Source organism: Chlorocebus sabaeus, chromosome 16, assembly GCF_047675955.1.
Source record: "Chlorocebus sabaeus isolate Y175 chromosome 16, mChlSab1.0.hap1, whole genome shotgun sequence".
Classification (NCBI taxonomy): domain Eukaryota; kingdom Metazoa; phylum Chordata; class Mammalia; order Primates; family Cercopithecidae; genus Chlorocebus; species Chlorocebus sabaeus.
In genome coordinates, this window is record NC_132919.1 from 73626751 (window position 1) to 73696350 (window position 69600).

Here is a 69600-nt window from a genome sequence, read left to right on the forward strand (position 1 = left end):
CCTGACCTCGTGATCTGCCCGTCTCGGCCTCCCAAAATGCTGGGATTACAGGCTTGAGCCACCGCGCCCGGCCAGCCAGTAGGTACCTTTTTTAAAGGTTAAGTCAAAAGGCTTCACTTCTGCATTGCACTACTAGTGTGAAAATGTACTGGGGCCAGTTCACACATATTTAATTCATATTATCTTTTCAATGCAACTTGATAAAGAGTTGAGTCAATTAAAAATTCTTTTTTTTTTTTGAGGCGGAGTTTCACTCTTGTTGCCCAGGCTGGAGTGCAATGGCACGATCTCGGCTCACCACAACCTCCGCCTCCCAGGCTCAAGCAATTCTCCTGCCTCAGCCTCCCTAGTAGCTGGAATTATAGGCATGCGCCACCACGCCCAGCTAATTTTGTATTTTTAGTAGAGACGAGGTTTCTCCATGTTGGTCAGGCTGGTCTCGAACTCCTGACCTCAGGTGATCCACCCGCCTCGGCCTCCCAAAGTGCTGGGATTACAGGTGTGAGCCACTGCGCCCGGCCTAAAAATTCTTAAAACAGCAGAGCAAGGTGGCTCATGTCTATAATCCCAGCATCTTGGGAGGCGGGGGCAGGAGGATCACTTGAGCCCAGGAGTTTAAGACCTGTCTGGGCAACACAGGGAGACCCTGTCTCTACAAAAAAATGAACAAAATTAGCCAGGTGCAGTGGCTCACACCTGTAGTACCAGCTTTTTGGGAGGCTAAGGCAGGAGGATTATTTGAGCCCGGGAGGTTGAGGCTGCAGTGAGCCAAGATCATGCCATTGCATTTCAGCCTGGGCAACAGAGCAACATCCTGTCTCAATAAATAAAATAAATAAATAAACAAACAAACAAACAAACAAACAAATAAAATTATTAAAAGGACATTTTTTGGAGTTAACAAGAAATGATACATAGGAATAGTTTGGTTTCCATTTAATATAGAACTATTTTGGGGAAAATATGCCAATATTTTAATGGTGGATATAATTTGAGGTTGCAGGTGGTTTCTGCTGAATTCCTTTTCAAAATTTCTACAGTGAGGAACATACATTACTTTGATAAGCTGAGAAAGAAGAAAGCATCCGGGCGCAGTAACTCACACCTGTAATCTCAGCACTTTAGGAGGCTGAGTCAGGTGAACTGCTTGAGCTCAGGAGTTCGAGACAGCCTGGGCAATGTGGTAAGACCATGTCTCTACAAAAAATACAAAAATTAGCTGGGTGTGGTGGCACATGCCTGTAGTCCCAGCTTCAATAGAGGTGGTGGAGGCTGTAGTGAGCTGAGATTGCGCTACTGTATTCCGGCTTGGGTGACAGTGTAAGACCCTGTCTAAAAAAAAAAACCTGATGTAATCCATAGATAGTTCAAGGAAATGCAACTTCAAGTCTCGGTGTAATCCTCCCCACCCTACTAAACCATGTGGCCACCAACTCCTCCCACTTGGGAAACACTGCAAAGTGGCACCACCACCTATTTCACAGTGCAAGCCAGAAACCTAGTAGGGACCAGTGGACACTTCCCTCTTCTTTCAATCAATCACAAAGTTCTTCATGCCACTGCACTCTAGCCTGGCTGACAAAGTGAGATCCTGTGTCAAAACAAACAAACAAACAAAAATCACCAAGCTCAATTAATTTTGCTATCTCTGTGTTTCCACCACTACTTCCACCCTTCTCCTTTTCACAAGTATCATGTCTTATGTGATTACTGCAATGGCCTCCTAACTGGTCTCCCTGCATCTACTCTTTCCCCTTCCCATCCAATCTCTACATTGTAATGACCATCCTTCTTAAAACCTTTCAATAGCTCCCCTTTGCTCTTAGGATATAGACAAAACCACTTGCATGGCAGGGAAGGTCTTGTGGTCTTGCTTCCACTCAACACTAGCTCAACTCAATTCCTTGTTCTCTGTTTTGGGGACACTGGCATTCTTGCAGTTGTAATCCCCAAGCTCCTTCCCACCACAGAGCCTCCATACACACTATTCCTCTCTTCTTCACCTGAGTGACTCTCTTCCCTTCCTCAGCTAAGCTTTCCCTGAACTCCCTGACTGGAACCTTCCTTGCCATATGTCACTTTTACAACTTTACATGTTTGAGAGATAAAATGATTAAAGTCTATCTTCCTTAACAGACCAAGGACCACTCACTTAGCATAAAATACATGGTAAGTAGATAATAGCCATGCTAGACTGGCATTCACCAAGTCTTTTATTTTTTCTTTAAAAAAAATTAAAATTAAAGCTGCCATATTTTTCTTTTTCTTTTTTTTGAGCTGCGTTACCCAGTCTGGAGTGCAGTGGTGTGATCTCGGCTTGCTGCAATCTCCACCTCCTGGGTTCAAGTGATTCTCCTGCCTCAGCCTCCCAAGTAGCTGGGATTATAGGCTCTTGCCACCAGGCCCAGCTAATTTTTGTATTAAGTACAGATGAGGTTTCACCATGTTGGCCAGGCTGGCCTCAAACTCCTGGGCTCAAGTGATCCTCCAGCCTCAGCCTCCCAAAGCACTGTGATTATAGGCATGAGCCACTGCACTCAGCCCATTCACCAGGTCTTAACTCACTTAGGACCTCCCCATTTGTCCCTACATAGTAAGGACAATTAATAGTCCCATTTTACATTGAGGAAAGTTAACTCACAAACTAAGAAGTGGTAGAGCTGGGATAGGAACTCAGGCACTCAATTTCTGGAGTCTGTGCTCATCACTCAAGCTCCAGTACCTCACCAGCATTTACTGAATGTACTTTTGATGGGAACTAAACAGCATCATCAGTAACTTTAGTTCAACTAAAGTCAGTTCATTTTGATTTCGGTAAGGATTTTATGTTCGATTGGAACTTTGCTGCAAAACTTTCATTTTCCCAGCATTTTACTTCAGCCACAGGGTCCAGCTGTCACCCAGGCTGGAGTGCAGGATCATAGGTCACTGAAGCCTTGAACTCCTGACCTCAAGTAACACTCCTGCCTCACCCTCCTGAAGTACATGCCACCATGCCTGCCTTTTTCAAAATTGTATAGGTTGGGCGCGGTGACTCACACCTGTAATCCCAGCACTTTGGGAGGCCAAGGCGGGTGGATCACTTGAAGTTAGGAGTTTGAAGTCAGCCTGGCCAACATGGTGAAACCCCATCTGAAATACAAAAAAAAATTAGCTGGATGTGGTGGTGGGCACCTGTAATCCTAGCTACTTGGGAGAACAAGGGAGTGAGTCAAGCTGGTGTTGAGTGGAGGCAAGACCATATAAGACTTTGCCTGACATGCAAGTGGTTTTGTCTATATTCTAAGGGCAAAGGAGAACTGCTTGAACCCAGGAGGCAGAGGTTGCAGTGAGCCGAGATGGCACCACTGCACTCCAGCCCGTGTGACAGAGCGAAGACTCTGTCTCAAAAATCCATTTGCCCTCACTGGTATCATCATGACTGATGTTGAGACAGAGGTAGCCTAGCAAACTGCTGGAGAGCAGGGGAAAGTTAGCCTGAGTGAAACAAATTATGGATAATTTGTAGTGTAGGTAACTCACGTAAGGACAATTCCAGGATTTTCACAGATGTCATCTTACTTAATCTTCATTGACTTTTTTGCGGGGGGGGGGGGGCAGTCTCACTGTCGCCCAGGCTGGAGTGCAGTGGCACAATCTCGGCTCACTGCAACCTCTGACTTCTGGGTTCAAGTGATTCTCCTGCCTCAGCCTCCCGAGTAGCTAGGATTACAAGCTCCTGCCACCACACCCGGCTAATTTTTGTATTTTTAGTACAGACAGGGTTTCACCATGTTGGCCAGGCTGGCCTCAAACTCCTGGGCTCAAGTGATCCTCCAGCCTCAGCCTCCCAAAGTACTGTGATTACAGGCGTGAGCCACCATGCATGGCAAATCTTCATTGATTTCTTTTTTTTTTTTTTTTTTTTTTTGAGATAGAGTCTTGCCCTGGCATCCAGGTGGGAATGCAGTGTTTTGTTTTGTTTTTTTTTTTGAGATGGAGTCTTGCTCTGTCACCCAGGCTGGAGTGCAGTGATACAATCTTGGCTCACTACAACCTCTGCCTCACGGATTCAAGCAATTCTCCTGCCTCAGCCTACTGAGTAGCTGGGATTGATTACAGGTGCCCACCACCACGCCCAGCTAATTTTGTATTTTAGTAGAGACAGGGTTTCACCGTGTTGGCCAAGCTGGTCTCTAACTCCTGACCTCAGGTGATCTGCCCACCTCAGCCTCCCAAAGTGCTGGGATTACAGGCGTGACCCACCACGCCGGGCCCAATCTTCACAGATTTATAACAAAGTTACACAGGGCAGTTCTTCCACAGTCAATAGATGAAGCAAAAGGCTGGGGTTAGGGAACTGCTAAGCCATGGGAAATCCACTAGTCACAGTATGGTATGAGGAACGGTGTCCCTACATTTTTAGCTTCAAAACTGCAAAGATATCTCTAGCAGAGAAAGACCATTTCTTCCTCTTTTAACAAAGAGTTCGCCAAGCTTTCCCAATTCTTTGTGAAACCCTTCAGCAAAGTCAGACTTCCTCCCAGGTTTTCCCAGTGTGGCTAGTGCAGGGCAATTACCTCACAAGCTCAAGTCATATGTTAAAGAGCTCTATGAACTGCTACATCCAATTACCCCTATACCAGTACTGTGAAAACGAAACAATTCAAGAAATTCTTTGTTCCCATTTATTTTTTATTTTTTTTGAGAGTCTTACTGTCGTCCAGGCTGGAGTGCAGTAGTGAAGTCTCAGCTCACTGCAACCTCCACCTCCTGGGTTCCAGAGATTCTCCCATCTCAGCCTCCCAAAGAGCTGGGATTACAGGCGTGCGCCACCATGCTCGGCTAGCTTTTTTTTTTTTTTTTTTTGTATTTTTTTTGTATTTTGTAGTAGAGACAGGGTTTCACCATGTTGGCCAGACTGGTCTCGAACTCCTGACCTCAAGTCCGCCCGCCTCGGCCTCCCAAAGTGCTGGGATTACAGGCATGAGCAACTGCGCCTGGCCCCATTATTACACTTTTCCTTTATCATTTTAAAAATCTTTATTTTTTAAAAGAGACAGGATCTCGCTACGTTGTCCAGCTTAGTCTTGAACTCCTGGGCTCAAGCGATTCTCCCAAAGTCCTGGGATTACAGGTCTGAGCCACTGCTCCCAGCCTAGGAAATTCTTTTTTTTTTTTTTTTTTTGAGACGGAGTCTCGCTCTGTCGCCCAGGCTGGAGTGCAGTGGCCGGATCTCAGCTCACTGCAAGCTCCGCCTCCTGGGTTCACGCCATTCTCCTGCCTCAGCCTCCCGAGTAGCTGGGACTACAGGCGCCGCCACCACGCCCGGCTAGATTTTTGTATTTTTTAGTAGAGACGGGGTTTCATCGGGTTAGCCAGGATGGTCTTGATCTCCTGACCTCGTGATCCGCCCGTCTCGGCCTCCCAAAGTGCTGGGATTACAGGCTTGAGCCACCGCGCCCGGCCGAAAATTCTTAACCTACAGCCCACTTACCAATGTCAAAGAAAGTCAAGATACTGTATGCACATTTTTTTCTTTTCTTTGAGACGGAGTCTCGCTCTGTTGCCAGGCTGGACTGCAGTGGCGCGATATCGGCTCACTGCAACCTCTGCCTCCAGGGTTCAAGAGATTGTCCTGCCTCAGCCTCAGGAGTAGCTGGGACTACAGGCATGCGCCACCACGCCGGGCTATTTTTTTGTATTTTAGTAGAGACGGGGTTTTACCATGTTGGCCAGGATGGTCTCCATCTCTTGACTCGTGATCCGCCCCGCTCGGCCTCCCAAAGTGCTGGGATTACAGGCATCAGCCACCGCACCCGGCCCACATTTTCTTTATATGCATTTTGCTAAGAAAAGGCATTCATGAGTTTCTTCAGGAGTTCAGAACTAAAACAGGTCAAGAACCACGATCCTTTATGCCTGTACACACATTCTTTCTGGTTCGAGGTTGAGCCTTTACAGGGTGAAGCATTTCCATTCTGTCAAGGATGGGGTGTCTATGTGTAGGATTCCCTTAGCTCACCCCTAAGCAAGTCAGACTTAGTACAGGTCTCAAGCCCTATATAAGCAGGCCTAGGGGACTCCTTGGAGAGAAAGCTGCTTGTAGGGACAACGGCAGTCAGGAAAGCTTGAGCTTATCAAGCCACTAACCAGCTGTACGACCTTGGACAAGTTCCATACCCTCTAGGCTCCTGAACCCATTCCTTACCAAGCCACTAACCGGCTGTGTGACTTTGGGCAAGTTCCATACCCTCTCTGGGCTTCAGTTTCCACATCTACACATTTCAAGTGGAGCCACATGGCCTTACGGATCCGTCCCAGTCAAGAGCAGGGTACCAAGCCGACCTAGCCATTAAAGCAGCTTCCTGCGGGCGCGGCGCAGGACTTCAACGGTCCCCCCTCCCCCGCTCACGCCCGCGAAAGCCTCGCTCAACACGCCCCTCGGAGCGACGGCGCTTACCCAACCGCAGCCCCAGCGGTCGAACCCAGCTCCGCCTCTTCCCGGGGGCGTCCCATCGTGCCCCGCGCCGGGCTCCTAGGGCAGCGGGGCGCCTCCCGCCTTCCCGCGCCCCGACCCCGAACTCCTCTCCCCAGTTCTCCCAGGCACCCTATCCTATCAACGCCCACTATCCCAGCCAATCGCGCAGGCTCCGAGTCGTGCCTTCGGTCCACCCTCCTCGGCGCTCAGCCGGTCTGAGCTCAAGGCCTTTACCAAGCCCACCCAATCAGCGGCGGGCTCTCTCCGACCCCATCCCAATCTCCCTCCCCTCGGCCAATTAGGGCGCTCCATTCCCCTGCCCGCCCAGCCACCCCGGGCCTTGAAACCAGCAGGCGAATGGGCGAAAGGCGGCCTTTCGATGCTGAGCGCCTGGCCAATTGGGGATTCCGCGTGGCCAGAACAGCGGCCAATCGCCGTGGAGCGCGGCGCCGCCGCGGCGAGGTCCGGCCCGAATATCCCTCCGCCTTCCTCCCGCCCTCGCTCCCTCCCTGCGCGCCGCCTCTCACTCACAGCTTCTCTTCCTTCTTTCTCCCTCCGCCTCCCGAGCACCAGCGCGCTCTGAGCTGCCCCCGGGGTCCCTCCCCCGCTGCCAGCAGCCCATTCGGAGGGAGGAAGTAAGAGAAGAGGAGACTAAGGGGAGCCGGAGCGACTACCCAGAAAGAGCCGGTGAATGGGCTTGTGGTGACCCCCGCCCCCCACCCCACCCTCCCTTCCCACCCGACCCCCAACCCCCATCCCCAGTTCGAGCCGCCGCCCGAAAGGCCGGGCCGTCGTCTTAGGAGGAGTCGCCGCCGTCGCCACCTCCGCCATGGAGCTGATCACCATCCTCGAGAAGACCGTGTCTCCCGGTAGGACGCAGGAGCCGGGGGTCGGGCTGAGGTGATTGGGGTGGGGGAGGGGAGGGGAGGCCCGGCCCCTCTGACCCCGCTCCGTCTCCCACTTTCCTCCCCCCAGATCGGCTGGAGCTGGAAGCGGCGCAGAAGTTCCTGGAGCGTGCGGCCGTGGAGAACCTGGTGCGTGCTACCCCGCCGCGCCCATTCCGCCGCGTCCCCATCCCCTGCGTGCGGGGCCTTCCCGCCCTCCGGGAGGCCCAGGCCTCGGGAACCTACCCCGCCCCATCCCGTCCCCCTCCCCCCCAACCCGGTCCAACCTAACCCCGCCATCGGGAAGCCGGTGGGTGTGTCCCGCCCCGGGCCCCGCGACTGGCCAATGGCGCGGCGCGCCGGGCTGCCTGTCGCCCAATCATTGCGCGGCCTGAGGGCGGCGGTGCAGCGGGAGGGAGAAAGAGGGAGGGAAGGGAAGTTAGGTTGCGCGGCGCTGCGTGTTCAGCAGAGGTGGGGGTGGGGGAGTCAGGCCTAGGGGCCATGTGGAAGCTCTGGGCCCGGTTGCCCTCCCTGTCTGACCCCGGCCGGCTTATCCTTCCTGTCCCGTGGCCCCTGTGGCTCTCCCCACCTATTTCCTAGAGCTCTGCCCTGTCCTCGCTATCTTGGTCTGTGCTTATGGCCAGGCCTGGCACCCGACTGCCTCTTAACCCATTTCCACTAATATTTTTCGCTCTTCTGCCCGGTTATTCCTCTCGGGGTATTTTCTTTTTCTTCCTTTTTTTTTTTTTTTCCTTTCCTTCTGACCTGGATGAATAGAAACCTAATCACTAGGGATCTGCACCCAGACAACAGTCTGAGGCTCATCTTTGAGATCGGGCCTGTTTCCTGATGAAATCACAGAGGAAAGTTACTCGTTTTTCATATTTTAAAATTTAAGGGGTCCGGAGAAAATGAAGCTAAGTCCACTAGAGACTGGTCCTTTGTATAAAAATGTGGGATGGATTGGTTGAAACAGCCTAGATGCCAGTTAAGTTTCTCTTTGGTGTCCATCTCCTATTGGGAGATGGGGTCAGAGCGAAGGATTGGATGATGCTTGACATCTTTGAGAAAAGTAATAGGAAATAAGTCTGAATAACATTGTAACCATATGTGTTTCTTTGTGTTATATAGGCAAAATGTCAACATCAACAAAGTGACAAGGCTTATTTTATACAGACTGCCTTTGAATGATTTTTTTTTTGTTCTTCATATGTGCCAATTTTTACAACTAACCTGTTTATCCTTTCCTAGAAGAGATTTTTCCACTAGTATAGGCTGATAATTCCATTTAGGGTATTATTCCTGTTTCTGCTTTTGCTAATTTTGCAAGAAGCTTTTTATCTTATTTCTAACATTCTTAACATTCTTTAGTGGTACATAATTAATAAAACTTTTAAGAATTATCTTCTGCTGTGATTGCAGAACTTGTTAGCAGTAAGAAAAATGTATCTGCTTTTGGCTTTTCCTGCTAACTTTGCTGTTTGGGCACGGTTTTTTTGCTGGAGAGAAAGGTGTGTGTGTTAAATTTTTAAACAAAGGGAGTAGTTTTTGAGGCCTGTGGATTACAAAAGGTTAAAAAAGAACATGCTTTTCAGGGATCCACTGTATTCCTCAACTAAAGTCCAAATGTATAGGAGCAAGTAATTGTTGATTATTAGATACAAAGTTATTTTTCTTGAACAGCTTGCCTGAACATTTTTTTCTTTCACTTTTTCCCTATTTCTAAATATCTTACCACTTTTCCTTATAAATCCGCTTTTTTCGTTGTTCCCTTTTTGCTGAGTGCCCACAAATAAAACGGAGGATGAGGCTCCTAAGTTTGTTTAGGCTTATCTGTATTTCCCTCTCTCATAAAAGATCACCTCCTTCCATGGGATGAAAAGCTACCCTGCTGCTGCCATGAGATGGAAAGTTAGATCATTCTTTTGGGACCAAGGTTTTTGAAATTTAGATAAACAGTTTTATTTTCTACCCACATTGTAACAGCCATTCATTCAAGTACCAGACATTATTAAGAATTCTTGGGACACCTCAGTATACACAGAAGACTGACTACTACCATACTCTAAAACCTTGCAATTCAGGGGGTATAACGTGACAATTTGGGTACTAGGAATGATTTTGATAGGAAAATCTGCAATTCCTCATTAAGTGCTAGGCTCCATGAGAAAAGTGGAAGACCTCCTGCTAAGTAACATTTTTATAGAAGTCTTGTAGTAGGTATTTTGTGGTTTCCTGAGATGCTTATGATATACCAAAAAAAAATTAGACATTAGTTTCCCCCCCAACCCCGCCTCTCCTCTGGTGGTTCAGTGCTCCATAAATTATTCTCAGTTGTGGAAATTCCTAAGATAATTTTATTTACAAATTTATCTTCCCTTAACAGCCCACTTTCCTTGTGGAACTGTCCAGAGTGCTGGCAAATCCAGGAAATAGTCAGGTTGCCAGAGTTGCAGCTGGTCTACAAATCAAGAACTCTTTGACATCTAAAGATCCAGATATCAAGGCACAATATCAGCAGAGGTGGCTTGCTATTGATGCTAATGCTCGACGAGAAGTCAAGAACTATGTGAGTAACACTCATCTGTTTGGTTATATTGCCTAGAGAACAAGAAATTGCTTTCTCAGATCTTTTGCTATTTGCATGGGATAGAGCTGACAGTGTGATAGGTTTCTGGGACCTGAACTTCACCTAAAGATAAAAATTGTGTTTGTCTTAAATCTTTCTCAACACAGCTTGTCCATTCCCATTGATGGATTGGAATTCTTTTTAGATGATTGAGGTAGGCTGCAGCAGCTTGGGAAACTTTAATTGTGTGTCATAATTTGTAAAAATCTGTTTGACAAATGGGAGTAGTGTATAAATTGGTGCTGTATACCCACATCACTTAGGGAATTTGTTAATATGTATTTCCAAACTCTCCAGAAATTCTGATTTGGTACTTCTGGAATACAGCTCAGGCACTTTTTTTTTTTTTTTTTGGAGACGGAGTCTTGCTCTGTTGCCCAGGCTGGAGTGCAATGGCATGATCTTGGCTCACTGCAACCTCCGCCTCCCGGGTTCAAGAAGTTCTCTGCCTCAGCCTCCCAAGTAGCTGGGATTACAGGCACCTGTCTACCACGCCCAGCTAATTTTTGTATTTTTAGTAGAGACGGGGGTTCACCATCTTGGCTAGAGTGGTCTTGAACTCCTGACCTCATGATCCATCTGCCTCGGCCTCCCAAAGTGCTGGGATTACAGGCGTGAGCCACTGTGCCTGGCCAAGGGATGTTTTTTAAACTGTCTCCCCAAGTGATTATCCAGTCAACCAGCACCTGGCTCTTGTTGAACTTCTGCTGTTTAAATCTCAATCTTTGGTGGTTTAGCATGGCACTATGTGGAGTCAGAAGGAAAGTTACATGATCTCTTGGGCCTTGGAGGCCCAAAGAGTTTGTGAAATAGGAGTGTGACATTAATGGTGTTTTATCTACTTAGCCAATTATAAAAAATCTTTCTTCAGAAACACTTGACTTTTTTCCCAGGGCATTTAGAGTGGGATGAATTTTGGGGAGAAAAGGTGATGAATTTTGAATCATGACATTCTTGTTACTGTCTTGTTGAATTAGAAATTCATAGTTCTAAGTGAAGCAAAGGACTCAGAATATATGAACTGGTGTTTTGTTTTGTTTTTTTGCTTGTTTGTTTGTATTTTTTGAGAGGGAGTCTTGCTCTGTTGCCCAGGCTGGAGTGCAATGGCGCAATCTCGGCTCACTGCAACCTCCACCTCCTGGGTTCAAGTGATTCTCCTGCCCCAGCCTCCTGAGTAGCCGGGATTACAGTTGTACGCCACTAGGCTGGCTAATTAATTTTTGTATTTTTAGTAGAGATGGGGTTTCACCGTGTTGGCCAGGCTGGTCTTGAACTCCTGACCTCTGATGATCTGCCTGCCTGTCTTCCCAAAGTACTGGGATTACAGGCGTGAGCCACTTCGCCTGGCTGTTGTTTTTAAATTAAGTTCTTTAGTGATCTGTCTGACATGGGTAAGGCACACAGAGGAGTGAGTTAAATACCTGTGCAATCATCATTTTGTCCTTGGTATCTGAGTGGAAACTAGTAGGGAATTCCTACATATGCACTTGTGCAGGTCGTGGTTATGCACATCATACTTGCTAATTCCTGGTTCTAGATATCAGCGTTAGGTAAAGTAGTGCCCTGTAAGGCAACAACTTCTCTATCTAGTTGTGTACCTCCTTCTGTCACCAATTTTGCATACCCATGATAGGGAGCCAGCTTATTAAATCCAACTTGGTTTCAAATCTTTTTGGAATATGTAGAGCTGTTTCTATTCATGTTGGGTCTGCTTGTGTGATAATAACATTTTAATTCCTTCTCTCTCAGCTAAGTGACATAAATGGAAGTATATTCTATCACTGGAAATCTCGATACTGATAGTGCCCATTCAGTTTCTCATCTTAAATTACACACTAGTAAATGGGATAAGATGTAATTGGAATTGTAATTGGCTTATTTTTTGGCACATCACTCTTAACACCAACCTTTAAAAAAAACAAGTGGGCGCAGTGGCTCATGCCTGTTATCCCAGCACTTTGAGAGGCTGAGGCGGGTGGATCACCTGAGGTCAGGAGTTCGAGACCAGCCTGGCCAGCATGGCGAAACCCTGTCTCTACTAAAAATACAAAAATTAGCTGGCTGTGGTAGGGGGTACCTGTAGTCCCAGTTACTCGGGAGGCTTAGACAGGAGAATTGCTTGACCCTGGGAGATGGAGATTGCGGTGAGCTAAGTTTGTGCCATTGCATTCCAGGCTGAGTGACAGAGTGAGACTCCGTTTCTTAAAAATAAATAAATAAATACTAGATAATAATTTGTATAGGCATGGTTAAGCCCTTGGGCATGGGGGAAAAAAAAGCTAACAGTTACCTTGGCCTTTTTCTCTTTCATAGCACAACTGATAATTAATACTAAGTTTCACTGTCAGTGATCTTTTTTGAAATCTGGATACTGGGGCACAATTGAGCCAGTTTCTCTTTTTTGATAATTGAATATTGCTATTAAGGTTACCTCTAGTTTAAACAGAAAACTTTTAGTACCCAGGAGTTGGACATTTGTAGTTTCTTAATCAGCTCAAGTAATATGGAGTCTTCAGAAAGCAATCTAAAGGAAAAAGGTAAAGGTAGAATGGGATTCAGTGCACTCCACATATGTACTAGGATATGATGTAGTGCGGTGTGAAGGCACCCTGGACTTGGGTTAATAATATCCATTCAGCCTCTGGCATTTTGGACAATTCACCTTGTTTTTCCCCCTTGTTCCCTCATGTCTTTGACATACAGTTTTTGTCCGTTCTAGCTCTGCTGGTCCTCCAGAGCAAAGCCTTTCATTCAACATGAATCAGAACTGTTTAGTGTTGGGTAGAGCGGATGGGGGTGGGGGCCAGGGATGATGATATACCATATAAGAAGGAAAAGGGGAGTTCATTATTGGTACTAGCTGCTGCAAAGCAGGATACTAAGTGATCCAACCCAGTCAGCAGAGCTGGTCTGAATATCTGGCAGCTATTCTTTGTCCCGTATTCATGCCAGAACAGTTAACTGTTTGCCTTTGAGTGGACTGGTGATTCTTAGTGAGTTCATTGACTGAATTAGCTGATCATGGTAATGATTAACTCTCGGTCAATTGTGACTTCATCTTTTGTCATACCTGTGCCATTACCCTTTACATAAATGGTGGTGTGGTTACCATGTCAAGCGAGACATGTTTAATGACAAGTGGATCTTGTTTTGACATCTGGCTAGATTCTATCAGTGGTAGAGAGAACAGTTCTTTGATTCTTGGGCAAACAGAACAAATCCTTTCAAATTGGAAGTTGTATAAAGATAAGTTCATGGGTGTTATTAACATCAGCAACTTTGTTTTTGTATTTAGTGATGTTGTTACTTGACCAAGACCTTTCTATGTAAGTCACCCAGAGTGCTGGGTTGTCAGTGATTAGAAGGAAAACGTTTTGTTTCAGCCCACGTCTCATGAGTGAGATCTCCTTGAATCAGGTTAGACAGTGATCTACTGTGAATCAGACCCACCTGAAGGCCCCAGAACTAGCTTCATTCTAGTGTCCATGTCTGTCCACAAAATGAGGTTGTTATTGTTATAAAAGCAACAATGAGCCTGGAAGATGAGTTTTGTCCCCATCTCTCTCCTTTGCCATTTACTGCTACCTCCCCTTGTAACTTCTGGTTTCCCATCTTGTGTTGAAGGTTGAAGTGAGCTGTGTTATTTTGGAGAATTCCTTTTGGAAGCAGGGGATGACTGGTTTTATTTCTAGGTTCTGGGGCAGTGTTGATTATGCTGATGTTGCTACTGTGCTGGATTTTTCTGACAGCCTTTTCTGCTTCTCTATATTATAGATAAGAATTCTGAGGCCAGGCACGGTGGCTCATGCCTGTAATCCCAGCACTTTGGTAGGCCGAGGTGGGTGGATCACCTGAGGTCAGGAGTTCGAGACCAGCCTGGCCAACATGGTGAAACCCCGTCTACTAAAAATACAAAAACTAGCTGGGCGTGGTGGCAGGCACCTGTAATCCCAGCTACTTGGCAGGAGGTGCTAAGGCAGGAGAATCTCTCGAACCCGGGAGGCGGAGGTTGCAGTGAGCCAAGATTGCGCCATCACGCTCTAGCCTGGGGGACAAGAGCGAGACTTTGTCTCAAAAAAAAAAAAAAAAAGAATTCTGAGACAGCTGCCTGGGCGCAGTGGCTCACACCTGTAATCCTAGCACTTTGGGAAGCCAGGAATTTGAGACCAGCCTCGGCAACATAGGGAGACCCCCATCTCTACTAAAAATCCAAAAAAGTTAGCTAGGTGGGATGGCACGTGCCTGCAAGTCTAAGCTACTTGGGGAGGCCTGGGAGGTCGAGGCTGCAGTATCGTTGTGCCACTGCACTATGGTTATGCTACTGCACTCCACCATGGACAACAGAGTAAGGCCTTGTATTTCCTTTTTTTTTTTTTTTTTTTTTAAGAGCCTGGACAATATGGTGATGCCCTGTCTCTACAAAAAATAGCTGGGTGTGTCTGCATATCCACCTCTGTAGTTCAGGTACTCAGGAGGCTGAGGCGGGAGGATAGATTGCACCATAGAGGTGAGGCTACGGTGAGCTGTGACGGTGCCACTGCACTCCAATCCGGGCAATAGAGTGAGACCCTATCTTAAAAAAGAAAAAAAAAAAAGGAAGAATTCAGAGACACTAATATAAGAAGTGTGGTGGGCAAAATGTGGTCAAATAGTGTTAGAAATTTGTATCTTTTGTCTCTTTTGGTGCAGGTTTTGCAGACATTGGGCACAGAAACTTACCGGCCTAGTTCTGCCTCACAGTGTGTGGCTGGTATTGCTTGTGCAGAGATCCCAGTAAACCAGTGGCCAGAACTCATTCCTCAGCTGGTGGCCAATGTCACAAACCCCAACAGCACAGAGCACATGAAGGAGTCGACATTGGAAGCTATCGGTTATATTTGCCAAGATATAGTAAGTGCTTGCCTAATGTATCTGGTTTATATACCTCTGATTGCCTCTAGCTGTGACATGAATGATACTGGTACTACCTTATTGAATCACGAAGAAAGCCAAGCTAAATTGCACAGTGTTTTGAAAGTAAGACTGATTTATTTCCCCTAGGCCTCTGTCTTCACATTACTAATCATGCCCTAAAGTTAAGAAACTTGATCGCAAACTGAAAACAAAAGTCCATGTTTGAAGAGTCTTAGATTCTAGACTTACAAAATGAGGATATTCTTATTTGGAGCATCCCTGACCAATCCTTTTTCTTAAGATCCTGAATGTACCATGATTGTTGTGGTGCATTTTAATTTACTACATTACGGAAAGTTTTGCCAACACTTGATGTAGTTGGTTTAGCTACTGGAGACAAGGTATTTTAGATGCAGCCCTCCCAGCACTGTTGTTCCTGATGAGGTTACTACTCTTGGTGTCTATTTTAATATATAGACTTTATAAAACACAGGAGCCCACAGCACTTGACCTGGACTTAGACTCCCTAGATGTGCCCAGGTGTTGATTCTTGGCCTTGGCCCTTAAATGTCCTGAAGCTTTACTGTAGAGTACAGATGGCCTGGAAAACACCAACAGACTGCCATCTCCATTTGCACAGAAGGGGGAAAAAAGCTAATATTTTAGCTCCTTATGGCAGTCTTCTGGGGTGGATTGATTCCAACACCTTCCTCAGGTACCAAAATCCTCAGATGTTCAAGTCTGTTATATAAAATGGTATAGTTTCTGCATATAACCTATGCACATCCTCCCATATACTTTATACTTTAAATCATCTCTAGAATACTCACAATACCTAATTCAATGTAAATGCTATATTAATTGTTGGTATACTGTATTAAGGGAATGATGACAAGAAAAAAAGGTGTACACGCACCTTTTGGTGCAGTACAGATGCAACCATCCATTTTTTTTCTCTAAATATTTTCAATCCATAGTTGCTTGAGTCCACAGATGTGTAACCCATGGCTGCAGAGGGCCGACTATATATTCATTGCACTTCTTTGCTTGTTACAGGACCCAGAGCAGCTACAAGATAAATCCAATGAGATTCTGACTGCCATAATCCAGGGGATGAGGAAAGAAGAGCCTAGTAATAATGTGAAGCTAGCTGCTACTAATGCACTCCTGAACTCATTGGAGTTCACCAAAGCAAACTTTGATAAAGAGGTAAGTTTTGTTCACAATATGGTATAGATTCAGACAGTAAAGGATGAAGGAGTTAAATGTAAGTTTTTTGTTTTGTTTTCTTAAGTTTATGATTTAGAAAGTACCACCTACTTAAAAGTATTTGTTTCCAGTTTAGTCCAGTTTGTATTGTGTGAGATATGCCCATGGAGTGTTTGCCATTTCTCATCATGCTTTTGGAAATAAAGTGTTTCTAAGCTTAGGTTTTTCCTTTTGCAGTCCGAAGTGTGGAATGTTGTTGGGTTTTTTTAAATTATAGGGCATGGTGGTGCATACTTGTACTCCAGCTACTTCAGAGGTTGAGGCGGGAAGATTGCTTGAGGCCAGTTGTTCAAGGCCAGCCTGGGCAACAAAGTCAGATATAGTCTCTTAAAAAAAAAAGAAAGAAATAGGCTGAGCACGGTAGCTCAAGCCTGTAATCCCAGCACTCTGGGAGGCCGGTTGTGGGGGGAAGGGTGGATCATCAGGAGTTCGAGACCAGCCTGACCAACATGGTGAAACCCCATCTCTACTAAAAATACAAAAAAATTAGCTGGGCGTGGTGGCGTGCGCCTGTAATCCCAGCTACTCAGGAGACCGAGGCAGGAGAATCACTTGAATCTGGGAGGCAGAGGTTGCAGTGAGCTGAGATTGCACCACTGTATTCCAGCCTGAGCAACAGAGCAAGACTGTCTCAAAAAAAAAAAAAAAGAAAGAAAGAAATTATGGTATGTACTATATACTTTGGTTTACTTTGGTTTCTTTTAAGGTTGTGTAAATCTTTTAAATCTTTTGCCTTGTACTAAAGATTTTGGGGAGGCTGGGTGCTGGGGCTCACATCCAGTAATCCCAACACTTTGGGCCATCAAGGCAAGAGGATCACTTGAAGCGAGGAGTTTGAGACTAGCCTGGGCGATGTAACAAGACCCTATCTCTAAAAAAATAAAGATTTCTGTGGAGAGGAACAACTGAGTTTTTAACCAGCTTTGTAAGCTCTTGTGTTTACAGGGCTTATAATGGAAAGAAAAAGAATGGAAAATGAAACAAATAAAAATTATGGCAATTGGTCTGTTTCATACCACCTTAGGAAGGTGTTTTTAAGAAACAGGATATAGCCAGGTGTTCTGGCACATGCCTATAATCCCAGCTACTTGGGAAGCTGAGGTGGGAGGATCACTTGAGCCTGGGAGTTCAAGGCTCAAGATTGCACCACTGTACTTCAGCCTGGGCAACAGAGCAAGACTCTGTCTCCAAAAAAAATACATATATGTGTGTGTGTGTGTGTGTGTGTGTATGGATATATGTATATATACACATGTATATGTATGTGTATAATATATATGTAAACGTTTTGTGTGTATATATAATATGTATATAAACTTTTGGCTGAAAATGCAATGAATAACATAAAACTTACCATCTTAAATCATTTTTAAACGTACAGTTAAGTAGATTCACATTGCTGTGGAAACAGTCTCCACAACTTTTTCATCTTGCAAAACTGAAACTGTACATACTGAACAACAACTCCTCATTTCCCCTTTTCTCAGCCACTGGTAACCATCATTTTACTTTCAGTTTCTATGTATTTTACTACTCTAACAAAATACCTTATGTAAGTGGAATAATATAATATTTGTCTTTTTGCAACTGGTTTGTTTTACTTAATATGATGTCCTCGAGATTCATCTAAGGGGTAGCATTTGTCAAAATTTGCTTTTCAAGGGTGATTAATATTCCATTGTATGTATATGCCACATTTTGTTTATCTAGTCGTCCATCCATGGCCATTTGGCTTGCTTCCACCTTTTGGCTATTGTGGGTAATGCTGCTATGAACATGGGTATGCATGTGTGTCTTTGAGACTCTGCTTTCGGTCCTTTCGGGTAAATACCTACAAGTAAAATTGCCAGGGTCATGGTCTGAAAGTATTTCTCTATATATGTTTGTTGACACTTTAGCTGGCTTTTTACCATGTCTTGACTTTGGAAAGGTCTGAAACCCCAGAGCAAATGGCAATTCTAATTGATTAAAGAACTGGATTTTTCCTTAATAGATTTTGGAAGATTTAGGAGGGTAGCACATAAAGTTCATTACTCTATTCTCCCTTTTCTCGCCACATTTGATGTGAATTTGCTACCTCTCCGAAAACAAATTTGGTCTCTGAAATAAAGCAGATGTTTTGAATTCTCTTATATTTTAACTATAAGGAAATTGATTTTCCTACATGTAGATTTTTATCTTTTAACCAACCATTTTTATTTAAACCTTGTGACCTACATTTTTCTGTTTCCTCCCTGAAGTCTTTGTTAGTGAAGGTCATCTTGGAGATTAAAAGATTAGGGACCTCATTGGAGGGCAAGTCACATAGCAGACACCAAAGGTAAACTCTTTATAGCCTTTATAGTGTGGTACCATCTCAAGGGAGAGTAGCTTGATTGTACCAGGCAGGGCTGTGTGGGGCCCTGAGGGAGCGAGCGGTCTTCCTTGTAGAGGGAGTCTGGAAATCTTCCTATGTACAGGTTATGCTCTCCTAATTCTCTTTATTTTTATTCTTCCTACAGTCTGAAAGGCACTTTATTATGCAGGTGGTCTGTGAAGCCACACAGTGTCCAGATACGAGGGTAAGTGTAAGGGTAAGGTTATGTGAAAAATCTGTCTCACATCTTTCCTAGGAAATGTCAAATCTAATATAAGTTTGAAATATTGGGAATCAGTTGACTTCAGCAATAAGGTTTGATTGTTACTAATAATTAATATTCTGGCTGGGCATGGTGGCTCACACTTGTAATCCCAGCACTTTGGGAGGCCATGGCAAGCAGATTATCTGAGGTTAGGAGTTTCATACCAGTCTGGCCAACATGGTGAAACCCTGTCTCTACTAAAAATACAAAAAAATTAGCTGGCTGTGGTGGCACGTGCCTGTAGTCCCAGCTGCTGGGGAGGCTGAGGTACAAGAATTGCTTGAACCTGGGAGGCGGAGGTTGCAGTGAGCTGAGATCATGCCACTGCAAACAGAGTGAGACTCCATCTCAAAAAGTAATCATGATAATTAATATTAATAAAAACATTGGAGAAGAGGGAAGAATTGTAATGGAGGTTGCCATCCTCTTAAAAAAGGTTTAAGGGGCCAGTGTGGTGGCTCACACTATAATCCCAGCAATTTGGGAGGCCAAAGCAGGAGGATCACTGAGGTCAGAAGTTGGAGAACAAGCTGGGCAACATAGTGACACCATCTCTACTAAAAAATATACACAAATAAAGTTAAGGGAGAAGACATTTTTGATCAGCTTTGCTACCTCATTGCCTTAGGTTATTCAAGCCGTTTCTACTAAAAATATATGTAATACACAAACAGTTAAGGGAGAAAAAGTTTTTGATTGGCTTTGCTACTTTATTGCCTAGTGATTTGCTACTTTATTGCCAACAATCACTTATTCAAGTGATTGTTTTCCACTCTAGCCATTAAAACAGCTTTGCTATTGCTATACCTGAAACCCGACCCTTCAAGAAGGTAGAAGTAACATCTTCAGTCTGAATAGTATTAGTGAATTTAGCCCTACCATGGGTTCCACACGCACCTTTAATACAAAAAAAAAAAAGAGGACTGAGGCCAGGCGCAGTGACTTACGCCTGTAATCTCAACACTTCACAGGCGCATGTCTGTAATCTCAGCTACTCAGGAGGCTGAGGCAGGAGAATCGCTTGAACCTGGGAGGTGGAGGTTGCAGTGAGCTGAGATCACACCACTGCACTCCAGCCTGGGAGAGTCCATCTCGGAAAAAAAAAAAAGACTGGGTGACTGGGTGTTGTGGCTCATGCCTGTAATCCCAGCACACTGGGAGGCTGAGGCCAGAGGATCACTTGAGCCCAGGAGTTGGAGACCAGTCTGGGTAACATGGCGAAACTCCATGTCCACAAAAATTAGCTGTGCGTGATGGGGTAAGCCTGTAGTCCAAGCTACGTGGGAGGCTGAAGTGGGAGGATTGCTTGAGCCTGGTGGTTGAGGCTGCAGTGAGCCATGATCATGGCTACTATACTTGCACCAGGGTGACAGAGCAAGAAGACTGTCTCAAAAAAAAAAAAGAGAAATGGCCGGGCGCAGTGGCTCACACCTTTAATCCTAGCACTTTAGGTGACTGAGGTGAGTGGATTGCCTGAGCTCCAGGAGTTCAAGATGAGCCTGGTCAACATAGTAAAACCCTGTCTCTACTAAAAATACAAAAAGTTAGCCAGGCATGGTGGCGGGCACCTGTAGTCCCAGCTACTTGGGAGGCTGAGGCATGAGAATTGCTTGAATCTGGGAGGCAGAGTTTGCAGTGAGCCAAGATCACGCCACTGCACTCCAGCCTGGGCAACAAGAGTGAAACTCTGTCCCCTCCCCAAAAAAGAAAGAATATAGTATTAGTGAATTTAGCCCTACCATGGGTTCCACATGCACCTTTAATGCAAAAAAAAAAAAAAAAAAAAAGGCAGAGGGGACTGAGGGAAAATAAATAGGAACGGATAATGAGGGAATTGAAGGGAGAGAACGAATTTTAGGGAAATGATAGCATATCCCATATTTACCTCAATTAATCCTTAGGATTATTGGCCCATTTGAGTGACTCTAACTTTGTCAGATTGCATTGTTATTTTAGTAAACTGTCTGATCTGCTCTTAATAAAAGGTACGAGTGGCTGCTTTACAGAATCTGGTGAAGATAATGTCCTTATATTATCAGTACATGGAGACATATATGGGTCCTGCTCTTTTTGCAGTAAGTATTTCTATTTATATGATTTGAGCTTGTAGCTAATTACAGAGCCCATCATCCTTAGTTGCTATTTTGCCAATTCTGTAATATTTTACTTAATATTATGGAATCAAGGAAATTCCTTGAGACTGTTAGGTTTAAGCTTATCAGTGGTGTGCCAAGAAAACTGGTGCTACTTTGTGTGGGTAAAAGACCTTCATTTTGAGGCCAGGCCCGGTGGCTAACGCCTGTAATCCCAGCACTTTGGGACACTGAGGTGGGCATATCACCTGAGGTCAGGAGTTCGAGACCAGCCTGGCCAACATGGTGAAACCCTGTCTCTACTGAAAATACAAAAATTAGCTGAACGTGGTGGCATGCGCCTGTAATCCCAGCTAGTTGGGAGGCTGAGGCTGGAGAATCGCTTCAACCCAGGAGGCAGAGGTTGCAGTGAGCCAAGATCGTGCCATTGCACTCCAACTTGGGCCACAAAGTGAGACTCTGTCTCAAAAACAAAAAAGAAAAAACCTGCATTTTGAAAATCTGAGGCTGGGTTGGTGACTCACGCCTGTAATCCCAGTACTTTGGGAGGCTGAGACTGAGGGATCACTTGAGTCCAGGAGTTTGAGACCAGCCTGGGCAACATGGTGAAACCCTGCCTCTACAAAAATATAAAAATAAGCCGGGTGAGGTGGCATGCACCTGTGGTCCCACCTACTCAGGAGGCTGGGGTAGGAGGTTTGCTTGAGTGTGGGAGGTGGAGGTTGCAGTGAGCTGAGACTGTGCTACTGCTCCAGCCCGGGTGACAGAGTGAGACCCCATCTCCAAAAGAAAGAAAGAAAATCTTCCTTTTTCTATCTTTTCTTTCAAGCCTAGCTTGCTTTTTATAAGTTACATTTCTGAAATTTGCATGTCTGTGGTTAAAGCCGGGTTGGGGCAGGGACTCACTTGAATCAGTACTTATTTGGGGCCTGGGGTGTTTTTCTTCTTAAGATCACAATTGAAGCAATGAAAAGTGACATTGATGAGGTGGCTCTACAAGGGATAGAATTCTGGTCCAATGTCTGTGATGAGGAAATGGATTTGGCCATTGAGGCTTCAGAGGTGAGCTGGGGAGAACTATTATTCTGAATAGACTTTGGAACATATCTCATTTGTGGATGACATTCCCCTTCTAGGAGAACTTTATTCTGTCTGGATTTCGAGGGTGTCTCCATTGGCAGAGATTTTGACTTTTCTGCTAGCCAGAGCCCTTCATGAAGAAGGCAGATAATTTATGAGGGCTCTCAGTTTTTGCCAAGCAGTCAGGCATGATTGAGCATAAATAGTGGTATTATCACTGTGAACACAAGGGGGCAGCAGGCTGTTGCAGTTTACCAAGGTGATACCTGATGCTGAATTACTTCCTTTTGGAAGTCCTAATGCAAGCCTGGGATGTATAATTGATACTTTACTAACTCTGGTGAAAGAGTCAGATATGGGGGAGAAGGGGGAGTTCTGTATTTGGAATCTTTGAATTCAGAGTTTTGTTTCCAGCTTTGTCTTTACTTAATTTCAGGACAAAAAAAAAATTTTTTTTTTTGGCATCTTTAGGCAAACTGGGTGTGTGTGTTGATCCAAGGAACACTTAAATATCAGGTTGTCAATACGAATTGAACTTATGAAAAAAAGTTATACTTAATGTTGCCTTGGACCTGTAATATATGGCTTAAAAGGGCCTAAAAGATTCTCACTGAAGTAGACCAAAAAATGAGCACCTTCCAAGATCACATTGTATGTTACAACTTGTCCCTGTATGTTTCTGTTTCTGTTAAGAGATCTCTGGTCAGCTCTCATTGTATGCCTTTAGTATACAGAGCTTGGTTGTTTTTGTCTAGAATTTGCTTTGTTTCTCCTCAGGCAGCAGAACAAGGACGGCCCCCTGAGCACACCAGCAAGTTTTATGCCAAGGGAGCACTACAGTATCTGGTTCCAATCCTCACACAGACACTAACTAAACAGGTGAGTTACCTTCCAAATATAGGTAGGTAAGCTGTGAAACCTTTCTAAGAGTAAACTGTTTTCTGTGGAACAGTTTCCATGGAAGGAACTTGACAACCCATCAACTATTTGATATTCTGTTGTTGATGGCTCAGGAAGAGCTAAGCTGGATCTAGAAGATCGCCTAGGCTCTGACTTCTTTGTGAAGGAGAACTAGGTCTTAACATCTCAGATGCATCTTGCTCAGGAGTGAGCCACATGCTGCTCTGATTTCCTGAGTGCTCCATTGTCCAAACTCGTAGAAAAGAGGTGCTCTATCAACGCTTCAGTGAAGCAAGGTTGGGAGCAAAGATATGCTGGTTTTAGGCCACTTGCCTATCTGTTCTAATGTCTAGGATACTTTTGTGAGTTCACAGGGTATATGCTTTTAAAATGCTAAGGAAGTTGGATATGAGTTATTCAGATCCTAATGAAGGACCCCAACCCAAGAAAGAAACCCTTCTACTAATCCTTTAAGATGATTAACTTGAATTATTAAGATTCAGGCTGAAAGTGAAGTGACAAGACTTCATAAAGATTGGGGTCTAATGAGTAAATATAGAAGTTCTTTTATGAGGACCGTGTCCTGGTTGCTTTTGTTCTCCCGACTTTATGCAACACAGTGTTTCTTGATATGGTGTTTGGGAAGGTTCTTTTGGTGCATGTGAAGTTATTACCAAAGAGCTGCTAGTACTCTGAGGAAACAATGCTGGTAACTGAGCACTGCATCATTTCTTTGTACACAGGAATGTAATTGTTTTTAGGGATGTGTATGATTCTCAATATAGTAGTTTCAAAAGCTAAGTAGGGATGTGTTTGGATTAAAATGAACTGGATGTTCCCTTACATTTTAACTTCTCCTTTCAGGTTTTTTGTTTTTGTTTTCTTTTCTTTTGTTTTGAGACGGAGTCATACTCTGTCGCCCAGGCTGGAGTGCAATGGCATGATCTCGGCTCACTGCACCCTCTGCCTCCCGGGTTCAAGCAGTGTTCCACCTCAGCCTCCCAAGTAGCTGGAAATACAGGTGTGCACCATCACAACCAGCTAATTTTTGTATTTTCAGTAGAAGTGGGGTTTTGCCATGTTGGCCAGGCTGGTCTCGAACTCCTGACCTCAGGTGATCTGCCCGCCTCAGCCTCCCAAAGTGCTGGGATTACAGGCATGAGCCACTGCGCCTCGCCTATCATTGCTATTTTTATCTTTCGACTTTGTGTCTTGTCTTTGTGTGTGTGTGTGTGTATGTATATATTTTATATTTATTTGTTTGTTTATTTCTTAGACGGAGTCTCACTCTGTCGCCAGGCTGGAGTGCAGTGGTGCGACCTCGGCTCACTGCAACCTCTGCTTCCTGGGTTCAAGCGATTCTCCTGCCTCAGCCTCCTGAGTAGCTGGGACTACAGGCATGCACCACTACGCCCAGCTAATTTTTGTATTTTTAGTAGAGATGGGGTTTCACCACGTTGACCAGGATGATCTCAATCTCTTGACCTTGTGATCCGCCCACCTTGGCCTCCCAAAGTGCTGGGATTACAGGCGTGAGCCACCACACTTGGCCTACTTTCTTATATTTTTACTGTGCTTTTCCTCTTTGAGAACAAATTATTCTTTGTGTGATTTTCTGAAACTGCATAGGCAACCTGCCTTAAGTTACTATGTGGTGTGAATGGCCACAATTAGGAAGCTATACCTTGGATTTTAACTTAAGAGGAGATATTAGTGGAATCTTCTTTTTTGAACTTTTGTGTTTTTGTTTTTTGTCTTTTTAGGGGGATGGGGGGTACAGAGTCTCACTCTGTCATCCAGGCTGGAGTGTGGTGGGGCAGTCTTGGCTCACTACAACCTTCATCTCCCAGTTTCATGTGATTATCTTGCCTTAGCCTCCCGAGTAGCTGGGATTAACAGGCATGTGCCACTATACCCAGCTAATCTTTGTATTTTTAGTAGAGACCAGGTTTCACCATGTTGACCAGGCTGGTCTCGAAGTCCTGACCTCAAGTGATCTGCCTGCCTTGGCCTCCTAAAGTGCTGGGATTACAGGCATGAGCCACTGAGTCTTGCCTCTTTTTTGAACTTTTGATTGAATCATGTCTTCTTTCCAGTCATGAAACTCCCTCACTTTCCTGGTCTGTTATTCCATAGGTTAATTTTTGTTGATTTTGGACGTTATTTATTGTTTTTATTTATTTATTTATTTTTTCTGAGACAGTCTCACTCTTGTTACACAGGCTGGAGTGCAGTGGCGCAATCTCGGCTCACTGCAACCTCCGCCTTCCAGGTTTAAGCAATTTTCCTGCCTTGGCTTCCTGAGTAGCTGGGACTACAGGCACGTGCCACCACACCTGGCTAAGTTTGGTATTTTTAGTAGAGACGGGGTTTCACCACCTTGACCAGGCTGGTCTCAAACTCCTGACCTCAGGTGATCCACCTGTCTTAGCTTCCCAAAGTACTGGGATTACAGGCGTGAGCCACCGCACCTGGCCAATTTTGTACTTTATATAACTGGAATCATACAGCATACACTCTAGTTCTGCATTTTGTTCTAAATGTTTGGGATTCATTCTTTTTGGATGTAGTTGAAGTTTTTTCATTCTTGTTGTTTAGTACTAAATGGAATCTTCTTCCTTCTGAATCTTGTTTAACAAAGACTATGCTGTGATGAATGTTTGTGGAAGAGATAAAATATAAAGGTCTTATATTTTATTTCCCTGAAGTGTAAGTTCTAAAGACATTCAAGTAGTCAGAGGACCTTTAGAGTTAAAATGATTCTTTGGACAAAATCTTAACTAGTGCCATATTCTTTCACCAGGACGAAAATGATGATGACGATGACTGGAACCCCTGCAAAGCAGCAGGGGTGTGCCTCATGCTTCTGGCCACCTGCTGTGAAGATGACATTGTCCCACATGTCCTCCCGTTCATTAAAGAACACATCAAGAACCCAGATTGGCGGTACCGGGATGCAGCAGTGATGGCTTTTGGTTGTATCTTGGAAGGACCAGAGCCCAGTCAGCTCAAACCACTAGTTATACAGGTGAAGCTGAGGGATTTTTGGAGTAGAAAGTAGAATATTTATTGTTTAAACTTAAAGCATATCTTTATTTTTCAAAACAAAACTGTAAATTGTCATCTACAAAGATTATTTCTAGATACCTATTTACTTTTAATGAGAGTAAAATATATTTCTTAGGTTTCTAATTAGTCAGCATGATCCAGAGACTTTTGAAAAAAGCCAAATGAGAAGTCACCTTTAATTTCATTGCTCAGAAATAACCGCTCTTAACTCTGTATTTATCCTTGAAGCTTTTTCCTGTGTATATGTGTGTGCTACAGGCGCTTTCTGTGCAGATTGTTTTATAACTTGTTTCTTCATTTAATACTATGTTGTAAACATTTCTCGATAATTTTTTTTTTGCACCTAGCACTGATTCCCCATAATTTTTAATAATGGCATTATTATTCTATTCTTTGGACAAAATGGCCTTTATATAATGAAAATGTTCTTGTGGAAATGTTGTGCTTGTTTTTTTATTAAAAATTGTGCCATTGTACTCCAGCCTGGGCAACAAGAGTGAAACTCCATCTCAGAAAAGAGAAAAGGAGTTTGTTATACTTGAGTTTAGTGCTTAAAGAATTCAGTCTTTCTGGATATAGCCAGATGCCATCATAGCTGCATCCTGGGAATTCTGAGTATCTGAGTAATTTTTTTTTTTTGAGGTGGGGAGGCGGGGGGCTGGAGTCTTACTCTGTTACCTGTGCTGGAGTGCTGAAGCACAGTAGTACAGTCGAGGCTCACTGCAACCTCCAGCTCCCCAGCTCAAGCAATTCTCGAGCCTTAGCCCCCTGAGTAGTTGGGACTGTGTGCCACCATGCCCAGCTAATTTTTGTATTTTTAGTAGAGAGACCAGATTTCATCATGTTGACCAGGCTGGTCTTGAACTCCTGACCGCAAGTGATCTGCCTGCCTCAGCCTCCCAGAGTGCTGGGATTATAGGCATGAGCCATCATGCCCGGCCTCTATCTGAGTAATTTATTGCAGACTACTGAAAGCATTTATACCAAATTTTTAATATAAAACTCTAAACTGGAGTTTTGAAAGATATTTTCAAATATTTTGAAAGATGTTTCATACCATGTCCTGTAAAATTACAAAAGTATCTTGGTGACTTTGAGTTAAGCCATCCATTAGTATTTCTTTTTCTGAAGTAGTAGTTAACATGAATTTTAATCTTTGTTTTGCTTTGCTAATAACTGTTATATTTTCAGGCTATGCCCACCTTAATAGAATTAATGAAAGACCCCAGTGTAGTTGTTCGAGATACAGCTGCATGGACTGTAGGCAGAATTTGTGAGCTGCTTCCTGAAGCTGCCATCAATGATGTCTACTTGGCTCCCCTGCTGCAGTGTCTGATTGAGGGCCTCAGTGCTGAACCCAGAGTGGCTTCAAATGTGTGCTGGGTAAGGGGTTTTCTTCCGGGTGAGAAAAGGAGCTTGCCTTTGCCATTGGCAAGAAAGTAGAAGGTGTGGGAGAGAAATGGATCTGCCTCACTGGAAGCCTTTTTCTGAATAACATTTTCTTCCTAATTTATTCAATTAAAATGTGGGGGAGATTCCAACTGCAAGAGCCAGTGGGAACAGTTGACTCACGGTTACTGGTTCCTGAACCACTTAGAACAGTCATGGTAACCCAGTGGGGAAATTTTCTGGACTTGGGTTGCTTTCTTGAATTGCTTGGGGACAAGAAGTTTTGATTAAGGTAGAGAGTTGTTGGCTACAAGAAGTATCATTGCTGAGAAGAGGGCAAGAGGAAAGGAAGGTAGGCAGCCTAAATGCTGAGTCAGTATAGGCTAATGTAATTGGTTAAGGGGAGGAAGTTCAAATAAGGAATATAAGGAATGGGGCTAAAAGTCTGTGAAAGGAAACAGGAGAAATGAAATGGACAGGATTTCTGTGATCGGAAACAGAAGAAATGGCAGGTGTTGGTGAAAGTACTCTGCTGCTTAGAGAGTTGTCAGATTATCAGACAGGATGAACAGAAAGTACAAATCAAATAAATAAATAGTTAATTTAAAAGACACCTGTAAAATGCCATCTTAGAGATTACCTTGGCAGAAAAAGTTGGAAGTTCACTGACACAGCCCAAAGTATCTTAATGAAAAATGAGACGGTCCTAAGGTGTGGGGTTCTTTCAGGATTAACACTGAACCCATCTGCTTTTCAGGCTTTCTCCAGTCTGGCTGAAGCTGCTTATGAAGCTGCAGATGTTGCTGATGATCAGGAAGAACCAGCTACTTATTGCTTGTCTTCTTCATTTGAACTCATAGTTCAGAAGCTCCTGGAGACTACAGACAGGTAACTGATATTTCACAGAAATGAGTGACGTCTTTGCATCCAAGTTCTGTTGCCTTCTGTGTGGAGGATATCTAGCTTAATCATAGAAGCATAGTGAGACAGGACAAGACTCTACCTTCTCTAGAGGAATTAAGAGTCCCGCCAGAGGCCTGGCGCAGTGGCTCATGCCTGTAATCCCAGCACTTTGGGAGGCCGAGGCCGGCAAATCACGAGGTCAGGAGATCAAGACCATCCTGGCTAACAAGGTAAAACCCTGTCTCTACTAAAAATACAAAAAATTAGCCAGGCGTGGTGGCGGGCGCCTATAGTCCCAGCTACTCAGGAGGCTGAGGCAGGAGAATGGCGTGAACCCGGGAGGCGGAGCTTGCAGTGAGCCGAGATTGCGCCACTGCACTCCATCCTGGGCAATAGCGAGACTCGATCTCAAAAAAAAAAAGAATCCCACTGGGCGCGGTGGCTCACGCCTATAATCCCAACACTTTGGGAGGCTGAGGCAACTGGATCACCTGAGGTCAGGAGTTCGAAAGCAGTCTGGCCAACATGGTGAAACCCCGTCTCTACTAAAAATACAAAAAATTAACCGGGTGTGGTGGCGCATGCCTGTAGTCCCAGCTACTCAGGAGGCTGAGGCAGGAGAATTGCTTGAACTTGGGAGGCGGAGGTTGCAGTGAGCTGAGATTGCGCCACTGCACTCCAGCCTGGGCAACAAGAGTGAAACTCCATCTCAAAAAAAAAAAAAAAAAAAAGAATCCCATGATTGGTTGACTGGTTTGTTTAAAGATAGAGAAAGAGATGCAAATTCCACCTACCTTAAAATTGTTCAGTTTATAGCTTAAATCTGAATATAGTGTAATTTCTCTAGTTTCTTTGTAGACAGTAATTGATCTAGAGAGGTTCCTTCATTTTGCAGCATTGACAGTTAATAGGAGTATTTGGTTACAAGAGAAATGATAGTATTCATTATGAATTTGATTGCCACACCAAATCAATAACTAGCATTTTTATTTTATTTTTATTTTTTATTATTATTATTTGAGACGGAGTGTTGCTCTGTTGCCCAGGCTGGAGTGCAGTGGTGCAGTCTCGGCTCACTGCAACCTCCTCAAGTGATTCTTCTGCCTCAGTCTCCTGAGTAGCTGGGACTACAGGCACAAGCCACCATGCCCAGCTAATTTTAGTGTTTTTATTAGAGATGGGGTTTCATCATGTTGGCCAGGATGGTCTCGATCTCCTGACCTCGTGATCCACCTGCCTTGGCCCCCCAAAGTGCTGGGATTACAGGCATGAGCCACCATGCCCGGCCAACTACCATATTTTTATGTAGGATGAAGAACTTGGGGTAAATGCAGTTGACTTAGAAAAAAGCTTTTGAAATGTTGTTTAAAGGTGTTTTAAGTTGGAGACAACCTTTAACAGTTCATGTTTTGTGTGAGCTATACCTAAAGTCATAAGCAAAGTAAACCTGAGCTGAGCACAAAAATCTTCCCTTTTTTTGAGACAGAGTTTCGCTCTTGTCACCCAGGCTGAAGTGCAATTGTGCAGTCATGGCTCACTGCAGCCTCCCGGGTTCAAGTGTTTCTTGTACTTTGGCCTCCCGAGTAGCTGGTACTAAAGGTGCTCACCAACATGCCTGGCTAATTTTTGTATTTATAGTAGAGATGGGGTTTTGCATGTTGGCCAGGCTAGTCACAAATTCCTGACACCTCAGGTGGTCTGCCCACCTTGGCCTCCCAAAGTGCTGGGATTAGAGGCCTGAGCCACTGTGCCCATCATCTCCATGCCTCTTTGAGATTGTATATGAAGACATCTTTTTTAAAGGAGTGAAGAAAATTGGGGTGTTTTCTTTTTTTTGTTTGTTTGTTTTTGTTTTTGAGACAGAGTTTCGCTCTTGTTGCCCTGGAGTGCAGTCTCGGCTCACTGCAACCGCCACCTCCCAGGTTCAAGGAATTCTTGTGCCTCAGCTTCCTGAGTAGCTGGGATTACAGGCATGCGCCCCTACGCCTGGCTAATTTTTATATTTTCAGTAGAGATGGGGTTTTACCATGTTGACCAGGCTGGTTTCAAACTGACCTCAAGTGATCTGCCCGCCTCAGCCTCCTAAATTGCTGGGATTACAGGCATGAGCCACCATATCTAGGCAAGAAAATTGGGATATTTTCTTTATAGCTCTTCAGACAACCTGTTAAATTGTTCACATGATTCTTTACCATTTCAAACCATTTTTTCCTCTATAATTTTAGCCCATTTCCTAAAAGGGCCATTCTAAATTTTAACTGTCTGGAGACCATAATGAACATAGCCATTGGCTCAAAGGACTTGACGATTTGGTTCTTGGCTATTGTGTTTCCAGACTCAAACCAGGTCCGCAGTCATACCAGTTCCTGAGTTCTTATTTTTGGCAAGACGTTGTCTATGTCCTTCCCTGTCCTTTTCAGTTGAGACTTTAAGATTTTTGCTGTGTTCTTTACAGACCTGATGGACACCAGAACAACCTGCGGAGTTCTGCATATGAATCTCTGATGGAAATTGTAAAAAACAGTGCCAAGGATTGTTATCCTGCTGTCCAGAAAACGACTTTGGTCATCATGGAACGACTACAACAGGTGCTTCAGATGGAGGTGAGATCTAAGAGCACCCCTGACTATGGGTGGGAATGGGGCAGTACTTTGACGGCTAGGTCTATTTTCCAGACTGTTCTGTCTTTTTAGTGTTTAAGTATATATTTTCTCAGAAAGATATAAAGCTTATACAAAAAAACATTGTACTTTAACATTAGCATTGCTTGTCACGGTTTACTCATATATATGTTCCACTATATGTATTATGGGTTTTGTTGTTGTTGTTGTTGTTTACTTGCCTATGTTAGTATTAGGGAAGATTATTAAGTGGTCCCAGGAAAAGTGGAAGGTTTTTATGTGAAGTATGTTTTCTTATTTTCTTTGTAGTCACATATCCAGAGCACATCCGATAGAATCCAGTTCAATGACCTTCAGTCTTTACTCTGTGCAACTCTTCAGGTATGATGGTGCCTTATCACTTCTTTTTTTTTTTTTTTTTTTAATTTATTTATTATTATTAAACTTCAAGTTGTAGGGTACATGTGCACAACGTGCAGGTTTGCTACATATGTATACTTGTGCCATGTTGGTGTGCTGCACCCATCAACTCGTCATTTACATCAGGTATAACTCCCAATGCAATCCCTCCCCCCTCCCCCCTCCCCATGATAGGCCCCGGTGTGTGATGTTCCCCTTCCCGAGTCCAAGTGATCTCATTGTTCAGTTCCCACCTACGAGTGAGAACATGCGGTGTTTGGTTTTCTGTTCTTGTGATAGTTTGCTAAGAATGATGGTTTCCAGCTGCATCCATGTCCCTACAAAGGACACAAACTCATCCTTTTTTATGGCTGCATAGTATTCCATGGTGTAGCTCCAGGGAAGATAATTAATATCTCAGTATGACAAGTTCGTGTACACACAGAACTCAAAAATGGTATAGATGATGCAGATCAGAAGCTGTTCTCAGAAGGCTTTGATCTGTGATTGATTGATTGACTGGGAGAGGAATTTCCCACCTGCCTTACCTGTCTGTCTAGAAAGATTCAAATCCTACTTACTTACAGATGGTCTAGATGTAAAATCAAACCAACTTAACTTCTCCTAATTCAATATACACTCATCAAACCTCCCGTCCTCACTCTTGTTTGTTTCAACTAACATCACTGTGTAGAGAAGGAAACTACTTGATGTGTGATGGTTCCTCTCAGCTGTATAGTTCATTTGTGTTGGCAGGTTGAATGGTTTTGGTATTTTGATCTTGAAAACCAAAAAACTCTTGGTTTTTTGTTAGGTTATTCAAGCCTTGCTCAGTCAGATTTGGTTCCCAGCTGTAGTTCACTTGGCTAAAAATAAAGCCTTGAATTTGTACCTTCATCTTTTGAAACATTTGCTGTTTGACCTAACGTCAGTGACATTAATTGAAACAAACAAGAGTGAGGAAGGAATGTTTGATGGGAGAAGTCAGGTTGGTTTGATTGTATCAAGATTATTTCTAGATCATCTGTAAATGGGTAGAATATAGGAAGGGTTGCTCTTTGTTTGTTTTATGAGTAAGAGTAAGGTGATAGGGCCTTCTCTAAAGCTGAAGTAATTTAACTATCATTCTAGTAAGACTGGACTGTGGAGGCTACCAGCAGGGATTTGTCAGACAGTAAGACACGCAATTCAGAGGAAATGACCTTCTGCACAATGGAGGATCAGCTCACGTTTGTTCTGAAATGAGAAACAGGAGAAATGTTAAAATGCATTGCCGATGACTGGTACTGTCAATGTTTTTGAGTATAAAAAGTACATTTGGCATTCCCAAAATTAAAAAATATCAAGGGACTTAATTGATTTTAAAAAGAAAAGGTATAGTGTTCTGAATGGGAGATTTGGAGTCAACTGATCTTGAACTCTTAACTCATTTCACAGAATGTTCTTCGGAAAGTGCAACATCAAGATGCTTTGCAGATCTCTGATGTGGTTATGGCCTCCCTGTTAAGGATGTTCCAAAGCACAGCTGGATCTGGGGGAGTACAAGAGGATGCCCTGATGGCAGTTAGCACACTGGTGGAAGGTCAGTGAGAAATACTGTCTGGTCAGGGAATGTCTTTGGAATGTAGGCATTTCAGTGGCCGTAAATAATTGTCACCCAGACTGGAGTGCAGTGGCACAATCTTGGAACACTGCAGCCTTGAAATCCTGGGCTTAAGTGATCCTTCCACCTCAGTGCTCCCCGAGTAGCTGGGACTACAGGTGCACACCACCATGCCCGGCTAATTTTTATATTTTTGGTAGAGGCGGAGTTTCGCCATGTTGCCCAGACTGGTCTTCAACTCCTAAGTGATCCTCCTGCCTCAGCCTCCCAAAGTGGTAGGATTATAGATGTGAGCCACTGGGCCCAGCTTAATTTTGTGTGTGTGTGAAGGTAGGGTCTCACTATATTGCTCAGGCTGGCCTCAAACTTGTGGGCCCAGGCAATCCTCCTTGCCAGGACATTAAAGAATTTTTGACTACAGAAAGCATAGTCCTTTTACTGGGGCATGAGTCACTTCAAAGTTAGATGGAACTTAAGTGCACACCACTTAAATTTGTATAACTGCCTTGTCAGTCCATTTAAATGGAGAGCCAGTTTGCAGCTAAGATTGGTAGAGGTGGTTTTTTCTTTCTTTTTTTTTTTTTTTTTTTTTGGAGACTCGTTCTGTTGCCCAGGCTGGATTACAGTGGCACAATCTTGGTTCACCACGGCCTCCACCTCCCAGGTTCAAGCAGTTCTTCTGTCTCAGCCTTCTGAGTAGCTGGGATTATAGGCGTGAGCCACTGTGCCCTGCCAAAAGTTTCTGTTTTCTTTCCTGGTACTTGCCATCACCTGATTTGGTTCGTAATGCTTTTGGACTAAGGTTGACACATCATGGTGCCTGGTATGGGATGAAATGAAACATTGAGCAAGTTCTAGGAACTGATTTTCTGATTTTTACATGTCTGACTGCAAAATTGGTTTGGGGAAGCCATATCTGACTTAAGACTCTTTGAAGGGCCATTACAAAGCACTTTAGGAATCTGGAATGCCTCTTCATGTGTGGCCTGTAAGTACATTACTAAGGCCGTTTACCTGAGGACCACTCTCCTGAGGACCAGACCTGTTTTTGGCATAAATAGCCTATGTCCAACTGGTCTGTCAACATGTGACCACTCCTCTGAAAGGGCAAAGAAGTTAATTTTGGCTCCTGGAGTGGCTGATTTGGATCTGAAGCCCAGTGCTGCTTTTCCTGACTGTGGCTTGTTTAGCCCTTGATGGGACTGCCTAAGGACCCTGTTTTGCAGCTGGCCTGCAGAAAGGACATGCTGTTATCAGATGAGAGGGTGGACAAGAGTCAGTACTGCTGGTTCAGACCATTTAAAATTAACCCCAACATTCCTTGAGGGCCATACCACTTTGTTGTATTAGCCAGAGTAAAGCCCTATTCTGTGGAGAGTGGGCATTTTCTCTGTGGTGTAAGAATTAGGGCCCTTTCAACAGTAATAAATTTGGCTTATGCAAGCCTTTAATGTCTTCATGATGGAATCAGTAACTAACTAACGTACATTCCACCCAACCTGTTGAGTGGAGTGAGTGCATTTTGGGAGAGGTAGGTTATGGGTTATTTTTACCTGCCTCTGTGTTAACCCGTGGTGCTGTCATTGGCTAATAGTTTATTTCATTACAGTGTTGGGTGGTGAATTCCTCAAGTACATGGAGGCCTTTAAACCATTCCTGGGCATTGGATTAAAAAATTATGCTGAGTACCAGGTAGGATGTGCTTTTCAAAATAGTATATTCCCATTTATACCCGATAGTCACTGTAGTGCAGACAAAACAGGTTCTTATAGCTTAAGTAGTTTTTCCTTATACATTGTCCTAAAAGGCAAGCTGCTTTATTCATTGCCTGAATATTTGAACTGGAAGTAGTCCATGAAAAACAGGATATTAGATGCACCAGATAAAGGTGGATAATTATTTGCCTAGACAGTACTAATGCGGGAGCAGCTGTAAAGTTGAGCTATCAGCACCCTGGAGAGCAAGGCTTTTTTTGTTGTTTTTTTAAACCTTTATCAGTGATCTCTCTCAGATAGTCTTTTTTCCCTTCCTGCCATGTTGGTTGCTGAAAAATTAATCTCGGCAGAGGGAAGATGTTTTCTCCTTTGACTCTAGGTTCAAGTGATAAAAGCCTAGCAGCTAGTTAAAAATAATGTCTTGCCCCAGCAGGCAGCCTTTTCTGTTAGAAGATTATTTCCTTGATTCTTGGCAGGTTTGTTTGGCAGCTGTGGGCTTAGTGGGAGACTTATGCCGTGCCCTGCAATCCAACATCATACCTTTCTGTGATGAGGTGATGCAGCTGCTTCTGGAAAATTTGGGGGTGAGTATCTACACACAATCTAATTAACCAGTCTTCTTTGAAGAAATCAATAGTTGGAAAGATAGTTAAATATCGACAGGCCGGGCACAGCGGCCTGTAATCCCAGCACTTTGGGAGGCCGAGGTAGGTGGGGTCACCTGAGGTCAGGAGTTCGAGACCAGCCTGGACAACATGGTGAAACCCCGTCTCTATTATAAATACAAAAAAAATTCGCCGGGCGTGGTGGCAGGGGCTTGTAATCCCAGCTACCCGGGAGGCTGAGGCAGGAGAATCGCTTGTACCTGGGAGGTGGAGGTTGCAGTGAGCCAAGATTGCGCCATTGCACTCCAGCCTGGGCAAGAAGAGCCAAACTCCATCTCAAAAAAAAAAAAAAAAAATCAGTGACAGGGAGCTGTGAGTTTCTAGAACATTGGCTTTGGGCTTATAAACAGGGGAGTTGTTCATTTCACGGATGATTCTAAAGAAAATGTAAAGTTAATTAAAGGAATGTGTGCTCTATTAGAGGTTTTTAAAACAAAACAGTAAAATGCAAAGGAAAAGTAAATACAGTTGTTCTTTGACTTATGATGGAGTTAGGTCCCAATAAACACATTGTAAAGTAGAAAAATCATCAAACCATCATGAGCAGGGGACTATTTGTATATCATACCTCTCTCCAGAGGTAGCCATTGTTAATTATTATACGTGTCTTTAAGCTCTATATCCAACTTTGCTACTTTACTTCTGTGTTCTTGGACAAGTCACTTGACTCTTAAGTCAGTCTCCTCATGTGTAAAGTGGGAATGCCAATACCTGGCTGGCTTCTTAGAGTTGATGTGAGGTGCAAATGGGAAAGGTTTTGTAAGCTATAAAGGACCATCCAAATATTTAAAATCAGTAGTTGCTTGTTGGAAATGAAATTTTTGTGGATCTTTGGACCAAACAAGTTTTGACTTAATTGACTTTTCCTTTTGTTCCTTGTCAGAATGAGAACGTCCACAGGTCTGTGAAGCCGCAGATTCTGTCAGTGTTTGGTGATATTGCCCTTGCTATTGGTGGAGAGTTTAAGAAATACTTAGAGGTTGTATTGAATACTCTTCAGCAGGCCTCCCAAGCCCAGGTGGACAAGGTAAGCTTAAAGCTATCTTGGCTGTTCTTTAAGTCTATCTCTAATTGGAGGGACTGTTGACAAACATGCAGCTAAAGGTGTTCAGTATGATGTAGGTTCTGTTCTTTGTGTCTTACAGTCAGACTATGACATGGTGGATTATCTGAATGAGCTAAGGGAAAGCTGCTTGGAAGCCTATACCGGAATCGTCCAGGGATTGAAGGGGGATCAGGAGAACGTACACCGTTGAGTATACAATCCAGTTCCCTTCGTCCACTGGCCAGTGTGCACTTAGCCAAATGGGCTGTGTCTATCATTCTGTAGCTTGCTTGTGAATTAGTGCCTGTTGCTTAAAGGCAGGAAGAAGGGAGAGCAGTGCCCTAATGAAGAGAGTGGCTTAGGGAAGACTGTACAGTATTGTTTTTGCTGTGCTGCTGCTTTTATTTTTCTTTTTTTTTGAGATGGAGTCTCATTCTGTTGCCCAGGCTGGAGTACAGTGGTGCAATCTCAGCTCACTGCAGCCTCCACCTCCCAGGTTCAAGCAATTCTCCTGCCTCAGCCTCCTGAGTAGCTGGAACTATAGGCATTTGCCACTATGCCCGGCTAATTTTTACATTTTTAGTAGAGGCAGGCTTTCACCTTGTTGGTCAGGCTGGTCTTGAACTCCTGACCTCAAGTGATCTGTCTGCCTCGGTCTCCCAAAGGGCTGGGATTACAGGCCTGAGCCACTGTGCCCAGCCTTTTTAATTTGTTTTATTTATTCTTTTTATTTTTTTGGAGATGGTCTTACTCTATCACCCAAGCTGGAGTGCAGTGGCGCGATCACAGCTCACTGCAATCTTCACCTCCCGAGTTCAAGCGATTCTTATGCCTCAGCCTCCTGAGTAGGTGGGACTATAGGCACGCACCACCATGCCCAGCTAATTTTTTTTTTTTTCTTTTGTATTTTAGTACAGATGGGATTTCACCATGTTGTGCAGGTTGCTCTGGAACCCCTGAGCTCAGGTAGTCTCCTACCTTGGGCTCCCAAAGTGATGGGATTACAGGCGTGAGCCACTGCACCCAGCCCTCTGCTTCTTTTTCTCATATTTCTTGAGTTTTGCAAGGGATGGGATTCTGCAAAAGTGTTGGGGGGAAGAAACCCAACATAAGTGGTTTCTGTATCAACCATGAGTGGCAGGTCCCCTACCCGCTTCCCATCCTCACAAGCTAAATTAGAGGATTGGGGAGTCAGAATTCCTGTCACTTGTTCTTGTTGCTTATTGGGGAAATTTTTTTACTTCGCCCCTTTGGTATCATTAGCTCAGGAAAAAGTTACATTTGTTTCTTCTATATTTGCCTATAGGAAGAGGAATATTTGTCTATTCTGTCGACTTGAGGAATGACACATTAGTCAAAGGAAGAATAATTTGATATAACTATATGCATTTAGTTATCCAGCTTGGACCTTGTATGATAGGGGTATAATAGTTGGAAATTTTGAAAAAGGATGTAGTCCTGCCATATGAGGGACAGGTACATCAGACCGTCTCTTTTTTTTTTTTTCTTTTTTTGAGATGGAGTCTCGCTCTGTCGCCCAGGCTGGAATGTAGTGGCGCAGTCTCGGCTCACTGCAAGCTTCGCCTCCCGGGTTCACGCCATTCTCCTGCCTCAGCCTCCCAACTAGCTGGGACTACAGGCATCCACCACCACGCCCAGCTAATTTTTTTGTATTTTTAGTAGAGTCACGGTTTCACCGTGCTAGCCAGGATAGTCTCGATCTCCTGACCTCGTGATCCACACGCCTCAGCCTCCCAGAGTGCTGGGATTACAGGTGTGAGCCACCGCGCCTGACCAATACCTTCTCTCTCTTTTATAGCGGATGTGATGCTGGTACAACCCAGAGTAGAATTTATTCTGTCTTTCATTGACCACATTGCTGGAGATGAGGATCATACAGATGGAGTAGTAGCTTGTGCTGCTGGACTAATAGGGTAAGTTATACCGTGCTTCTAAGAGCTGAATAGAACTTCTCATGGAAAATGAGAAACATGGAGTAAGGAGTTTTGAGAGTATCGCAGATGGCAACAATTCACTTCTTTGGCATAGAGATTTCTTTGTAGAACCCTTCATGTCCTGTTTTGAGTGTTCACATGATAGTTTATTCCAGACCCTCAAGGTCTCTGTATTACACCCCAATAAACTCTGATGTTGGTCAACAAATTGCCTCTGTTTAGTGAACTCTACTGAGGGTTTTATTTATCTTTGAATTATGCTAAGAAACCCATAGCACTGGTTTGGAAGGCTCAAAACATGATATTGGTATGGGGCCAGGAGCTCATTCTCAGCTGTGTTTGTTTTGCACAGGGACTTATGTACAGCATTTGGGAAGGATGTACTGAAATTAGTAGAAGCTAGGCCAATGATCCATGAATTGTTAACTGAAGGGCGGAGATCGAAGACTAACAAAGCAAAAACCCTTGCTACATGGGCAACAAAAGAACTGAGGAAACTGAAGAACCAAGCTTGGTAAGATCTTGCCTCCACTGTCCTCTTCTACTTCTTGGAGGAGGGAGGCATATTTTCTTCAGGCCATTCTGGCAAGCACTACCTTCTGGCATTTGTTTGTTTGTACTGTTTCCCATGTAGGTGCTTCTGAGTCAGGCAACCTCAGTTTTTCCTTGAGCCAAATGTTTGACTCCTCATAGTGATGGAGAGCAGAACTTTTATAACTGGAATTCACTGAAATTACCAGAGTATTTTGGGTCCTAATAAAATCATCAGTAATGTCATTTCCCCCTAATTAAATTCTCTTCTGTTTTCTATTCCTTTCCATTCTATTCTTTCTTTACAGCAGTGCTTTTAGACGTTTTCTAGCTCTAGAGAAGATTTCCAAAGTCAAAGTTGTCTGGCTCCTACTTTGTTTTTGTGTGTGTGTTTTTTCTTTTTGAGACAGAGTCTCACTGTCGTCCAGGCTGGAGTGCAGTGGCACAATCTTGGTTCACTGTATCCACCGCCTCCTGGGTTTGAGCAATTCTCCTGTCTCAGCCTCCTGAATAGTTGGGATTACAGTCACATGCCACCACACCTGACTAATTTTCTTTTTTCTTTTTTCCTTTTTTTTTTTTTTTGAGACAGTCTCACTCTATCGCCCAGGCTAGAGTGCAGGGGCGTGATCTCAGCTCACTACAACCTCTGCCCTCCTGGGTTCAAGTGATTCTCTTCCCTCAGTCTCCCAAGTAGCTGGGACTATAAGTGCAAGCCACCACACCCAGCTAATTTTTTTTTTTTTTTTCTGAGACAGAGTCTCGCTCTGTTGCCCGGGCTGGAGTACAGTGACGCGATCTCAGCTTATTGCAATCTCTGCCTCCTGGGTTCAAGCAGTTCTCTGCCTGAGCCTCCTGAGTAGCTGGGATTACAGGTGCCCCACCACCACCACGCCCGGCTGAGTTTTTTGTATTTTTAGTAGAAATGGGATTTCACCATCTTGGCCAGGATGTTCTTGACCTCCTGACCTCGTGATCCACCTGCCTTGGCCTCCCAAAGTGCTGGGATTACAGGCGTGAGCCACCAAGCCTGGCCCAGTTTTTGTATTTTTAGTAAATATGGGGTTTTATCACGTTGGCCAGGCTGGTCTTGAACTCCTGACTTTAGGTGATCCACCCCTCAGCCTCCCAAATTGCTGGAGTTATAGGCTTTTTTTTTTTGTATTTTTAGTAGAGACAGGTTTTCACCATGTTGGCCAGGCTCGTCCTGACCTCAGGTGATCCACCTTTCTCGGCCTCCCAGGTGTGCACCACCACTCCAGGCCTTGGCTCCTACTTTGAAATGCAATTTTGTTTGGAGACAGAGTCTCCTCTGTGAGCCAGGCTGGAGTGCAGTGGTACAATCATACCTCATAGAAGCCTCCAGCTCCTGGGCTTAATTGGTCCTCCTGTCTCAGCCTCCCAAGTGGTTGGGACTGCAGGCAAGAGCCTCCATGACTGGCTAGTTTTTTTTTTTAATTTTTAGAGACAAGGTCTCCAGTTGCCCAGGCTGGTTTTGAACTCCTGGCCTCAAGCAGTTCTCCCTCCTTGGCCTCCCAAAGTGCTGAGATTATAGGCTTGAGCCACTGCACCCAGACTGAAATATAGTTTTAATTTCTTTCCCTCTTAATTAGTTATCTTACCCCACAGATCTCAGTAAAATTGGCTCTTTGAGTTTCCCTCCAATCCTCTGATGTAGGTGTTAATAAGAGCAGGTGGATGGCACATAGAACAAGAAGAGTGTCATTCCTTGAAAAGTTGACAAATTCCATTCAGGCCTAGGAGCATGTAATTGTAGGAGTCAGCATTATTGGCTCTGTTGGGTATATGCGATCTCAAAGATTGACCTTTTTTTCCATCTGTTTTCAGATCTGTTACCATTGGGATGATAACCTGAGGACCCCCACTGGAAATCTCCAATCTTTTGAAAAACCTGGAAGTGAGGAGTGTGCACGGATGCTGAATGTTTGGGAATGAGAGGATGAGTGAGTGAGGCTTGAAAACACACCACATTGAAAATCCTGCCACAGCAGCAGCCGCAGCCGCCAACAGCAGCGCTGTTAGTGAGCTAAGTAAGCACTGACTTCGTAGAAAACCATAACATCGGCCATCTTGGAAAAGAGAAAAACAATGGAGTTACTTATTAAAAAAGAAAGAAAGAAAGCTGTCTCTTCCCAGGAGAGGCTAGAAGTAGCTTTTCTGTCTTTTGGCCGGTGCCGAGTGGAATGCCTGGTTTGGGGGAGGAGGAGGGACTGGGTTCAGCTGTGGTGCTTTGTTGTAAAAGGCAGCCTGGCCTTTGCTACTGAGGAGAAAGATGGAGTCTGGGTCTCAAGCCCACCTTCGCTGTACCTTTGCCACATGGTACTCTATGCTTGCCGGCTAGAAGGAGGGTGAGGGATTTTTTACAGTCTGAGAATGAGTGTGTGTGAGTGAGGCGGTATCCACATTCTCAACTTCAAGTCATTGCAGTTTCTTTTTCCCAGAAAACAAGGGGTTAGATGTTGCATTTCATAAAACTAACCGAAGTTCTGTCTACTGATGCAGCACAAGAGATGTAAAAAAAAACAAAAACAAAAAAAAACAGGAAAGACGCTCTAGGTTTTGTTTCGTTTTTTCGTTTTTTTTTTTTTTTTTTTTTTTTTATTCTAGGGAAAACACTGACGAATGGTCAGAGCTCCTATCCTGATCTTTTCATCAAGGCGCCTTTCCTAATAATATGGTTCAACTGTGAATGTAGAAGTGGGGGGGAGGGGGGAGAAAAAGAAAACTCTGGCGTTAGAGGATATAGAAAAATATAAGTACAATTGTTACAAATAACGCAGGTTTCAAAAACAAAAAGTCACAACTCAAACCAAAATTTAAATGATCAGAATTGGCAGCACAAAGAAAACGCCCTCTCCTGACTTGTATTGTGGCAGTCTGAACGCCCCCAGAAAATTGTGCCAAAGAGTTTAGAAAAATAAATACACAATAAAAGTAAACACACACATACACACAGAACAGCAAACTTCAGGTAACTATTTTGGATTGCAAACAGGATAAATTAAATGTTCAAACAATCTGATAAAATAACCATTTGGAAACTGCTTGGCCTTCTGTTCTTTTATTTGATTGACTACAATGCGGTATTGGTCTCTTGCTGCACTTCAAAACCAACAAAACAAAAAAAGTGTGTGTGTGTGAATACACAAACACACTAACTAGAACGCTTGTGATGAAAATGGCACTTGAAAAAGGTTATATTTTTCCACTGAAGTTGAAGGTTAATAAAATGGTGTCAAACGTCCCCTGGTCACACACTTTAATATTTTTTTAGAAGTGTGATGTATGATTACCATAAATCAGACTTAATTATTTTCCCTTTTACAGGGGAACAGGGCATCCTGAATTTTAGAGTCTTTCAGCAATAAGAAGGGATGTTGGTGAGCTTTGATCCTCTTTTGGTTTTGCAGTTGTTAGGAGTTTTTGCTGGCATTTTGAATATGCTGCTTTCAGAAAAACCAAGGAAGTTTTAAAATTGCTTCCTGGTCCTTAGAGGACTAAAAACAAGACCCTCATTCCCACTTTCATTTCCACTCTAGCAAAAAGTATGGTCTTGTGTTTTTCTCCAACTCCTCATTTATATCCTCCCTTCCATGTCCAAGCCTTCCATTCATAAGTGGGATTGGCTCAGTTTTGCCCATCCATATGGCAGCATCTCTAATAGCTTTTGTACAGGGTATCAGATATTGTGCCTTTTGGTGCCAGGTTCAAAGTCAAGTGCCGATCTATGAACCAGTGTACAAAAAAAAAAAAAAATCCAGGTATTTGAAGGAGAGACGCTCCATTGTGAATAAAGAGCTCATACCAGCTCCTAAGCCCTATTAAGAAGAGGCCTGGTCCTCTAATGCCTTGTTTCCATTTCAGTTGTTCTTTGAGAAACAGAATGATGTACTAACCATTCCTGATTATTAGATAGGCTTGGGTCAGGGCTTAGGGAGGGGGCAGAAATATTGGGGATAGAAAAAAAATCTGATCATTCCTCAGTGCTACCCATTTCTGTCCTGTGTGGGCTGCTTAGCTAGACAGCAGGAGAATAAAGTACACCGAGAACCATAATGAAAAAACCTTCCGTGTGTTTTGTCATGTTTTGTTCCAGGGAAGCAGTTGATGAGTGCTGTTACTAATGCTTTCTCCCAGATCCATTCAGTGGTGGAGAGGAGGAAAATGGACTGGTTGGATGTGGTCTTGGTGCCTTGCAGTTACTCTGCACTGGTTATGCATTTAATCCTCTTTTTAGTTAACCTTTTGCTAGTGGATTTTCCATAGTCTGGGTATTTGTCCTTAAATCAGTTATACCACCTAATGCAACTGGATGCAAAATGCATTCTGTCCACTCACTGTCTGGGCCTTCCCCACCCTAGTCTTGGCACATTCCTTCAAGAATGTAGTTACCGTCTGCTTGGGAAGATGTCAGTGCAAATGTGAAGAAAATGGGCATCAGACTAGGCTTTGGTTTACCACAAGTGGCAGCTGCCTATATCAATTACATTTATTAATTTTGCTTTTCATTTTTCTCAGTTCTTCTCAACCCCCCTCTGTTGAAATGTTGGACTTCTTGCTGTCAGAGGCAACTGTAATATTGCCTTAGGGACTTGTGGAGAAAGGGGAATTGCTCAGCGTAGTGTTTTAACTTTCAGAACCAAGCAATCTATTTACTCTTACTATTTAAGAAGTGTGTTAGTCCGACTTTAAGAAATTTCCAAACTCCCATCAGCTTTTGATAGCATCTTTGTTTTTGAAACAACTTCAATCTGTAATTGGCATTCAGAATGCCCTTGGCATGCCAGTTTGTGATGGCATTTAAGACCTGTAAAACACTCGAGCCCAACTAGATTAACCAAAACCGATAACCACCACCTTTATCTTCTAAATAAAGTCCGCTTTATTTTTATTTTCAACATCTTGCTGCTTTTTTTTTTTTTTTTTTTTTTTTTTTTTTTTTTTTTTTTTTGTCCCAAATGGTGTCACCTCCATGGAGGTGAAATGGTTTGAAAGAAGTCGGAATGTGTGGTGAGAGGTGTTTGTGTGTGTGTGGGGGGGGGGGGGGGGGGGGGAAGGAGGGACACACATCTTGAAATGGATTCTACATAGTGTAATGTGATGTAGATGAAACAGTGTCCTACAAATGAGGTAAGGAAAAAGTATGCATGGAGGAGGTTTTGTGTTTGGAGAGTTTGAAGCAGGAGCGGAGATTGTCCTGTTTTGTGCCTGTTTCTCAAGCTAATGATGTGTCGTCTAACGGATCATCCAAAAGTTGGCCTTTCACTTAGTTTTCATCACGTATTTCATTTGTACTTGCATTGCCTTCCCCCCGCCCCCCACCAAGAAAGTTGGAAAGAACACTAGTTGAGATTTAGGAGACTAGGCCCTTTCCTTAACCCTGCTGCTTATTAGCGTAGTGGTGCCTGCAGGGTAGTTCATGGAAATAACCCTTTCTTAGTTAAGCAAAATGAGGGCTGTAGACTCCATGTGGCCTTTCCCCTTTTCTGATTGTATACCTGTTAGTAAACTTTTGATCATGCATATCCCATGTGTTTATAAATTATATACTTGGACTACTATAATCACATATTGTCTAATCATAAGACACAAAAATAGAAAGTAAAAAGCAATTGTATGATAAATAGAAGTTCTAGTATTTCTAAATCCAATTTGGAGGTTACTGAGTTAGAGAGAGTAACTTAGTTCTTACCAGACTGCATTAAGTCCTGAACAGCAATGATTCACTGAGAACATTTCTCCACTGAAGGTGAGATTTGAGCAAAGAATGCAATTAGTTCATCAAATGGCAGAGAAGGAGCAACTGCTCCCACAAGAAACCCCATTACCGTGTACCTGGTCCCAAAACAAACATTCAGAAACATACAGTGCAAGCCTGCAGTTCCACCTGGCCTCCAGGGTCCCAGCTTGGCCCACCTAAAGTGAAAAATGGTAAACACTGAGGTTTTATGTTTTAATTTGTACAACAACCTTAGTATTCCTGTTTTACTGATGAGGAAGGAAGGGTAGAAAGATTGACTCATCAGACCAAGGTTACTTAGAGCCAGAATTCAGAGCCAGGTCTGTCAAATCAAGGCTTTACACATTTTCCCTGGACAGATGCTGTGAGCCTCTTAGTGATAAAAAAAACAAAGGTCCATATTGCACATACTTAAGATATGCCATCTATTCCCTTCCCAGCACTACCTAAAAATATTTTTTAATTTCGTTATTTGTTGCCAGTTTCTCCCACTATAACATAAGTTCCCTAATGCAGTGACCTTGGCTGTCTTTTAGTATGCTCAGCTGAGAGAGTGCCTGACGTACAGTAGACTTTTGACAAATATTTGTTGAACTAATGACATAGTAGAGTTCACAGAGTTCCTGTGATGGCATCACTTAGCCTTTGAAGGGCAGAGCATCCAGAAACCTTGGAATGGCAGGGCCACAGAAGACTTCTAGGTCTTATCTGCTGGATGACTTCAGGCTGACTTCTCAACCTTGGATTAACTGATGGAATGGGAACAGGATTAGTGAATAGTTATTATTTACATGTTCTTTTTAGGTACTTACAAGATGCTAGGCCTATAAGTATCTTTCATAGAGTAATAAACTTTATCAACACTGTAAGGAAGGCACCATTTTAGTCCCATTTTACAGGAGGAAATGGGAACAGGCTAAGAACCTTGCCCAAAGTCATACAGGCTAGCAAGCAGTGCTGACCTTCCAGATTTATACCTCTAGCCTACGTTGTGTGCCAGTGTTGTAAATGAGCTTACAGTTATTAATCAGAGAGAACCCTGGATGAAGAAATTTTGGAATTCAATAGCAAAACCATTTTGTCTTAATTCTATAATAAGTTCCATTATTAACCTTTGGCAACTGCCAGACTTAATTGAGTGTATATGTGTGTGAGATCAGCTTCTCTCCTAATTGGAGTTTGAATATGTGTGTGATCAGCTTCCCTCCTGATTGGAGTTTGAACCAAACCATCTCCCTGCACTTCTGCTCCGTTTTCTCTAAGCTGGAAGCTTTTGGGAACCAGGGCTGGGGGAGGGGTGGTTGTTGGTGCTCTGTGGCCAAAAAGGCCACTAGGCTGCTGAGTAAGCTCCACATCTGAATTAACCCAGCTCCGTCAGCTGATCCCATGCACAACACAGGCAGGAGGCCTTCAAAGCCTGAGCTGTTCCCTCTCCCAGGTGCTCCTTGGCCACAGGTTACTAAGCTGAGCTGTCCTCAGTGTGAAATGTACCTTTTTGTCTGAAAGGAAAGTACATCTCAGCTTTGGCATATAGCATTAGCTCTGGATGCAGAGGGGCAGCCTGTCACCATTTCCAAAGGAAAGAGTTCACAAATGGCTCTGTGTGAATAAGCTCTTCATAGCAATGAGCAGTGCCTGCTATGTTCTGGGCATTGCCCTTCAAAATATTTCAGTCTTGAGTATGACCTTGGGCAAATTCTCCACCTCTTCTGATTCTCGATTTCCTCCTGTAAAACAGGGATCCCGATGAAAGATAATACATATAAAGTTTTTAGCACAGGACCTTGAACTCACATTGATTAACCAGTCAACTACTACTGGCCAGGCACCGTGTATGCCTGTAATCCCAGCACTTTGGGAGGCCGAGGTGGGAGGATCAGTTGTGCCTAGGAGTTGGAGATCAACCAGGACAACACAGGGAGACCTTGTCTCTACAAATAATAAAAAACATTAGGCCAGGTGTGGTAGCTCACACCTGTAATCCCAGCACTTTGGGAGGCCGAGGCGGGCGGATCACCTGAGATCAGGAGTTTGAGACCAGCCTGGTCAACATGGTGAAACCCTGCCTCTACTAATAATACAAAAATTAGCTGGACATGGTGGTGTATGCCTGTAGTCCCAGTTACTCAGGAGGCTGAGGCAGAAAAATCACGAACCCGGGAGGCGGAGGTTGCAGTGAGTCAGGATCGCGCCACTGCACTCCAGCCTGGGCAACAAAGCAAGACTCTGTCTCAAAAAAAAAAAAAGGCCCGGTGCAGTGACTCACACCTGTAATCCCAGCGCTTTGGGAGGCCAAGGCAGGTGGATCACCTGAGATCAGGAGTTTGAGACAGGCCTGACCAACATGGTGAAACCCCGTCTCTACTAAAAATACAAAATTAGCCAGGCGTGATGGCGCATGCCTATAATCCCAGCTACTCAGGAGGCCAAGGCAGGAGAATCACTTGAACCTGGGAGGTGGAGGTTATGGTGAGCTGAGATCACGCCATTATACTCCAGCCTGGGCGACAAGAGCAAAACTCTGTCTCAAAACAAAAGTGAAAACAAAAAAACACATTACCCAGGTGTGGTGGGAGGATGAGGCAGGAGGATCACTTAGGCCCAGGCGATCAAGTCTGCAGTGAGATGTGATTGCGCTACTGCACTTACCAAACAACTGTTTACGTGCCAGGAGACAATGGGGATATAGCAGTGAACTAAGCAAACAAAATCTTCCTGTGGAGCTCACATTCTGATGGATAAGAAATAGTCAATATTCAATAATTCAATATAACTTTTTTTTTTTTTTTTTTTTTTTGAGAGGGAGTCTCGCTCTGTCGCCCAGGCTGGAGTGCAGTGGCCAGATCTCAGCTCACTGCAAGCTCCGCCTCCCGGGTTTACGCCATTCTCCTGCCTCAGCCTCCCGGGTAGCTGGGACTACAGGCGCCCGCCACCTCACCCGGCTAGTTTTTTTTTGTATTTTTTAGTAGAGATGGGGTTTCACCGTGTTAGCCAGGATGGTCTCAATCTCCTGACTTCGTGATCCGCCCATCTCGGCCTCCCAAAGTGCTGGGATTACAGGCTTGAGCCACCGCGCCCGGCCCAATGTAACTTTTTAAAAATTGTTTGGGAGACAGCAGAAAAGAACATGGCTGTGGATAAAAATGAAGTACATATGGAATTATAAAAAAAAAAAAAAAAAAATCTGGGCGTGGTGGCTCATGCCTGTAATCCCAGCACTTTGGGAGGCCGAGGCGGGCAGATCACCTGAGGTTGGGAGTTCGAGACCAGCCTGACCAACATGGCGAAACCCCGTCTCTACAAAAAATACAAAATTAGCCAGGCGTGGTGGCACAGGCCTGTAATCCCAGCAACTCGGGAGGCTGAGGCAGGAGAGTCGCTTGGACCCGGGAGGCAGAGGTTATGCCTGGGCAACAAGAGCGAAACTCCGTCTCAAATAAAAAGAAAACAAAAACAAAACACTCTATTCCCTCCCAAAGCCTACTAATTCAATTAGAGGCTCTGCATTACCTCCACAGGAATTTGGGGACATGGTGAAGGAATGTCTTTCTACCACTGCCCTACCCTCCAATATGATGGAACACCTGCAGCTACAGTTGGAGTCCTAGGATGCTTGCATGGTCAATGGCCCATTTTCTAGGGTCTGGAACTGGAGGGCGAAGGTGGCACCCAGATCCTGCATTGTCACATGGGGTTAATCAATTTTCCTGCCCGCCAGGGTTCCATTTGAGTCATCTGGGTTTTATTTTGATTCAGCCTCTTTAACTGGCTGCTAATGTCACCTCCTCCTACTCTTTTCAGGCAATAATGGGACAGGAAAGACAAAGTCTTTCTCCAGAGCAAGAGTCATGGGAGTGGAAGAGTCTCTCCCTGGTGGTTTCCAAGGAGGAAACACTGGCAGGGCCAGCTCTGGGGACCTGCCTTTGCACTGTCTCTCCTACCGTAATGATTGGAGGTGGGTCTTCTGTTACCACGCCTGTGAAGACCATTTAGAAATGTTTTACAACTCACGCCTGATCACTGTCCACCACTTTCCCCACTCTCCTCCCACCGTGGCTCCAATCCCCTTCACTATACCCCCATTATTGTCTCCACCATGATGAGCCCTGCCAATATCAGGGGCTTTTAAAAGGGATTCAGACCAATGTTTAGCTTTCTCAGATGAGGAAACAGGCCTAGAAAAGTGAAGTAGTTAGTCCTAAGTCACACTGCCTCATTTATTTACTCATTCAACAAAGAATATACTTTCTTACTCTTTTAAGATTTAGCTTAGCCAGGTGCGGTGGCTCATGCCTGTAATCACAGCACTTTGGGAGGCCGAGGCAGGTGGATGGTTTGAACCCAGGAGTTCAAGAACAGCCTGGGCAACACGGTGAAACCTTGTCTCTACAAAACATACAAAAATTAGCCGGGTGTGTGGCGTGCGCCTGTAGTCCCAGCTGAGGTGCAAGCCACCACGCCTGGAGACTGAGGTGGGAGGATCACCTGAGCCCAGGAGGGCGAAGCTGCAGTGAGCCAAAATCGCACCACTGCACTCCAGCCTGGGGGCCAGAGCAAGACCCTGTCTTTAAAAACAAAAACAAAAACAAAAACAACAACAAAACATAAGAGCTCATCAAAGAGACCTTCTCTGAATCCTGTGAAGCAGATCCCACCCTCCCATTCTTCTCTAGCGCTGCCCCTTGGTGTTTCTTTTTTATCCTTTATCACAATCTTTCTTTTTTTTTTTTTTTTTGAGACGGAGTTTCACTCTTGTTGCCCAGGCTGGAGTGCAATGGGGTCATCTCAGCTCACTGCAACCTCCACCTCCTGGGTTCAAGCAATTCTTCTGCTTCAGCCTCCCAAGTAGCTGGGACTACAGGGACCCACCATCATGCCCGGGTAACTTTTGCATTTTTAGTAGAGATGGGTTTCACCATGTTGGTCAGGCTGGTCTCAAAGCCCTGACCTCAGGTGATCTGCCTGCCTCGGCCCCCCAAAGTTCTGGGATTACAGGCATGAGCCACTGTGCCTGGCCCTTTTTCACAATTTCTAGTGGTTTTACTTATTCGTCTTTTTATTTTTCTGACTTCTCTACCATACTGCAAGTTCCACGAGAGCAAGAGACATGTATACCTGTCAGAGACATGTTCAGCACTGTATTCTCAGTACCCAGCAGCACATAATACATGTTCAAGAAATCTTTGCGGAATAAATATACAATGAGCAGGTACCAACCCTCAGGGCATGTTAGAATACAAGAATGGTAATCCCTGCTCTCAGAACTGCCTGCTATGAGCAGCAGAACTAGAAATGGAGAATGCAGTGAGATCAGGTCCAGATTGGAGGAGGGGGAGGATTTTAGGGCACCTAAACCAGGCCTAATCTCTGTTGAACTTTTGCTACCAATCACCTAGAACCAAGGATAGAACCATTTGGCTGCACCCCGCCAGGTGACTCAATTAGGCCCTGAGCATCCAAGCAGCAGCAGGGGCTGACGACTCATCCCAGAGAGTGTGTGCTTAGAGGGTCCTGGGACCCATTACCTTTTCCAGTGAGAGAGAGCTTGCCAGTTGGTCTCATGGGTCCTGTTTGTGGCCAAGTCCAAGATCACTGAGGGTCCCAGAGAAAACCCTACACCCCCTAGCCTAGCCGCCAATCTTTTGCCTGGTCCCTTGCTTCAGAAGAGATCTTGGGGAGTGTTAGGGAAAGGAATATCTGCCTAGCCCTTGGGATTAGTGGGGTGACAGATGTCCCCACTGGTTTGCCTTCATATCTAAAAAGTAGAGGGGTCATCCCACATGGCTCAGAGAAAGCTAGTGCCTCAGAGAACAAGTGGCTGACCTGCCTTCCTGTTCTGGACTACAAAAGGGAGCCGGTGCTGGCAGGAAAGACTGAAAGGGAACCCAGCAGGAGGAGGAGGAACGAAGCCACTGAGAATCTCCCCTTCTATGAAGAGAACAAGTCTAGAGCTCTGGCTGGCTCTCCTGGTAGAAGCTCACCTCTCAGTCCAATTTTCTCCCAGCAGTGAGGAAAGATGGCAACTGCTGCTTTTCAAAGCTCAGAGAGAGCAAGAAGCCTTTTCCTTCCATCCTTCCCCTGGGAGATTCCCACCCCCCACACCACCTCAGGATCCAAAAAGGTAGGCTCAGGTTCCTAGCAGTCTTCACAGTTAAAGCCTGAATCTGCCAAAAGCCCCCGCCCAGCTTATCCCCTGCTTCCAGGCTTTGCCTCGCTGTCCACAGAGGATGCTCTTTAGCCAGAGTCCTCCACGGTTCACCTGATCATTCCCTACCTGCAGCTAGGCTGACCATGCCTCTGTCCACATTGTTTAATCCACCAGGCAATACTCAAAATGACTCGTTAACACTTCCTGAGCATTCGCAGGCTGCTGTATTTAGTTCTGATTCCCATTCTTCCTCCATGAGAGTGCTTAGGTGGGGCATGATCTCCAGCTTAGAAAGGTTAAGGTAACTTGCCCAAGGTCACACAGCAGGAAAGTAGCAAAAAACTTGTTTCTCTTGCCCGGGAGTTTGGCAGGTGCTCAAATAATCTTTGTGGACAGGGTGAAATCTGTTGTTTCTTCATTTCCCTGACCTGTGGGTACTTGAGGGTGGCCGGGGAGTGGTGTGTGGGAAGGGGAAGCTGTCCTTCTTCATGAATGAACCTTTGACCTCCTTAGTTCACTCTCACTTCCAAAGAAGTTACAGCTTTAACTCTAATCTCTCTGTACCCTATGTTCAATGTATTTATCGCAGCAATGCCCCTTTTTCCAGGAACAACGAAGAGTAGGTCTAATGATTTCCTTCTCAAAAGCGCAAAGATAAAAAAATAAAAAATAAAAAATCCAAATAAACAGCCCCGTTTCCTCTCCAAATATACAGCCCATAACTAAACAACCAAAACAACCAAAGCACCAGCCCGGCCCCTGCACTGACCGCAGACGCCCCCAACACACGCCACCACGCCACACTGCGCCGGGAGGCGTCGGGGAGGGGGCGCCAGCGCGGGCTGCGGGCGCCACAGGGAGCCGGTGGGCTCCGGGCGCGCTGCCAGGAGGGGCCGCACCGTGGGGGCCGCCGCCCGTCACCACGTGGTGGTGGCAGCGGCGGGGTCCAGGGCGCCTTCCCAGCTGAAGAAACCCGGAGCAGCCGGGGAGGAGGAGGCGGAGGCGGCGGCGGCGGCGGCGGCGGAGGAGGAGCGGGGCGGGCGGGAGGGAGGGGGTTGGGGGGAGGGGTGGGGGGTGGGGAGAGACCCGGCGGCGGCGACAGGGCGAGGAGCAGAGCGCGGTGCCAGGGGGGTGGGGGCACTGGTGCCCGTTTGGGGAGGGAGCAGGCGGAGGGGGTAAGCTGCGATTACAAGCAGGAACCGGCAGCAGCTGTGAGTCCCCGGCTGGGGCTAGGGCGGGGGGAGGGGAGCGGCGCCCGGGTCGGGCCTCGGGGGTCGCGGGGTAGGCAGGAGGAGGCGGCGGAAGAGCGGCTGGCAGCCGCACGGGATGGCTGGGAGGGAAGGGGTCCGGCGTCGGCCGGCCGCATCCCCTCGCGTCCCCCTCCGCCGCCGCTTCTCAGGCCGCTCCACCCCCGGAGCCCCTTTCCCGACCCCGAGAGGGTGTCCGGGGGCCCCGGGCCCGGCCGGCTGTGGGGAAGGGGGCTGAGTGGTCTCGGTCCCCGAGAGGGGAGGGGCGACAATTTCTGTCCGCCGAGCGAAAGGGGTTTAAAGGGCGGCTCTTAAAGGAGCCGCAGGAGGGGCCCGGGCCGACCGAGGCACGCACCCCTTCCCCAACCCCCTTCCATTGCGCTCATCCGGGCGCTAGGCCCAGAGAGGAATGCGGAGGAAAGAGGCATTTGTGGGGCGGCCTCGGGGACAGAGCCCCGCCAGGGGTGTGGGCGCAGCGGGGCGGGCAGGGGTCTGGGGGTGTGAGCGCTGGCGCGCGGAGCTGGGGGGAGGGGATGGCGTGGGAAGGAGAGGGTTAAAGGTGGGGCCGGCCTTACAAACGCGCGCACACACTCGTTACTCAGACCCAGTCACTCGCGTTTCCCTGGCACTTAGATGGGCCTGTGGGTGGCGGGGGATGGCGGGGGATTGAATTGGAGCTTGCGCCGGAGCCCTTTGCATCCCAAGCTCCTGCAGCCGGATCTGGGGGCCCGGCTGTCTGAACTCAGCTCCCCGCCGAGCCCCCTCTCCGGGGCGCACACACGCTTCAGCGCGCGCACACACCTCGGACAGTCCCCTCGCGTCTCACGTGACACGCGGCCCCAACGTGCCACCCTGCCCACGCGCTCACGCACGCGTGCACACACACCAGCCTCCCGACCGCTGCCCCACTCCGTCCCGACGCCCCTGCGACCCTGAAGGCACTCATTGACTGACACACCTACACTCATTCACAGACGCACACTCCCCCCACACGCCAACCCCAGACACACATTCATAACCAGGCCCGCGAGAAGTACACACGCACCCCCTCACTGCCTACTCCTGCTTTCGGGAGCCTGAGTCATTCCTGCCCCCTCGTAGGGTTCCCCATTTCCCGGCGCGCGGGCACCCTGAGACGGCCTTGGGAATTCGTTCGCGTCCCCCTCCACCTGGGTCCCCTTCCCCAGTTTGCGCCCCGTGACACTCAGCCAAGGACTTCCTGTGGGTCCCAGGTCAGGGGCCAAGGGGTCCTGGACTGCTGCCACAACCCCGGTGCGCCCGGGGGAGGCGCTTCCTTTTCCTGAACTCTGGGATCCTGCGGGAGGAAGTGGGGAAGTTGGGCGGGGGTGCAGCCGAGGGCGTGCCGACTGTGGAGGGGCCGACCCTCGCGCAGCTCTGGGCCTTCCTTGGGGAGGAGCTGGGGTGCCAGAGGCCCAGGCTAAGGAGCTTGGCGGCGAGGTATTTGGGGAAGTAAGGCCTGGGGTGGAGAAGCGCTAAGGACTGGGCCCGGCCCGGCTGGGAAGGCAGCCCTCTCCCATCCACAGGTCTCCCTGGGTTCTGGCAGGAGCCTGTCCCTGCTGCCGGCCTGGTTTACTTGTCCCTACTTGTCAACACCCTGGCAGCGGGGTCTTCACCTGGTTCCAGTCCGTTTTCCCCAAGGCGGCAGAGAGGATGGGGCTGAGGAGTCTGGGAAGGGGCCATGGGAGTCCTCGCTGAGCTTGGGGCAGGAGGCTTTTGAGTTGCATTTCAGCCGGCCCCAGGGCGTGCAGAGCCAGGCAGACGGGTACCAGGGACAAACCCTAGACAGACGGCCCTGTCCACGGTTGCTCCTGCTCTCCCAGGAGGCCCTGTGTGGGCCGTGGCCCGGCCCTTGCCATGGAGTCCATGTTCGAGGACGACATCAGCATACTGACGCAGGAGGCCCTGGGGCCCAGTGAAGTGTGGCTAGACGGTCCCGGAGACCCCTCGCTTGGGGACGACATGTGCTCTGCCTCCCACTTTGCCCTCATCACGGCTTACGGAGACATCAAGGAACGGCTGGGGGGCCTGGAGAGGGAGAACGCCACCCTGCGACGCCGCCTCAAAGTCTACGAGATCAAGGTCAGACCTTGGAGAGGAGGGCGCGCCTGACAGTGTGTGTGGGGTGGGGAGGGGTACTGGGAATCTGGCAGATACCAGGGATTCAAAAGAGGGGTCACTGTGCAGACTCTTGGGAACTTGAGGGTCTCCCATGAGAGACGTGGCTGTTCTGGATGCGGACTGTCTCCTGTCGGCTTCGGAAGGGCTGGATCTGGGATCTAAAACAGATCTGGTGGGTGGGAGATGGCTGCAGGCCCATGGGAATTGGGATCCCACTAGCCAAGGAGAAGGAGGGTCAAGGGTCTGAGGCAGGTTGTGGGGTTGGGGGCACAGCCAGGCTGAGGCCTGGGCTGGGCACCCGGGAACCCGCTCTCCTGAAGCCCTACCCCACCTGCAGTACCCACTGATCAGTGACTTTGGAGAGGAGCATGGCTTTTCTCTGTATGAAATCAAGGATGGCTCCCTGCTGGAGGTGGAGAAGGTCAGCCTGCAGCAACGGCTCAACCAGTTCCAGCATGAGGTGAGCCTCCCAGGCTGGGCGCACCCCCTGAGCATCTTGCTCCAGTCTGTTTCTGATACCCTTCCCTCCACACCCCCCAGGATCTAGCCTCTGCCCCTTTGATTAGAGATGTCCAGGTCCTCCCTAAGACCAGCTGCAGCTGCTCCTGCACCTCCGTAGGGTGCTGGGAGTGGGGGTGGGGAGGTGCAGTGAGCTTCCCAGCCCCAAGTCCAGTGTGGGACTGACCCTGTGGTGGGGTCCTCTGGGCCTCATCCAGTTACAGAAGAACAAGGAGCAGGAAGAACAGCTTGGAGAGATGATCCAGGCCTATGAGAAACTCTGCGTGGAGAAGAGCGACTTGGAGACGGAGCTTGGGGAGATGGTGAGGCCTGGGGAGCCAGGGGTGCTTGAGGATGTCGTGTTGGATTGTGCTGGTTGTGTGTGTGCATGTGTGCATTTAGTTCTGTGTGTGAGGATTCCAGCCTGTGACAGTGTGCAATCCCATGTGTCACACACCACTTGTATGTGCCCTGCTTGTGTTCATGTATATCTGTGAGTGCCCGCCCGTTTGCCCTTGTGAGGGAGACTGCATGTGCTATCCATGTTGCAGTGACTGTGTGCATCCTGGCCATGCAGTGGCCCTGTGAGAACCTCTGTCTCTGTGTGTATGCCTGGCTGTCACGCTGGGGTGACCCTGTGCCCGTGAGCACTGCCCCTGGGAGGCTGTGAGGGTGAGGGCAGAGGTGACCAGGAGTGTGTGACTGCTAGAATGGGCCTGTGCTTGGGGGTGCTTCTGAGTCAGGGTGTGGCTGTGCTGATGAGCAGGTCAAAATCAAGAGACAGGCCAGGCATGGTGGCTCATGGCTCTAATCCCAGCACTTTGAGAGGTCAGGGAGTTTGAGACCAGCCTGGGCAACATAGCGAAACTCTATCTCTACAAAAAATACAAAAAAGAAGTTAGCCAGGCGTGGTGGTGCACGCTTGTGGTCCCAGCTACTCAGGGAGCTGAGGTGGGAGAATCACTTTAGCCCAGGAGGTGGAAGCTTTGGTGAGCCAAGATCGAGCCACTGCACTCCAGCCGGGGTGACAGAGCCAGACCCTGTCTCCAGAAAAAAAAAAAAAAAAAAAAAAATCAGGAGACATGGTCTCAGCCAACCCCAAGCCATGACCTCAGTTAAGTCACTTAGCCTCTATCCCTCCTCTGAAAAGTGGGGCAAATATTAACACCCTCACCAGGCTGTAGTGAGGGTGATGGGGCATTCATATATAGATGCTTTGCCTTCATAATCACAGATATTTATGTGGCACTCAGGGTGTGCCAGGCACTGTTCTTTTCACCTGGCATACACTAGCTCATTTTAAATCTCAAAACAACCCTAAGAGATGAGTGTGGGACTGTTATCCCCATTTTATGGAACAGGTGTGTGAAGCCCGGAAGCTCTTGTCACGTATGCAAATGGAAGTTCTGATGCTCCTAAGGGGGATTGGCCTCCAAACAGGGGGGCTGAGTGTTCTTTTAAGTGTCCCTGTGTGTTAATGACAGAGCAGGGGTATTAACTTGACCTAGCCAGGGGCAACAGCCCTCAACAGCTGCATTGAGGTGGCTGAGATGAGACTTCACACTCATGGCCACTTGGAGAGTGGGCTTGGGACATGTGATCTGGGGCCTCTGCTGTAGTTTGGGGTGATGACTCTCCAGACATGGGGAAGTCCTGGGCCTGTACAGACCCTCACCTCTGTCTCTCTCTCCAGAGGGCCCTGGTGGAGACGCACTTGCGCCAGATCTGTGGTTTGGAGCAGCAGCTGCGGCAACAGCAAGGCCTTCGGGATGCAGCCTTCTCCAACCTGAGCCCGCCGCCAGCCCCCACACCGCCCTGCGCTGATTTGGACCTGCACTACCTGGCACTGAGAGGGGGATCTGGCTTGAGTCATGGTGAGATCTCAGTGACCCCAACTTACTCACCTCCTAGTCCCCAACCCCCATTTCAGCATTCCTAGACACCTCCCGCTTACTTACCATCCCATTTGTAATATAATCTATTTCTCCATAATCACCCCATCCTCCCTTACCTGCTGTCCCCTCACCTCACCGCACTGTTACCCTAATTTCTCCCCTTCTAACTCGGGCATTTCTGACCACCTCGTTGCAATTCCTGAGTCTGCCAGCAGAGGGCGCCCCCACCCAGAGTCCCCCTGCCCCGTCTCTGGCTGTGACTAGGAGAGGCCCCTGCAGAAGCTCTAGACTTGTGTCTGGCCAGTAAAGCCTTCAAGAGCCCATCTTATTTTTTTCCTGGCCTCCAGGAAGATTAGAAATGCGGCTCAGCCCATCTTTCCTCGCTGCCCTTGTCGCGGTCATCCCTCCTTGGCTAGCTGTCCTGGCTTCTCTCTTGAATCCTCCATGCTGCATCCTCCCCTGTTTCACTCTGTGTGGCTCTGGGAGCTGGAGGAGGCAGCTGAGCCCACCTGACGTTGTCCTGTCCACCGACAGCAGGCTGGCCGGGCCCCACACCCAGTGTGAGTGACCTGGAGCGGCGGCGGCTAGAAGAGGCTTTGGAGGCAGCGCAGGGAGAGGCCCGGGGGGCTCAGCTCCGGGAGGAGCAGCTCCAGGCAGAGTGTGAGCGGCTGCAGGGGGAGCTGAAGCAGCTGCAGGAGACCCGGGCCCAGGTAAATGCAGGGACCTGGAATAGCTTCTGGAGGTCCAGGGCTGGACCTTCCCCACTATGTGCAGACTGGCCCAGGGAACGGTAGAGAAGGGCCCTGGCAGGGGTGAGCTTGGGCTCTGACCTCTCCATCTTCTTCCTTAGGATCTGGCCTCCAACCAGTCGGAGCGGGACATGGCATGGGTGAAAAGAGTTGGGGACGATCAGTAAGTCACATTGGTAACCCTGGGCCCCCTAGGTTTGCCTTTCGTCCCTCCGTGGTGTTTGGGAGACCTCCCCACCCAGCCCTCAGGGATGTAGTGTCTGGGCTGCTGTTGCTCTGTGTGCATACTTCATAGGAAAGAGGTGGGGTTCTTTTTGTTTTTTTTTTTTTTTGAGACAGAGTTTCGCTCTTGTTGCCCAAGCTGGAGTGCAGTGGTGTGATCTTGGCTTGCCGCAACCTCTGCCTCCCGGGTTCAAGCAACTCTCCTGCCTCAGCCTCCTGAGTAGCTGGGATTACAGGCATACACCACCACGCCCAACTAATTTTTTTTATTTTATTTTTAGTAGAAAATGAGGTTTCTCCATGTTGGTCAGGCTGGTCTCGACTCCCGGGAGGTGTGGTTCTTGAGTGGGATCTGGGACATTCCCTTTGCTTTCCTCTGGGGCCCAAGCCTGTATCTTCTGGAGATGCTGGGGCTAAGTGACACTCAGCTGCTTTGTCGCTGTGTCCAGCGTAATGTCCCCTGCTGAGCTTTTGGGCCTCCGTAGGGCCCCATTTTCTATTGCAGTGACAAGGCCCAGTGAGTTGGGTTCACCCTCCCCTCCGTAGTGAGGAAGAGGGAGGTGGTGTTTCTCGGGATTTGTTAGGCCTTGTCTGCTGATCTCGGGAGAGAGAAGCCTGAGGCTTAGAGACAGGAGAGGCTTCCTTGGGTTCACACAGCCATGGGGTGGGGAGTTAGAATCTGCTCTGCTGAGGTGCTCCCTTGGAATCCTACCAAGAAGGGGGCAGCAGAGAGTGGCAAGGGAGCTGTGTTGTTGGGGGACCCAGTGTTGGGGCCTCCAGGGGGGCACTGGGCAGCAAGGGAGGAGTGAGCAGCCACCCGGCAACAGTGGAACCTGGTGCCTTCCACATCCGCACTGAACTCACCCTCTCCCACTTTCTGAGAAACAGAGCTCAAACCTCTTTCCGCCTAAGTCCTCTCCCCTAAGATGAGCTGTGTGGCACAGACTCCCTACTCTAATTGGAGGAGAAGACTGAGGCCCAGAGAGGGGCAGGAACCAACCCCCCAACGCACAGCATACCCAGCTCTGGGGCTCCAGAGGTCTCCTGCCCAGCAGGCTTCTTCCTCATCTTCCTCCCAGCCTCTGGCCAAATGGGGATACCCCTTGCCTACCTCCCTACCTTAGGGTGAGGGCTTGGGTGGAGCTGTGATAGCTGGGGAGGTGGTGAGAACGCAGTTTGTGGGACTGGTGGGTGGGACCCCTTGGCTAGGCCTTTGTGGAGAGGGTCCACCCTAGCTTGTGGCTGGGGCTTGGGGCCCATCGTAGCCCATGTGCCCAGACCTGGAACGCGCGCACACACACACACACACACACATTCTCCAATCCTAGCTTGTCCCAGAAGTCATGCTGTAGGGCCCTTTGTGGGTCACTGAACCCAGTCCCTTCTTATCAAACCAGCAGTGAATCTCCCTGAATTGGTAGAACTCCAAGGGATGACATTTTGGTGGGGCTGGAGTCTGGTTTTTCAGGCTTTGAATCCCAGGGACCTTTCTTTACTGACTTGGACTCTACCTCTCTGGATTCCACAGGCTCAGGGGCCAGTCAATGCTGGGAGATAGGAGAGGCGGTGGGTAGAAGCAGAGAAGGGGCAGTGGCTCCCAGGGGCCAAGGTTGTATTTTATGAGTGAAAGGAAGCCCGCCCCATAAGGAGCTAGGAGGCTGTACCATCCACGCTGCCCATTCTGACAAGAGCAGCCCCTTCCCTCTCTCTCTCCCAAGGCGCCTGCCCTTCTCAGGCCCTTTGGCTGGAGGGAGCTGGGCTCTGCTTGGGGACTGGCCCCACAGGCTTACCAGAGGCCACCTCCTGGCTCCTCCCCTCCTTCCCTCTGATTCGGCTCTTCCTCCAGCCTCCCAGATCTCTGCATCTGGAGCCAGCCAGGCCCTGCTGCCCAGCCACATGCTTCCTTTCAGGCCGAGCGAGCATCTCTGGACAGCCCTAGTTTGGCAAGCGTTAATTCTCAGAGGAAGTCCTCACTCCCCCGGTAGTTTTATTTTCTTATAAACTCAGCTCCTTTTGGTAATAGGCTGCTTCCCGAGTGCTCCCTCCCCTGTCCTCCCACCCAAGGAAGCCTCAGTCACTTGCTTTCAGCTCTTCTTTCCCCACTAGCGCCCCTCTTCCTTCTGTTTCCACCTGACTTTCCAGGCTGGTCGGAATTTTACAAGTAGGCTTTTCCGGGAGTGGAGTGAGTGTCGAGGCTGGATGACCCAGGTTGGTGGTGTGACTGGGGTGAGGAGGACCAGGATGTGAAGGCTGAGGAGGGGGACACACAATTTCTGAGTTCAGCCCACTCTTAGGCGGGAGTCTTCTGTATGGTGAATTCTGTATGTATGTATGTATGCCCCCCTGTCTTGGTCTAGACACCTCCAGGGCAGCCAGTTTTATTGCGGGAGTCCTCAAGGTTAACTGCCCCCATCCCCATCTCTATTGATTCCCTTCCCCGGGTCCTAGCCCCAGCCCTAGGGTTTCCCAGTCCCTTCCTTCCCAGCCCCTGGCCCACAAGTTCTGGCCGTTAACGTTCCCATGCAAACAGACACCCAGATCAGACTGAGCCAGACTACTCCCCTCCAGGTCTGACCCCCTGGGAAACCCATGGTTTGGTTAGCCCAGCTCCTGGGGACAGAGCCCAGGGAGACAAATTGCCCCAGAGGAAGAGCCACTGGGGGTCACGCAGAGGCCAAAGACAGTGATGAGGGAGGCAGTGGGAGCAGAGTCCACCCTGCTCCTGAGGATACACAGGGAGGTAAAGACCCCTTGGGGGGGTCGCAGCCCAGGTGGGAGGTGCAGCACCCATAGCCCCTTTCTCTCTGGGCCCAGCTCCCCAGCCTGGGGTTCCAGAGTGGGGCCTTTTGGAGGCTGTGGCCATGCTGAGGGGGAGGGGAAATTAGGAGGGGACTCCTTGAGGGGGATAAGGGCTCTGAGGGGACAGGGGGTCTGTGAGGGGAATGAGGACCCAGTAAGGGTGGGCTCATCTGTGCAGGGTCCATCTAGGAGAAGATGGGGACTCAGTATGGGCAATGAGGAAAAAACTGTAGGCCTTTCTTTCTTCCCAACGCTGGGGGCTCAGCGCTGCAGCCCGGGCCCTTTTCCGCACCACCTCCCCCCCACCCCTCTCTCCACCCACAAGCCTCTGCGTGGGCTGCGGTTAGTGGTGGGAAGAAGTGTGAACTCGAGAGAGAGGATGGAAACTCTGCACGGAGGTCAAGGGCAGCGTGGGGTGGGTCAGGACGGAAGTCGGAGACCCCCGCATACCCTGAGCGTAGCCTCATGCCCCAGAACCAGCAGGCCCAGGGCCTCCCCCTTCACGCTTCTCACCCTCCCTACTTCCTTTCTTTCAAGTCTCCTTCGGCCAGGGCACCCGCGCTGCACTCACCGGAGTTAACCCCTGAGCACTTGCAGCCTCGGGGGCTCCCAGAGCCTGGTGAAGGGCTCTAGGTGAGTCTGAGGGATGTGTGGGCTTTCAGCCCTAGTCCTTGGTGCTTTGCCTGCCAGCAGGGTTGGGGGCAGCTCGTGCCCGCGCCCTCTTCCTCGATGGGAAACGCCCATCTTCCCTCCTTAAACTGAAGCCACTAGGCTGGTGTCTCCAAGAAAAGTCTCAAAGCAAGTATCCCCGTTTCTCCACTTGTCTCCTAGGCACTCCCCTGAACTTTTTTTGTCCATGCCAGACACTATGTGAGCAATTTACCTACAAAATCTCATTTCATTCTCACAAACGCAATGTAGGTATCATCCCCCTTTTACAGATGAGCAAACTGAGGTGCAGAGAAGTGAAGTAATCTGAGAAGTTCAGTAAGAAGTTCAGTGCAGATGCCAAGTGGGTCCTGAGCAGATGGGGGTGATGGCGCCTCGGTGGTGTGTTTCTGGTTCAGGTTCTTCTTCAGGTAGAAGGCCCTTATATGAGGGACGACTGTGGGATTTGTTGACCAGACTGGATCACTTTTGAAACTGAAAGGGGGCACTATTAATAATTATGCAGGGGCAACTAGTGTGAACTGGGACAGTCCTAAGCCAACTGGGATCTCTGGGCACCCTGCCTATGTGGGAACTCTGGTTTCCAGGCCTAGCCCTGAGCTGCTCCAATCAGCTACATCTGGGACGCTTTCTAGACCCGGGAGCTCTGGTGGATTGGTGGCAGGGGCTGCCACGAAGAGCCAGGCTCTGGGGACCCCACCAGTCATAGCTGGTCGAGGAGAGTGAAGGGGCTCAAGGCGCCCGAAAGGAAGTGGTGGAGCACTGGGTTGTTGCAAAGCAACTTCCTCCTCCCCACCGGCCCGCAACCTCAAGTCCGCTCCACGGCCCGGTGCCTGTGGTCCCCTCCCCAAGGGTCGGGCGGGAAGACTGATGCTGGGTGTGCCTGTGGGTGGTGGAAAGTTTGGTCCCTAAATTCACCCACAGGGGTGAGGTGGCTGGGGCAGCGGGGGGCAGCTTCAAGCAAGGATGGAAGGGCCCAGGAAGGCTGGATTTCTGTTTTCCTCCCAATTCTGTTTTCCTCCCAATTCTGTATCAGACGATGATGCTGACCAGATGAACAGCTCTAAACCTAACCCTAATCCTAACCCTTTTACTGCGCCCATCCCTGACTCTAACCCTATTCCTGATCCTGACCCTCAACTCTGTCCATAATTTTGGCCACGTGCTACATCAACCCCACTCCTAGTCTGACGCTGGCTCCTTTAATCCTGTCCTCAAGGCCGTCCCCAGCTCTAATGCCGTGACACCGTGACACCGCACTAACCTGAATTCTGACCCTGAGGCATCCTCACCTGGCTCCAGGGCAGCACGGAGCATGCGAGATCTCAAGTGTCTTGCAGCTGGTTTGGGCAGAAAGAGGCCTTTTACAGAGGAGGTCGCTTAGGTCACAGACCTTACTGATCTCAGTTGCTTTAACAGTACAATGATGATTATGGTTTCTGGAAAAGTGTGTGAGATCCGTGAATTATTCGTGGAAAGACTGAATGAAAGGATGTGAAGGATGGAATATTCGCAGCCCAGGGGGCCCTCCTTCATGCCAGCTCTGCCATTTGCTCTCTGGCACCTCAGAAGTTGCCAGCTTGGCAGGTTGAGGTGCCAAGAACCTGCGTTTGAATCTGCTGTGTGACACTGCCACTCTGTGACCTTGAGCCAGCCTCTTAATTGCTCTGATCTTCCATTTCCACATGTGCCTATCACCCCCAGGGAAGGGGTGGTGATTCTCAGGGCTTCCAGGCCACTGCCAATGTCCCCAGCCCCCGCCTCCTCTTTGTCTTTCCCTTCTGCTGCTGCCTTGCCTTTCCTCTCCCCTCCTTCCCGATTCTTTGGGGGACAGTATAGCATAATGGTCAGTAGCCTGGACTTTGGAGTCTAGGGGGCAGAGCTCCCATCCCAGCAACTCCATTACTAGTAGGCTTTGTGATTTTGGTCAAGTAACTTAACCTCTGTAAGCCTCAGTTTTCTCATCCCTAAAATGAAGGTAACAGTCGCAATGTCGTAGGGTTGTTGTGGAGATGAATAAAGTTTTCAGCAGAGTGCCTGGCCTGGGGTGAGCACTCATACAGATCATCTGATTCTTTTCTCTCTGGGTGCCTCCTAGGTTCTGAAAGACTCAGAACTTTCTCCTATCATGTAAGCAATAAAGCAGCATCCAAATGCAGCCATCTGCTGCCATTTACCTGACCCATTCTTCCCAAAGAGTCATGATGGTGAAAAAGCACTCAGGTGTGGGCCAGGAAGCCAGGAAATGGAATGTGTATTTCGGTGCACGTGTGCAGCTCTTGGTTGTGTTGTGAAGTTGAGATTTTTTTTTCCACTGAATTGGCAGTGTTTTCAGTGAGTCATTCAAGTCGTTAGCATCTTCAGCGGCCCAGGCCTGTGTATCTTGAGATGGAGAGAGACACTCAATGAAGGGGGAGGTCCCAAAAGGCCATGGGGCATCAGGAGGAGGTCAGGTCAATCACCTTGCATGGGACTTAGCAGTCTTTGTGAGGGTTGCCTGAAGTTCTGAGTGGACAGAACCCCCCTGCCTCAGGCCCCAGGGAGCAGAGCTGGGAGAGGGGCTGGGCATTCTGGGCCAGGGGCTTCTTCCTTCCATTTTTGGCCACCCTGTCTGTTTCACTGTGAGAAGGATGCCAGGGGCTGGGTGGTAGAAACTGGAGTAGCTCCTGACAAGGGGAGGGAGGTAAGCAGGGGAGTGACAGGGGCCTGGGAACTGAGTGTGGCAGGTGAGATTTCTGAGGAGGGGTGTGAAGACAACGACCTGTATCTGTCGCCTGAGATACAGCAGTGAAAGTGGATGGGGAGAGAAGCTTTGGCTGTATGGATAGAGGACCACACACTGTCTGTGCCCTGCCCAGAGCCCTCTCCTGCCCCTGCTGTCAAGGAGATAGCATGATCCTGCCCTCTGAAAGCCCCCAGTCTGATGGGGGACACAGAGCTCCTGCCCACAGATGTCCTCGGTCTGGAGGGGGAGCCTTCCCTTAGGGAGTCCCCAATTTGATGTGGGACACACCTGGACCTCCCAGTCTGATCGGGTAGACGCCGTTTCTTCCCACAGACCCATGAGCTGAGGGTGAGGGGGCACAGGACACATTTAACAAAAACGAGGGCTGAGATGGGATGGGATGGAGGCCGCAGGGTCTCAGCAGCAGCTTCTAGGACTCTCTGCCTGCCCAGCCCTGCTCACCATCAGATGGGTGGCAAGGACTCTCCCTCCCTAAGAAGAGGGCTGTCTCCCAGAGACCTGGCCCATTTGCAGTAATTTGGCTTTGGCCCAAATGGGTTAAAAATAGTCTTGTGGGAGGGGCAGTTTCGGCCCCAGGATTAGTAAGAGAGAGCCAGTGAGCGGAGCAGGGAGCCTAGTCATCTGCCCTCTCCACTTCTCTTTTCCTGCCCTCTGAAGCCCTAACCTCACAACTTCCCCTCCTCTCCTTTAGGGTTAGAGACACACACACACACACACACACCCCTATGCTCATTCACCCCTTTCCTCATTCATCAGCCTGGCCTCATACCTGTCTTCACACTCTCCCATCCACATGTCCATCACTATGGGATGGGGATAGGGCCCTCCAGGCTTTAGAACTTGGGCCCCCTTGACCTCTCTGTCCTGGGACAAGACCTCCCCTGGGAGGAGATCTGTGTGGAGTGACACCTGGTATTTTCTCCCAGCTCCAGCTTCCACTAAGTTCCTGAGTCCCTTCTGGAGTTGGAGGCGGGGAGAGCCAAAGAAACCCAAATCTCTGCCTTCAGGGAGATTCAAAGCTCTGTCCACACTCAGAACAGTGATGAAGGCAGGGCCCAAGGGCATGGCAGAGCCTCCCATAAGGTCAGGGAGGGCTCCTGGGACCACGCAGGCCACAGGGGGAGAAGGCAGAGAGCAGTGGAGTGATGACCTTCCATGGTTCTGGGTTGCAAATGACCTAGAAAGGAGGGGAAAAGGAAGTGGGTGGGGTTCCTTGCCAAGTCTGTTCCAGCTCCATGAGGGTGGGTGCCCAAGATGCCTGAACAGGAAGCAGGGAGGAAGAAAGGGAGGGAGAAAGAAAAATGGAGGGAGAGGGTCAAATGCCTTATCCACTTACTGAACATCTGCTGGTTTCCACGCCCTGGACAAGGTGCTGGGAATATAAATACAATGACATAATCCTCACCATCAAGGAACTCCCCATAAAGTTCTAGAACAAGGCAGCCTTTGAGAAGTGCCCGGTGTGACTGGCACTCCCTGCAAGTGTGCAGTGTACAGCAACTGTTCACAAAGATCTCAGTGTTAAGGCCCTGGTGGAGTTGTACAGCAAGGAGGTCCTGGGAGGGGCAAGGCTGAAAAGAGCCCAGAGGCAGCTTTGAGGTGGAGCCAGGTGCAGTGGACATGGAATTGGGTTGGCTTGTGGTTAAGTTTATCAGTTAGCACCTCCACCAGCCAGGAAACCATCTTCACTTATGGAACGAGCTATTTTATGCAGCAGGGTCCCCAGCCTTTTCAAAGGTGAGGACTCTTCATGGATCCCACTCCCAGTACACAGATTATACTTACAACACTTTTAGTATGCACTGCTTGAGAAAATTCACAGTGACAGAAGCTACTATAAATTCAGTACAGCTTTTTAATGAATCCATGCTTTAATTCATCATCACAGCTTTTGCACAGATTAGAAAAACATTCACACATACCTGTATGAGCTGTGTTCAGGCCACGGACAGTGCCTGATGAACGCAGGGATTCAGGGATTTGGAATCTCTCTGCTCCCTGTCCCTGCACTTAGGCTGGGAACCACTGCCCTAGCCCAGGGAATGGGTCTCAGCATGCTCCCTGGAAGAGGTGGCTTTTGAGCTGGACCTTAAAGGTAGGGAGGATTTCTGCAGTTGGGGTAGGAGCACCCTGCGGGTGGGAGGGAGCATGGTGGGGCCAAATGCTGGGGCAGAGCCAGTTCTTCCTCCACAGCTGGGACGGTAGACTCACTGCCCTTCTTGTCTTCCCCACTGCCCTCTGACTTCAGGGTGAATTTGGCGCTGGCCTACACCGAGCTGACAGAGGAGCTGGGCCGGCTTCGGGAGTTGAGTTCCCTACAGGGGAAAATCTTGAGGACTCTGTTGCAGGAGCAGGCCCGGAGTGGCGGTGAGATGGGGCAGGGCAGGGGAGGCTGCGGCCGGACCCGGGAAGGAGCCGGTAGCCATGGCAACCATGTTGGTCCTGGGAACCACCCTTTATTTCCTTTCCTGTGGCCTGGAGTTGGTGGGCATGGGTCCGGGCAAGCCCCTGGCGCTCCAGTTCTGAGGTCTTCTCTCTGCACTTTTGTCCCCCGACCCCGTCCCGGTTTCTTTTCCAGGCCAGAGGCACTCGCCACTGTCACAGCGCCACTCGCCGGCCCCCCAGTGCCCCTCCCCCACCCCGCCTGCCCGAGCGGCTCCCCCTTGCCCCCCGTGCCAGTCCCCCGTCCCCCAGCGCCGCTCTCCCGTGCCCCCGTGCCCCTCGCCGCAGCAGCGCCGCTCTCCGGCCTCGCCCTCCTGCCCGTCGCCCGTCCCGCAGCGCCGCTCGCCGGTGCCGCCGCCGTGCCAGTCCCCCAGCCCGCAGCGCCGTTCCCCGGTGCCCCCCAGCTGCCCGGCCCCGCAGCCCCGGCCGCCGCCGCCGCCCCCGCCGGGCGAGAGGACGCTGGCCGAGCGCGCCTACGCCAAGCCGCCCAGCCACCACGTGAAGGCCGGCTTCCAGGGCCGCCGCAGCTACTCAGAGCTGGCGGAGGGCGCGGCCTACATGGGCGCCTCCCCGCCCTGGCTGCAGGCCGAGGCGGCCACGCTCCCCAAGCCCCGGGCCTACGGCGGCGAGCTCTACGGCCCCGGCAGGCCCCTCAGCCCGCGGCGCGCCTTCGAGGGCATCCGGCTGCGCTTCGAGAAGCAGCCATCGGAGGAGGACGAGTGGGCTGTCCCCACCAGCCCGCCCAGCCCGGAGGTGGGCACTATCCGCTGCGCCTCCTTCTGCGCGGGCTTCCCCATCCCCGAGTCGCCAGCCGCCACCGCCTACGCCCACGCCGAGCACGCGCAGTCCTGGCCGTCCATCAACGTGAGTGGGGCGCCCGCGTTCCGCCCACCTTGGACAGGGCCTTGAGATTGAGACCCCAGAGCTTCACCCTCCGTTGGGGGCCCTGCCCCTTTCGGGTGTCAGCGCACAAACTATTCACCCTCCTTGAACCCCGGGCCACAGTCTAGGTCCTTTCACCTCCCTTTCCTGAGGTCATCTGTCACCAGAAATTGGGGCCTGCCCCATTAAGATTTCGTTCATTTCCTTGGATGAGGATATGGTCTTTGGAGTGAGTGACAGTTCTGCCTTTGATTCCAAACACCAGCACTTAATAGCTGTGGGACCTTGTGCAAGTTACTTATCCTTTCTGATCCTCAATATTCTCATCTGCAAAATGGGGATAATGATTATAGTATCTGATTACCTTATAGGGTTCTTAAGAAGCAGGCAGTGAGCCTAAAGCAGTCAGCACAGTGCCTGGCTCAAGCATTTGCTATTATATTGGCTATGGTGATGGTGGCTACTGACCATAGCAGGCCACCAGCCAACACAGGAACAGGCCTGTTTATCCAGCTCCCTCCTTCAGGCCTCAGAGCGCTTGCCCTTTTCTGTCAGTCCTGAAAGACAGAAGCCTATCTCAGGGCTCAAGCGTTTCACTGAAATAATGAGTTCCCTGAATGTCAAAGCCACCCATTGTAACCTGGAAAGACCAAAATATACTCCAAAGCCAGACAGAAAATTATTTTGGAGTTGTACCTTGTTTAGGATTGTCCATTGCTTTGAGTTATCCGGGAGCTGTGTCTTAGTCACTCTGGGGGCATGTCTGGGTCTTGGTTTCCCTCCTTACCACAGATGCCCTGGCAAGCTGAGCAGTGACTCTCTCATACCTGCCTCCTGGGGACCCTGTCCCTGGGCAAGCGGGTGGACACTGAGCTGGTGTGGGGGAGGATGGTGCTGAAGAAAGGGTGGCTGAACCCCTCCTGCATGCCACAGCCCTCCCTGCCCTGGGTCCTGGGACAGGGCAGGCTGGGATGTGGGGACCATGAGTGGGGGCTGGGGACCATAAGTGACTTCCTTCTCTCCCCACAGTTGCTGATGGAGACGGTGGGCTCCGACATCCGCAGCTGCCCCCTCTGCCAGCTGGGTTTCCCTGTTGGGTACCCGGATGATGCCCTCATCAAACACATTGACTCCCACCTGGAGAACAGCAAGATCTAGGGCACCACCCCCACCCACTGGCTGTTTCTCTGTCCTCTCCTATCACCCCCAAACACTCACTTTGAATGCTGCATGAATTTCGTGGGGGGTCCCTGCCCCTTGCGACCCCCAGATACCTCCACTTGCTACCGAGTCAACGTGCGTGCCGTCTTCCCTGGTCCAGGCACCACTCAGCTCTGGCTCTTCCTGGGAGGTCAGTCGAGGCTCCCCCCACGCTCCTGGTTTCTGCTTGGGAGGTGGGGACTTGGGCTGGGATGGGGATGGCATACCCCTCCCAGGCCTCTCCTTCTGCCTTTCTGTTCTTAAACAGGGTTGGATCCAAGAAGGTGTCCAGTGCTTGGGCCTGGGGTGGGGGGAGGGTGTTAAGAGGACTCCAGGAGCTCCTGCACCCCTCCCTAAATGTCCATCTTTTTCAGATGGGGGTCTGTCTGGGGAGCACCCACAGGCTGTCTTTGGGGTCTCAGAGCCTGCTCTGAGCACTGACCCCAGTTCCTCCATCCTGTGGCCAGCCTAGGGCTCATGGCATGGGCCCCCATTGGGGGAGGGAGATATCTTGTTTCTTGCCATTCCCTACAGGCCAGCCCTGTCCTCCTTTCCCTGTTCTGCCCACTCTGGGGAATAGGGAGGGGTGGAGAGGAGAAGGAGGATCCTGGAGGACTGGGAAGATCTAGCATAAAGAGTCTTCTCTGAGGGCCAAGGCCCTACACCATGCCCCTATGGCCAGGGGACTGTCTGCCAGCCTCCCAGACCCATGCCCTCCTGACACCCCTGGCACTGAGGCACAGATTGTGAAGGCAGATGCCCCCTCAACCCTCCACTGGAGCCTCTGACACCACAGATGCCCTGGAGCCCTTGTGTGACTCAGCCTCTGTTAGCTGGGTGGGTGTCACCAGCCCCTGCCTCCCAGGCCAGAACCTGAGAACGGGCTCAGGGTGCTGTGGAGATCAACTTCAAAAGAGCTAACCCCTTCCCACACTCCACCCACCCACCTACATTTCCTCTGTGAAATCTACCTCAGAGTTGTACCCTCAGAAGGACGGGTAAGCAGGAGGCCAGGGGGTCCCCAGGGCTGAGGTGGGGAGCCTTCTACGGCGAAAGCCTGCCACCCCACAATGAATCCACCCCGCTCCACTGCGCGCCTCTCCCAGGTCTCAGCTCCGGGCGGGGAGCAGTGGCCGCTACCGACAGCGCATGTCCCGCTCTTATCCAACTCTTCCAGGCCCCACCTCCCTGCACCCCTCCCCTCCATAGAGCAGGGGAGTGAAGGGGTGTGTCGGGCGGGGAAGGGGCCAAGGACATGTCTTTGTACCCTGAGCATCCCCAGGGAGGGGAAATGGGGAAGGGGGCCTGGAGAGGGGAGGTGGGGCCCCCTGTGCTCTCTGAACAAGTTAAAAGTCCAAATAAAACTTACCTGTTCCATCTGTGCTCAGTCTGTGCCCTCTGTGGCTGGGGGCAGGGCGGGGGGCGGGTAGAGCTCTTGGTAGCAGGAGGTCTTGGAAAGTGTGTCTCAAGGGACCATGA

At 48.1% G+C, this 69600-nt stretch overlaps 2 protein-coding genes and 1 long non-coding RNA gene across 6 annotated transcripts in view; 2 read left to right on the forward strand and 1 right to left on the reverse strand.

The window, feature by feature from the left end:
* Positions 1-6963: 6963 nt before the first annotated feature.
* Positions 6964-42809, forward strand: KPNB1 (karyopherin subunit beta 1). The gene is made up of 22 exons (XM_008012949.3): positions 6964-7329; positions 7436-7494; positions 9731-9913; positions 14663-14863; positions 15923-16075; positions 18637-18696; positions 20742-20831; positions 21801-21911; positions 22707-22808; positions 25633-25857; positions 27090-27281; positions 28045-28175; positions 30646-30793; positions 31121-31192; positions 32648-32792; positions 34423-34505; positions 35005-35112; positions 36077-36220; positions 36339-36444; positions 38058-38172; positions 38546-38707; positions 40573-42809. Coding segments are annotated over exons 1-22 (2631 nt in total). The 5' UTR covers positions 6964-7289; the 3' UTR covers positions 40574-42809.
* Positions 42810-51730: 8921 nt separating this feature from the next.
* TBKBP1 (TBK1 binding protein 1) lies at positions 51731-69508 on the forward strand. Of its 4 annotated transcripts, none has more exons than XM_037993810.2 (10): positions 51731-51844; positions 53722-53980; positions 54357-54479; positions 54736-54840; positions 56211-56391; positions 56947-57122; positions 57263-57324; positions 65846-65964; positions 66176-66903; positions 67951-69508. In XM_037993810.2, the coding sequence occupies exons 2-10, from the start codon at positions 53756-53758 to the stop codon at positions 68077-68079; spliced, it is 1848 nt and encodes a 615-aa protein (XP_037849738.1). In that variant the 5' UTR covers positions 51731-51844; positions 53722-53755; the 3' UTR covers positions 68080-69508. The 4 variants fall into 4 exon arrangements, with proteins under 4 accessions (XP_037849738.1, XP_037849739.1, XP_008011146.1 ...); XM_037993811.2 differs by lacking the exon at positions 51731-51844 and adding an exon at positions 52425-53338; XM_008012955.3 differs by lacking the exon at positions 51731-51844 and having other exon boundaries at positions 52425-53980.
* LOC140708703 (uncharacterized) overlaps positions 68503-69600 on the reverse strand; it is a 3790-nt gene continuing 2692 nt past the window's right edge. Inside the window, exon 2 of the long non-coding RNA XR_012088918.1 lies at positions 68503-69600. This exon is cut by the window's right edge and continues 61 nt beyond it. This is a non-coding gene — a long non-coding RNA (uncharacterized lncRNA).

Bases quoted from the DNA above. Each gene is read 5' to 3' on its own strand.
- KPNB1 (XM_008012949.3), top strand. From the start codon at position 7,290: ATGGAGCTGATCACCATCCTCGAGAAGACCGTGTCTCCCG. The intron at 31,193-32,647 runs GTATGATGGTGC...CTCATTTCACAG, and splicing joins TACTCTGTGCAACTCTTCAG to AATGTTCTTCGGAAAGTGCA. The intron at 32,793-34,422 runs GTCAGTGAGAAA...ATTTCATTACAG, and splicing joins AGTTAGCACACTGGTGGAAG to TGTTGGGTGGTGAATTCCTC.
- TBKBP1 (XM_037993810.2), top strand. From the start codon at position 53,756: ATGGAGTCCATGTTCGAGGACGACATCAGCATACTGACGCAGGAGGCC. The intron at 54,480-54,735 runs GTGAGCCTCCCA...GGCCTCATCCAG, and splicing joins TCAACCAGTTCCAGCATGAG to TTACAGAAGAACAAGGAGCA. The intron at 54,841-56,210 runs GTGAGGCCTGGG...CTCTCTCTCCAG, and splicing joins AGACGGAGCTTGGGGAGATG to AGGGCCCTGGTGGAGACGCA.